General features: G+C 38.2%; 5 protein-coding genes across 6 annotated transcripts; 3 read left to right on the top strand and 2 right to left on the bottom strand.

The window, feature by feature from the left end:
• Nucleotides 1–9192: 9192 nt before the first annotated feature.
• LOC137877871 (calpain-1 catalytic subunit-like) lies at nt 9193–25040 on the bottom strand. Of its 2 annotated transcripts, none has more exons than XM_068718034.1 (22): nt 24953–25040; nt 20184–20438; nt 19738–19807; nt 19412–19530; nt 19172–19305; nt 18893–19067; nt 17866–17940; nt 17579–17664; nt 16418–16492; nt 15770–15930; nt 15463–15629; nt 15175–15186; nt 14873–15081; nt 14449–14494; nt 14231–14299; nt 13829–13886; nt 13650–13711; nt 13348–13416; nt 13064–13142; nt 12176–12292; nt 10643–10695; nt 9193–10360 (listed from the first exon to the last, which is right to left on the bottom strand). In XM_068718034.1, the coding sequence occupies exons 2-22, from the start codon at nt 20418–20420 to the stop codon at nt 10334–10336; spliced, it is 2100 nt and encodes a 699-aa protein (XP_068574135.1). In that variant the 5' UTR covers nt 20421–20438; nt 24953–25040; the 3' UTR covers nt 9193–10333. The 2 variants fall into 2 exon arrangements, with proteins under 2 accessions (XP_068574135.1, XP_068574136.1); XM_068718035.1 differs by lacking the exon at nt 24953–25040 and adding an exon at nt 24460–24514.
• A 1114-nt stretch (nt 25041–26154) lies between these two features.
• Nucleotides 26155–40992, bottom strand: LOC137877872 (calpain-1 catalytic subunit-like). Its single transcript, XM_068718036.1, has 22 exons — nt 40763–40992; nt 39202–39457; nt 37768–37837; nt 37575–37693; nt 37066–37199; nt 36780–36954; nt 36001–36075; nt 35427–35512; nt 34689–34763; nt 33290–33447; nt 32041–32198; nt 30150–30161; nt 29820–30025; nt 29674–29710; nt 29490–29558; nt 28885–28942; nt 28708–28769; nt 28519–28587; nt 28175–28253; nt 27008–27124; nt 26795–26847; nt 26155–26622 (listed from the first exon to the last, which is right to left on the bottom strand). Exons 2-22 carry the CDS (start codon nt 39436–39438, stop codon nt 26596–26598), a joined length of 2076 nt encoding a protein of 691 aa, XP_068574137.1. The 5' UTR covers nt 39439–39457; nt 40763–40992; the 3' UTR covers nt 26155–26595.
• Nucleotides 40993–43734: 2742 nt separating this feature from the next.
• LOC137877876 (complement component C1q receptor) lies at nt 43735–45901 on the top strand. Its single transcript, XM_068718041.1, has one exon. The coding sequence runs from the start codon at nt 43735–43737 to the stop codon at nt 45553–45555; it is 1821 nt and encodes a 606-aa protein (XP_068574142.1). The 3' UTR covers nt 45556–45901.
• Nucleotides 45902–46056: 155 nt separating this feature from the next.
• On the top strand, nt 46057–48053 carry LOC137877877 (endosialin-like). Its single transcript, XM_068718042.1, has one exon. The coding sequence runs from the start codon at nt 46254–46256 to the stop codon at nt 47409–47411; it is 1158 nt and encodes a 385-aa protein (XP_068574143.1). The 5' UTR covers nt 46057–46253; the 3' UTR covers nt 47412–48053.
• Nucleotides 48054–51575: 3522 nt separating this feature from the next.
• gnmt (glycine N-methyltransferase) lies at nt 51576–59915 on the top strand. Its single transcript, XM_068717661.1, has 6 exons — nt 51576–51924; nt 54291–54418; nt 54593–54706; nt 55003–55145; nt 56712–56833; nt 57613–59915. The coding sequence occupies exons 1-6, from the start codon at nt 51716–51718 to the stop codon at nt 57782–57784; spliced, it is 888 nt and encodes a 295-aa protein (XP_068573762.1). The 5' UTR covers nt 51576–51715; the 3' UTR covers nt 57785–59915.
• The last annotated feature ends 12174 nt before the right edge of the window (nt 59916–72089 follow it).

The following is a 72089-nucleotide window of genomic DNA, read 5'->3' as shown; positions in this document are numbered from 1 at the left end:
TAAAGGCTGAAGTTTTCTTGGTGGACCAAGCCAACCTGGAGCTCTTCAACAACACAGAAATCCCACAAAATGTAACAGACTACTACGTCTCACAACTTTTTGAATTCCACCCAACCTTTAGCCCTCTGAAGTGAGTATCCACCAATTTGATAAAATATGTAATTGTGTGACATATGCAGTATATCTTATATATATAATATTTAGTGGGTGAATATATGTATCCATGAATTAAAACGTCTATATTTATTTTTCATCTAGGGTTCCAGGCCTTTTCATATGCTCTTCTGAGGTCCCAAGTGCGACATATTCTTCTTTGAATGAATCTGATACCATACTCATCTTGAAGGAGCTGAGGGAATTCTGTAATGGAACAGAGGATCCTGAGGTACCAGCTCTGATTATTTCTACACAGAAACACAGATTGATTTTTTTTGAGAACTCTTTTTATGGCTAAAACCCCAAAACAACTCTTGGTCTATGTCTTTCTGATAATTGTGCATGATTCTCTTCACATCTTTCTTTGACATATCATTTCAACTAAAGTAAAATGTCTTCAGATGATGTTTCTCGTAACCGGGTGTGTTTTATTCTAAAGGTGTCTGCTGCTCTGGCATCCAACATCCAGACACTCACAGCAGAGACGATTGTGACCCTGGGCAGTGCCTCCGCAGGCCTGACCAGCAGCCAGATCACGTCAGTTCCCCCGTCAGTGCTGATTTCCTCTTTGTCCACCCTGATGTCAGTCAGCACCTGGAACCAGGAGCAGTCCATCACAATCATCCAAGCCATGACTGCCTCAGGCTTCCTGGTAAAGGCCTTACTGTCCGCTTAACATGGCTGATAATCATGAGATGTCTTCAATGCTTTGAAGCATTTTTAACAAGCAATGTTCTGTGTTTGGTTCAGCGTGGTTTCATGAAATGGCCCTGACGTATGCCACTTTGCTGACCATGACTTTGATAAATGCAAATGTGTCCAACAGATCAACAGTGGATCCTCCCTGGAATCCCTCGGCACACTCATTGCTGGAGTTCCTTCAGGCTCAATTAAACAAATCCCAGCGTCTGAGCTATCCACCCTCTCCCAGAGCAGCACCTTTGTTTCCAACATGCTGACAGCCCCCACAGTCGTCCAACAGACCTTTGTCCAAAAGGTACAAGTTAACTTTTGATTCTATCCCAGCATTGCAGCCGTTGCTGATATAAGATTAAGATGAAAACACATATGATAGGATGCCTATTTTACGGTATTTTTATACAGAGCGCATACAAGTAAACCAGAGTGTACATTTTTCTTCCCCCGCCAGCAAGCGCTGCAGATATTGTTCAGTACTCACAGTGCTCTCATTTTTGTGGATTTTATGTGTAATTTTATTATAATGTGTTACACATGCCCGGTTGATATAAATGTGTGTAAATGCAGAAATAGCATTCAAGAACCCCAGAACGTAGTACATGTTTTATATGTATTCACTTTCAGGAGTTTTGACATGATTTCTGATCGGGATTTTAACTCTTAACTATTTAATTCCCTGGTAGATAATTTCTTTGAACTCAAGTGCAGCCAGCGTGGTGCGGAATGTCCCTGATGCTATGGCAACTGAGATTCCACCATCCCTGCTAATACTGTCTGCGGAGACTGTGGACATCAGTGTGATTAACAGAAAGCAGTGGACGGCAGATCAGGTCAGTATGTGGCTATAAACACAGAACAGAGTAAATTGGAGACACGTTTTTGCAGATATATTCAGACTGAAGCTACAGATATTACATTATAGTGAATTTACATTTAGCACGCAGTGTGACTTCTCACTGAAAGTAAAAATCCTTTCGAATTACCCGCAAACTTCAACAACAATATTCTGCCAGTGGGGAAAAAATATGTACGTCGAAGTCTATTCCAGGGTCGCAGCGCCTCAGTAGCCGAAAGGTTACCGTGCATGCAACATATAACTGCAGTGTCCCCGGTCAATTCCAGTTGCAAGACTTTTGTTGCATTTCATACCCCTCTCTCTCTCCCCATTTCCAGTCTACCTCTACACTTTCATCTGTCACTTAAGGGTGAAAAAAAATTATCTTAAAAAAAGTCTAATTGAGGGTCGATTTAAGGTCAGTTTTAAAACACACAGCCCACAGGGACTGTCCTCATGGTCCTATGTTTTTTTCCCCAAAGTCTGTGCTGTTTACAATTATCAGGTTAAAGCTGTAGGTAGACGAAAAACACTTACATTTTCCTCACACAATATATCAACACCAACACTGTCAATCACACCACAATCACTATCACAGTTATAGAGTGTTGCTGTGAAGAGTTAAATAATTAAGTTTTAATCTGTCTGTCTTCTAGGCCGCCATGTTTTTTGGAACACTGGATGGAACAAACCTTGACGTCGAAGAGTAAGTCAATAAGCTCCACAACATTTATTTTCCCCATGGAAGATTTTTCACAATCTATTAACCTGTTTTGTGGATTTTCCATTATCCCCAAAGGTTTAATCCGTCTGTTCTGCAAGGCTTCACGTGCACATCAGTTTCCAGAATGAAAAAAACCAGAATCCAAAAGCTGGTCCGTGCCTGTAGGCCGAGGAGAAGCAGGGCCAAGGTGCAGCTGAAAGAATCACAGGTATATTAAAATTAAATCTATCTGAAACTAAGATTAATTGAATTTTATAATTAAGATGAATTGGATATATAATGCCAGAGTCATACATTTAAAAAAAGTACGTTGTGTTATGGAGTCGTTTAAAAGTATGTGTAATTCCGTGTCTTTGCATCCTTTTTTACAGCTTACATGCATGTACAACCTGGTCCAAGACAACCTCTCCCAGAACTTCACAGATTATCCCTCAGACATGCTTCTCTACTTAAAGTGAGTCTGTCTCCATGCATTTCTTTTGGAATGGTCTCACAATGTGCCTGCGATTTCAAATGGTATACATGTGCTCATTGATGTTCCTTCTATACCTGCTTATTACAGCAGCAAAGATGTCACGAGTGCCAACTGCAGGTCATACTTTTCCGCAGTGGGTGCTGCAGACTTCTCTGTGGCCTCCAGTATTTTGAACAAGCCATCGCTGCTACTCAGTGAAGCCAGGACCTGCTTGGTGAGTGTCATTCAAATTAAGGTTTGCTTTGGTTTAGCTAAGGGTGACAGGGTAGGCTGCAGCTTGTTATAACTGGAAGAATTCATTGCAAACATATAACTTTTATTGGAAAAAAGTCCATTTAATGCAGCTTGAATCACCATTGTATGGCAACAGTAAGCGATTGGGATGTACCAAAAAAATGTATACATGCATCGTTGAAAAAGTTTTAGATAAGTACTGTTAAAATGTATGAGGGAATAAAAAGTATTCTCTGTATGGAAGGAAAAGGAATGTACATTTCCCTTATACTGTAAGTGGTACCATACCAATGTATATCACAAGTTAGACTGTCATGGTATACTTTGGCCCATTTTTAAATAAATAATGTGTTTTTAACCATCTAGGGTATAAGTGGTGTGAATCTGAACAGAGACAATCTGGAGGTCCTAGGGAACATGGCCTGCACTCTGGACGGTTCTTACATTCAGAACGCTGATCCTCTAATTCTGGAAAAACTGAAAGCCTGCACCGACTTCTCTGACAGCCAGGTGGCTGCCATGGAGATGCAGCTGCTGTCTGGGCAAACAAAATACGGGTACAATAATTAGATTAATAAATAGCTATTTAGACTGCAAATTAAAGGATAATGATTGTGATATTCTATATTCTTCTTATTGTTATCAACGTCAGCAAATCCTATTAAAACGACCAACAATATTGATTTGACCAAAAAAGTGTATGTGGCCAAAACCTGATAGCTCTGTGCCATCGAGCTCCATTGTCATCCAGGAAATGCTGAAAATATATTTTGTATACCTTTTGTTAAAAACTACAGTGCCTAGCTGTTGGCAATAAGAAGCCTAACCAGGCTGTTTTTGTCCAAAGTCAATTTTTACTGCACCCAATATTTCTTTTATGAGTAATTGTCAAACAATAATAATAATAATAATAATAATAAGACTAAAGTTAATTGTCATGTTTAATCTTCATATAAGTAAATTGATCTGGAGTGTCTCTTACATCTTCTCACACCACCCAGCTCAACTCTTTTCACCAAGTGGGTATCAAGTTCGAAAGCCAAACTATATGAACGTATCATTTGTTTTTCAGGAATGTCAACACCTGGAACAAGCAAACACTGCTAAACCTTGGTGACCTGCCTCTATATTTAACAGGAAACATTTGGGGCCAGATCAAAACTGTATGTGTTTCACCTTTACCTGTTTCTTGATGCTAATTAAATCAATAATATGTATTTAATTATGTGATTTTAAAAGTACTTTCTAAGAGACACCTTATTAAAAAACACTTTGTTTGTGCAGAGAACAAAGAAAAGGTTCCTTAAGACCTTCATGTTACGACTGAGGCAAAAAAAGACAAAGAAGAGAAAGCTCAAGAGGCTGTTTCGACAGATCAGCGCTCTCAGGATGAAACGAGGAGCAGGTAAAGATGAAAGAGGCAGAAAGCCACAGGTTTCTTTTTTCTTACTTTGCAAATGTTGATACAGTTCAATAGTTTCCAAAATTGGTGAGCATTTGCATGTGTTTGTGTGAATTTTATAAAATGACATAAAGCAAATTGATAGACTCGTGTGTCTAACACCACTTACTTTTTTTCCCCTCACATTGGTCAATTATCCTCAAGGCTGCACTGCAGGCAACATCACCCAGGTGACAGTCAGCGACAATTCCTTCCCCTTTGGTTACGACCAGACGCAGTTTGACCTCTGCCTGGACATCTCCGTTCTGAAGGACAACCTCAACTCTATCTGCGAGAAAGTGGACGACGATGACTTCCAGAAAATAATTCTGAAGAAACTCAACCAGGTCATTTTTGTGTATGAAATGGTTGCTTAGTATGAGGTTTATCAATATAGAGGGTATTATGGTACAGCCGCCGTCATGTCATGTGGCACTGGCAAAAGTTGTTTGGATGCATTTATTGATAGGGAAATACGGTGCAATTTTTATGTACATGATTTAATTTTCAATTCCACTCATCACCATGTGTTATTCCCCATTCTCTATTCTTCCAGGCATTCCCAGCAGGTGTTTCTGATGAGAAAGTTCAGGTGCTCGGTTCAGTGTCTCGTGTGGCGTCACTTGATGACATCTCCAAGTGGAACATCACCAAAGTTGACACCCTGGCAGCACTCATGGAAGCTGATGATGGCTCATGGGAGGCAGCAAAGGTACAATGTAGAGGGAATATCAAGACATCAAAATGTCTGAATTTTGAATTGTAAAACTGTCTTATGTCAAATAGTATTAAATATATTCATACTTGTATACATTTGTTCACTTTCTGTGTTATCTTTAATGTTATTTAGAGCAAAGCAATCATCACCAAGTATCTAAATACTTCTGGGAACTCCCTGGGAAGCACTGAGCTGAACAGTATTGACTCCAACGTGTGCTCGTTGGACACCAGTACACTGCGGACCATCACCCCAGATAGTATCAGGTGGGTTGTAGCATGCAGCTTAAAGATGCCTTAACATGACCCCTGAGATTGATGATGCAGATTAAACACTTTATGTTACTTTCTCCTTGAACCTTGTCAGAAATGCCAAACCCCTCAATGTGGCGTCATGTTCATCGGAGCAGAAGAGAGTCCTGTATGGGATCAGTAACACTTCCTTCAGCTCACAGAATTACAGCTCCACTACCTATTACAATTTGATACGTCCCTATCTAGGTAAGAATTCATGCTACCTGTCTTTCCGTCTCTTTCTCTCTCTCTCTCTCTCTCTCTCTCTCTCTCTCTCTCTCTCTCTCTCTCTCTCTCGTGAAACTGCTCTCTAATCTCCTGTATTCCTCTCTACCATGATAGGTGGGGCACCTCTGTCAGACGTAGTAGCACTATCAACCCTGAACATCAGCATGGACGTAAATACTTTCCAGAGTCTGGATCCTAACGTGATCGCTGTAAGGATACTAGAGTTGACAACAGAACGGGTTTTGGACATGCATCATCTATGTAGTAGTTTTATTGAGAATACACGGCAATTGAGCCAAGACGATGCATTAGCATAACTTAACTCTTAAAACTGTATCGATTTGGGAGGGTCTGAGGCTCAGTAGAACCCATTAAGGGATTGTATGGTTTTGAATCAAAGACTTAAAGGAATAGTTTGACATTTAAAGAAATGTGTATATTTAGTTTTTTGTTGGACATCAGATGAAAATAAAGAGGGTGGTATTGATCTTCTCATCTATCTATTCCAAGAATGGTTGTGAAGAACAAACACCCATCACTGGCAGATGTTCATGAAATGGTCAATAACTCCTAAAATTTAGAACATAAACTATACTGAGACTTTTTCAAGATTAATATACTTTACTTTCAGTTTACAAATCTTAAATCTTGTCTTCTGTAGTTACTGTAGGTCTTCAAAATGAACATAGGCTACTAGGTTATAGGTTAAATAAGTATCCCAAAGTACAGTATGTGATCCTTTGCCATCTGTCATCCTTTCTATTGAACATAACATACTATATGTACTTGCACAGTGCAAAATAATTTGTAAAATTTGTGATTCCTTTTATTGTGAGTACTTTTCCTTTGGGCCAGCTGTGAGGTGCTAGGGTAAAAAGAAACAGTTTCTAAATCCGTACTGGATTTTGAAAATGTTATGAAAATTGTTTATACCAAAAGTGTCTAGGAAAAGAAATGAAGCAACTTTCTCTGAAATCAATATTTTCACGGTTGCTTATATGTTAAAACTTCAGACCAATCTCCACACTGTTTCATTTGTAATGTGCAGGGTTTGACTGTGACCGATGTGAAACGCCTCGTGGCTAACCAAGTACAAGACCTGAAGTTGTTTGAGAACGCTACCCAAGTTGAGATCTGGAGAAACATGCAAACGCAATCAGACCTGGACATACTGGGTGTGGGCCTAACCACCAGCAGAGCCACAGCCACTACACCATCCAGCTCCAACAGCGGCACAAACGCTACCACATCAGTTGGAACCAGCAACGTGACAGCAACACAGGGTAAAAATATCTACCTTTTGTGTGTATTGACACAGAGAAGGTTTTCTGATTTCACTTAAAGCTACTAACAGGAACTTTAATTTTCTGTTGATTTGGCGGTACCTGTGGACTAAAGCGTTAGTGTTTCCGAGCACCATATTCCCTTTAGAAAAAACCCTAACTTTACTGTAGCAGGGTCTGAAAGTCTACATTGAATCTTATTCACAGGAAACCCAAGCAGCTCAAGTGCAAACCTGACCACAGTGATGACAACACAAGGTGAGCGACTATGACCTAATTTCCAGTACCAGTTTATCCACTGTAAATTAAACATGTATATATTGCTTTAAATTCTCAGTATGTTTTGTGATAGTGTAATTGCTTGGTTAGTGTTATGGTTCTCACCCTGAATGGTTTTCAGCTTCAGGAGGACACCAGTCAGCAATCATAACATAGTATTTTTTTGTAAATGGCACTATTTTGATTCACATCCAGTTAATGATATCCAACAAAATGGATTTACAGCAGATGAAGTAACACAGCTGCCATCTGACTGATTTTACAATGCGCCATCTGACTACATTGAATCTTATTCGCAGGAAACCTAAGCAGCTCAAGTGCAAACCTGACCACAGTGATGACAACACAAGGTGAGCGACTACAACCTAATTTCAAGTACCAGTTTATCCACTGTAAATTAAACATGTATGTATTGCTTTAAATTCTCAGTATGTTTTTTGATGGTGTAATTGCTTGGGAAGTGTTATGGTCCTCACCCTGATTGGTTTACAGCCTCAGGAGGACACCAGTATGCAATCATAATATAGTAGTTTATTGTTGATGGCACTATTTTGATTCACATCCGGTTAATGATATGCGACAAAATGGATTTACAGCAGATGAAGTAACACTGCTGCCATCTGACTGATTTTACAATGCGCCAGCTGACAACATTGAATCTTATCCACAGGAAACTCAAGCAGCTCAAGTGCAAACCTGACCACAGTGATGACAACACAAGGTGAGCGACTACGACTTATTTTCCAGTAACAGTTTACCCACTGTAAATTAAACGTGTATATATTGCTTATCTATTTTGCTATTTTAGTTCCATAATCTTTGCTTTATCAGATTTTTTAACCATGTGAAAAATGACAAGAACTGTTGAGAATAGAATTCTGCATCTGTGATAAAAGTACTCACAGTATAAATGTTTGTTTTTGTCTTTTATTTCTAGCTGATGCCACAAGTGAAGGATCTCAGCTTGCAAGACACCCAATGTCCATACTTGTGGCTGCTCTGCTGACAACTGTGCTGCAAATGCTACAACCAGTCTAAATTGACTTACTAATCATATCAATCAATAATCAGTAACTATTAAATACATTTTTCAGTAATGTTAACACCTCGGAAATGTGATTCATTCATATTTTTGTAAGTTATGTAATCATGCTTCAAGAATTGTTTTATTGCAACTGTTTAACTTCTGATTCACTCTACCCCTTCATGTTGTAAAACTATGTCATTGAACAATCACAGCAAATTGTTTTATTTTAAGTGGTGATCTGGATTATACTATGGGATTTTTTTAATTAAGCACTGTCAATAATAACATGTTTGTTAAATTGTTATCAAAATCAAATTTAAAATGAATTGTAATGTCACTGTATTATCTATTATTACAATTTAAACTGCCTTTCTATTCTTCAAATCAATAAACACATACTAGTAAATATCTAATGTTTGTGTTTCTCTCTCTTGGAGCAGATGTAAAGAAATTTAACATATGACATGTCCTGATTGTTATTCATTTTACCTACCACTATCAAATCCAACAGTACTGTTGAATGATCCCCAAAGTGGCAGAGTACATTGAAAAAGAAAAATATTGTTATTCTTGTTACGTTTAGACCTAAGTAACAAATAAAAAGTGTTTAGTACTGACCTTTATGTGAAAAATTAACTATACGTCTCCAAAACCGTGGTTCTGTGTATGACAGATTTATGTAGCTCTAAAGAAAATATGTTTCAAGATATCTGCAAGGCATTTATAAGTTATGAAAGACATTGATATACCACAGTTTGGATAATGTATTTATTTTGTAAAATACAAAGTAATTTGTCTATTCCTACCTAATGTGTCTTACTAAAATGCATAAACCCACTTAATACGTTGTAGTATCCCATCAAAGAAAACTATGTTTTAAACATAACAGTCTGCATCAATGCTAGCAGCTGTGTGAGGCTGTACTTAGACACAGTAGTTCTTTAAGCTAAATGCTAATGTCAGCATGCCAATATACTCACAATGTCCACGGTAACATTTAGCAGGTATATCCTTTACAGGTGACGTAGTACAAATAGCGGTCCAAGTCCATTTTTGGAGGAGGTCGTACTTACGTAAAGTCACTTTGTAGTGATTTTAACCCAAACTTTTCCTAAACCTAACCAAGTAGTTAGGGGCTTGTACAAGGGCACTGATCACTTGCGTTGCAAGACATTCGTAGGACATCCTTCATCCTTCATCTTCAACCGCTTATCTGGGATCGGGTCGCGGGGGCAACAGCTCCAGCAGGGGACCCCAAACTTCCCTTTCCCGGGCCACATCAGCCAGCTCTGATTGGGGGATCCCGAGGCGCTCCCAGGCCAGTTTGGAGATATAGTCCCTCCACCTGGTCCTGGGCCTCCCTCGTAGGACAACGCGTGAAAAACAAAAGAATACCTTTGGCAATTACGTACATTGAATTGCAAATGAAAAAAAAATATGTATTGAATTGTACAACACATTTTACATTATCACGAGGCCAGATGAAAAGTTGTGGAATCAGCAAAGTGACTACAATTCATCCTGAAGGGAACATGCATCCCCATGTGTGAATTTTATGGCAAAATAGTCGTTGGCACAAAACACTCAGAAACACAACATTCAACCTCCTGATAGCCCTCGAGAAAAGCTCAGGGGATCACTGAAGTCAGTATCCTCTGGGCATGATGAATATATGTAACGAATATCACGTGGCAATCGATTCACATGGCAAAAAAAGGAAAAAAAGCCCACTTTACAGTAATACAGAAAATACAGTAACCCACAAAAATAAAACTTGCATGTAGACACAGTTTTTGTTATACCACTAACATTAGCAAACCCTTTTGTTGGCATACCACATAAAAGCTCATTTGCAGAACAACACCTTGTGTATTCATTTTATTTCACATCATCTGCTGCTGTAATTCCAAATGAATCCTGCAGTCCATCTTCTCTGTCAGATTAGGTGTACATCGAAAGGTACAGCCACTGTAAATTAAGGAGGGATAGATTATCAATATGCTTCAGTGTATCTGTAGCAGTGGTTAAACGCATGATCATTTCATCACAGGAAACAAACTATTTAATCCAAGAATGACTTATAGTGCAACACACTAGGGGAATGGTATGAAACACACTTCTTTTCTCCAATAAAACAATTCCCTTTCTTTGTTTCTAATAAACAGCAGTGCACATTTTTAAATGTTAAAAACTTAAATTACCAAAATATTACAAAAATTCACAACACTTCTGTTACTTTTCTTAGCCTACCTCTGATTCGAGAAGAGTCAATTTCATTCCATTGGACAACTGGCTGAAGATTTCTATTGAGAAAGACACAAATATGTATTACTCTAGAAACTGAGGGCAAGAAGTGGGAGTCAGACAACAGAAGGCAATTTATGCCAACATCAACATACTAACAATATGAGACAGACACTATCTCCATGTTTTGTCTACGTTGTCTATGTTCATATTACAAATAAATGTAAATGTAGCCCAAATCCACATTATACTTCACTACTCAGGTGCAGATCACTCACCTTTTAGTGTCAGAGCAAGATGGTTGTCAGACACTGATAATGTTTGTTACCTGACATTTTCTACATTACTTTAGATCGGCTAAATTTGGTGTAAGGTTTCACTCTGTAGAACTATGATTTAATAAATCAGTTATAAAAACTGTGTTGTTACAAGAAGAGCTGCCGAAATCAGTATCAGCCAAAATGAAAATTCTTTCAAGTCATACATCATGATTTAAGTGTGTAAGGGAAAAGGGAATTCAGATCTGTTAAATTTAGCAAGATGTTAACAGTCTGTCAGTCACTGGACTCCAACAACTCCAGTGTGTATTTGCAAAACAGCAGGCTTTAATTTTCAGGATAATGGGCTGTTGGACTAATGGGTCATCGGACCAATGGACAGTCCCCCTTTGTGTGATGTTGCATGTAAGGCGTTTCAGGGCAGAGATCAGTTCACAGGAATGTGAGATATAACGTGAATGTGAACATTCTAGGCTGATAGATCGGATCTGGGGAATCAATCTCAATTGAACATTAAGCCCTCTAATGTGATTATTGCTAAAAAAAAAAAAAAAAGAAGAAGAATGTAATGACTTATTGTCTGGATCCACAAGCATCCATGTATCATGACATATTCACATGACTTTTCTTTTGCAACACTTTTCACTAATCAATGTAGCACAATCATCATGGTGACAGCTGCAGCTAATTTAGCTTCTCCTCACTCCTCTACGTCCAGATCTTCACAGTCTTGCACACATGTCCTGTTCTCCGCTGGTCTTTATACCACTAGCAGCCCCCATTGAGTTTTTTAGCCCCTGACCTGGGCACTGAGGTGATTAGGTCAGGTGCATTTAATCACCTCGCTACCCAGCTGCGCCTCATCACCAATTAGCCTCAGTCTATATAGAGAACAGTTCATGCATAGTTTTGACCAGATCATGTATGTAAGATCACTCGTCAAGTGCATTTTCTGCTTTAGTCCTTTTGCTTTGTGTGCCTGATCTGACTGTTTCAGATAAACCTACCTAAATGCAGAGAATAGACTCTAAACTATCGAATTTGAATTGAAAATTATTTTCTTGTATGTGAGACTTTTGCATTTGCTGTTGGGGGGGGGGGGGACAACTTGATATTCTGCAGCTCTTTCATGGTAAATTTGATTTACACATTTAAAATAAGCAAAAATAGTTTACTGATCACACTGAAAGGATACTTAAAGTCAAGGATAACATTTTGAGAAAAGTTTTTATGTAGATTTACTGTCGTTAAGTATACTTACGGTTCATGCAGTCAAAGCGAAGGAATAGACTGATGAAGCTCTCCAGTGTTATGTGTCCAGAGGAGGCACCGTAGCGCAGAGCCAACAAATTCAGAATGTCATCGTTGATCCTCTTTCCTGAACAACATAAATAGGGCAAAACTTTAGCTATGATTTATATGGGCATGATTAATCTGAAGATTATTGTACATTTCATTAAGCTGTCATGGCCTGCTAGGATACATGAATAGAACAGACCCATAGTTGGTGTGATGAGTAACACCTGTGCTTTTCCTACTACGACAAAGTGAAAATGTGTGCTGTGAAAAAGGGGTTCTGTGCTTGGACTCCCACTTTAAGATTTCCTGCTACATACCTCAGCAAAAGAAAATGTGCATACATCAAATGCATCATTTAATACATTATAGCCCCAAGACTTACACCCTGAACAAAGGCAGTCGTTATACCACCCTTATATAAATGTGGTCATCTCTGTGTGGGTTTTTGTGGCATGATTAGCATTGGTGATATAAATAGATCATTTCTAGATGGGATCAGCACAGACTGCTATTCTGCTTCTGTGGTTGTTAAATGTTTTTGTTTATGCACAGTGAGTGCTAACATGCATGCGTGGATGACCACACATTATCATGATAGAAATCTTCATGAACTCCCATTGGTGGGAAATGTGTGTATTCTTGTCACTTATGTGGAGACATTATACAGCATATCTGACAACTGGTTTCATAGCATTGTTTTCCAGAAGAAGAAGAATAAAAACAGTTTAAGGGTAAGCATTAGAAACAATTTGCGTCGGCGAGATTTCAATCTGTGAGATTTACAGAGGAAAAATCCCTGGATGGTTTAGTTCTGTCTGTAGTAGACAAATGGAAGTGGCTGATCATCTACCTGAAGCCATGAATGCGTTCCTCAGCTCACTCAGTGACAGTGTTCCTGTTTGTGATACATCACAACGGAAGAAAATGTCCTGGGGAAGGAGAAGACGGTTATGTAAAATTCTGAGCTTGACACAGCAAGAAAACAAAAACCCTATGAACTTTAAAATAGGACGCAGCCTAAGCCTGCGTTTGCGGTTGAATGAACTCATACAGTCATGTCCGTAATTACTAGGAAGCCTCCAGTCATCTTTCTTTTGTTATGGAATGTTTAAACCTTCACTGATCCCTTTTTACCTTGTACGTGACGACCTTCTTCCACAGACGAACAAATTCCTCACCATTCAGTTTGCCGCTGATTGATGTCTAGCCCAACATTAAGGTATCAGAGCTGCACGTGTTGTTTCATGTCATAAGATGACCTTTTTCATCTAATTGTGTGTGTGAAAACACCCAAAGGGCAGGCAGGTTTTGGCATGTGCACTACTTATGTGTATTATGCAACTACATTGACTGCGAGAAAGTCTTCTTTAAGCAAACTGACAGCTGACATGGAGAAAAGAACCCCGATTGACAATGAATGCGACCAAAGAGGATACATCCATCAGAGCAACCATGCTGCGACAGGCATCAATGCTGAAGCCTCCAGATTTCAAGTCTCCTAAATGAAGAAAAAAATTATAAATTGCAGGGCACTTAATTTGACATAGCAGTGTTATATAAGATTATTTGAATATTTTGTTGGCTCATATGCTGTTGGAGTTTTTACAGTCCAAACCTTTCAGGATGCGTTCATTTAGAAGCTTCTGGAGCTGCTCAGCCTCCACTTCGTCATACTAGAAATGAAAGGAAAACAAGGAATGACTCATATTCGGCTCACACTTGGTTGTCAGAATGTTGGTAACCTTTATATTAATTAAGGGGAAATAATAGCATGCTACACATCATGAGATTGATATAAATCACATAGGTGCAGATTCCTGATGCAATGGAGCAGTAACCCCAAAGAAGAAAAGAAAACACCAACATGACTTAGCTCAAATATAGAAAACACAGTGCAGACATATATTTCGTGGTTAGGACCAATAACTCTTCAGAGTCTACACCGGCGGATAATGCAACAAAGCAAGATGCATATTTTCCAGAATGTTGAACTATTGCTTTAAGACACACAAATTACCTTGTCAGAGTACTGACGGAACACTGTTCTCTTGTTTTCGTCCCCCTCTCCATTCTCGCTTTGCATGGGCTGCAAAAAAATTGTGAATTGCTTTCAGCTCCACATGAATTAATGCGCTGTTCAATATGTTTCTGTCATATTCTGTCTATGCAATCAATGCAGTAACCAGCATACCAAAATGATATGAACATTGTCAATATATTTCAAATCTTGCTCACCTCTTCTGCATTGTCATGTGGTTGGTCATGGCCACCAGAATTCTCACTAAGAGGAAAGAGGAAGAGACATCAGTAGATGACTTGAGGCAGTGTTGAGCAGTAACTCATTACTTAGTAACACATTACAGTAACAAGTAGTGTAAGGTATTCCTATTTTAAATTCAGTATTGACATTACCGTTGCTAATCCCAGTAACGCTCTGTTAATTCAACGTTTTGGGGATCGGCTCGTTGATCTTTGACACTACTTCTGCTGCTGAGTATTTAGTAAAAATAATGTTGTTGTTTTTTGAATAAGGAATGTGAGTAATTGTAGTAATCTTTGTTTTTTGTTAATAAAAGGTTGGTCATATGCGATGTGTGGCATATAGATTAGCTGCACAAGCTTTTTTTAAAGATTTATTTGTGAGTTGCGAGTGACTCACTGGACGTGGGTCTCTGCCTTGGAGATGATGGTCAGGATGAAGGAGGCCGTCTCATTGGGATTGAAGGTGGAAGGCACAATCAGGTATTCGCCAGGCTTCAGCAGGAGGAACTCCATCACCTCGCGCCCATTCATGTAGGTTTTAGTTTGGGCAACAGGTGAGTTGCTTTGGAAGAAAGAGGCTGGGAACTTCCCCTTCTTTGCCTTGAACTGTGATGAATACATATTTCAGTTCATATCATAGCTGCACAATGTAATCGGTCATGTACTGTGTATGAGGATTAGAATGAAAATGTTACTTACTTCTTCAGTCACCTTAGAAAAAAACAGAAGAAAAGCTTTTAGGAACAAAAAATGTGTGAATACTTGAGACTTTGAATATGCTGCATTCAAAATGTTTCATGGTGTTTTTTCTTTGTGAATCAGCCCAGATATTTGTTTACTATGATGGCACAGAGTGACTGATTCTAAAGAACAGTTTAATTTTTGCTTTCGTTTAATGTGAATACTTTCAACAGCCACCTCCAATGTGAATGATACATCCATAATAGTCGTCGCACTGTGAGAAGAACAATGAAGGGTCATATTTACCTCAAATACAGAGAATCCAATGTGGAGATTTTGGACTAGGCGTCTGTTTCTCTTGTCAGGCTTTTGCATGAGAGACACCAGCATGTTTTTCTCACCCTGTTTCTTAGAACAGTCACTGAGCATTTCATCAATCTTGACACGATACTGTGGATTAGTCCAGAAACTGTCTGGAAAGCAAAGAGGGAAACATTTTAGCATTCTATTCATTTTCTCTCAATGAAAATCTCTATATTCTCAAATTGGCACGCTCCAGTCTCCGTATACTGCTTTTGAAAGGACAGTTTTGCACCACATATTTTGGAAGTACCGAAGTTATTCATGCATCCTCCAGCAGTTGTTCCTGCAACCCATCGGCCATCATAAAAGGCGGTCTTCCAATGGCATGAAGAATTTTCATCAAGGAAGTCAGGACACAGGCAGCAGATGTCAAGATCTGAGTAGAACTTACAGAAGTCCTCCAGGGTCATCCTGTTGACGTAGGGGATTCATTTAGATCACACATTGTTGCTTTAGCCTGAGATTCACTTCAATCTATCTATGATCTATGATCTATGATCTATCTAAAAAATGATCTATCTAAAAAAATCTATTTCAAGTTAAATTAAATTCCAATGTAAATCAGGATTAAATTATGATGCCTCTCTTGGCCACATGTGTCCTTAATGAAAAAAATATGTAGATATAGAGTTACTGAGTATACTGTATGTACCTACTAACATTTTACTTTTTGTATGTAAAGCTGTGGTTTCAAAATACAAACTAGTTTTTAAATCCCTTTTAAGTATACATGTTGTATCAGTTTTAATTAAAGAATATTTTTACACAAAATTTGTTGAGAAAACAAATGAAAAAAAATGTGGCAGTTGCTGCTTTATATTTGCATAAGTATGTCACAATTTTTTTTGCATTTGGAATTTTTAGAAATATCACCAAATTTAGATTTTAGCATACTTACCAAAACTCCCCTTCATCACGCACTGAAAGGCACATCTCACGATCTTGAGGACTCACAGTTTGCCAACAAGGTGACCTTTCAGATGCAATTTGTCAGGGAAGAAAGAGGAGAAGCAACATTGTTATAAAGAGATGCAAGTAACTTTTCTACAAGGGGCGCACAATCTCATTTTGTAGCTTGAAACATACTAAGCACTAATCGCCAGGGTATCTCAGCCTATTCTATGTTGATTTTATTTATTTTTTCCATTTGTCTTTTAGGAAACCCCTAACTATGTAAGTGCAGTACTAAATCACTGGACTAAGACACTTAACTCCCAACTCCTCCAGTAGAGCTGCTGAGTGACCCATGGATCACACTGTGGTTGAACTGGGCAGATGAATTTGTGTGACTACTAACAATAGTGCCCATGGCATCATGACATTAAATTGAAAAAGCTAACAAATATTCTGCTGGCAAAATGTCATCAAGCTGCATTTGCAGTCCAACAAAACGTGGCTTACAGAGACCTAAAACTTGCAAAACCAGTTGTGTGCAAACTGCAAAGGCCAAAGAGTTCTCATGGCTCTGTTCCAAACATCAACAGTATGCTTGGCCCTGTCACGCAAGCATGAAACCACACATAACTGAGGGGATTATACTTCAAAATGCGCACCAATCATCTAGTATAACTTTATAACTTTATGAGACTCCAGAAACCCTTTTGGCTCGGGTTTGGACTAACAATAATTTGGTGAGGAAAATAGGAAACTTTTGATTGATTTAGGTTATGTGAAAAGAAATGCCATTGTACTGTGTGCATGTAGAAGACCTGTCAAAACTTGACTTCCCTGTTCATGCTTCGCACAATCGGTTTATGACAATGAGAAGGTTATTATAAGACAACTACAGAAAGGCTTCTCATGGCTCTGTGCAGAACGTCCTCAACCCCTTTACACATGAATCACACAAAAATAATTTACAACTATAGAGGTTATAATCAAGAAGCAGACATAAATTGCATTTGCATTCCCACAAAAATGTGCCATTGTGGGACAATAAATACATTTGGCATGTACAATTTTGTCATTGGAAAATAATCTCAGTGTTTATTTTCCTGAGGTAGCATATCCGAGCCCTTGCTCTGTGTAAAACAGTCACTGTACTCGGGGTCATTCTTACCCATCACTCCAGTCTCCTTTCCACTCTCCTGTGCCCCAGGGGTTCAACAAACGTATCAGTCTCATCAGTTGCCCTTGGCTCATCATCTTACCAGAAAAAACACAATTGTTATTTTCCAATAAACAATAGAGGCCAACTTAAGGCCTTTATAACTCTAAATCTCTATAAATGAACCAAATCACTAAGAGACGTAAGCTTCAAACTTAAAATCCTGACTGTTTTTATATATATATATATATATATATATATATATATATATATAAAATGCCTTTTTAAAAGTAATTCACCTGCTTCACACCGGTGACAGTGTAGGCATGGCCTTGGACCAATCCATTTGGTAACACAGTGTTGGCAGATGTCTCCTACAAGATATAGATACTGTATATGTTATCATTGCAGGTAGTCTTGTCCAACATAGTTTTCTACAACCATGAAACGCTTTCATTCATCATTAGAGTGCAACCATTCAAAACCTTGATTTCACCCTATCTTCTATCACATATTTTCAATGTCTAACATGTCACTAGCCTCAAGCACTTTTCATTTAGGGACAAGCTGTTTCTCTCACCATTCATGAAAGGAGCATGAACTATTACACAATCATGATGGTGCTTAATTCACAAAGTTTACCAGACCAGACTTAGAGTAGTGAGATTCTACGGAGCCATTTAGGGATCAGTTTGGAAGATTGAAATGAACAATGTTCACAGGGACAAATAACCAGTACAAACAAACTACTAATGAATTGAATTACAACAAGACTGATGGTTTTAATCATAGCATGTATTTATATTTAGTTTTCTCATCGTAGTTTTACTTTAATCTTCCAGCACATACTGAAATATCAGGTATTTGACATAATACTTTCAGCAAAGCACTTTGGACCATTTGTTTTCCTTTTCTCATTGTACCACTAATACATGTAGGCTTAGTCATAGTGCTATATGATATTGTGAATCTTTGTTTTTTTAGACTTGTGACCTGCAGCAGCATTCATCTTTGAATGCAGCTTTGATGGAATTTCCCTGAATTTTCCCTTGTCATACTTGCCTTACAATTAATAATGCTAATATTTAAAGCGGCAGGATGTCTCCCTCCCTATTGTGAGTCTGTAACTTTAAGGCATGCTCAGCACTGAGTATGTAAAGTACATGACAAGTTGAAGCTGCTATACTGGAATGCAAAACATTTAAAGACATTTTTTTATTTGGATAAGATCATCTAAGCCTTAGGGTACTTTTATGAAACGTTTCAGCACATAAAATCAAGAAGAACCAGCTTATGCGAGGTTCTGTGTGGAACATTCGTGCTTACCCCCTGCGGCGTACCACAGCCCATCAGTGACTTGGATTGGCCAGCTCTACACATCAGTTCCCAAAGGTCTTTGGGAGGATCTTTCAGTTCAATACAAATATGAACACCACCGGTGAAGTCCACCAAAGCCTCGGCAGGGGTTCCAGCATTCATGTCCGAGTAGGAACCACACACCCTGACACAATTGGGTGTAAAAATACTTTCACAAATATTCCAAAAAAAGGCAAATATCACTATGTGAAAATGCATTTTATGACACAATACATTGTTTTTTCATACTTGGCATAGGCTTTCTCCAGCAAAGCAGGCCAGAACTCATTTGGATCTTTGGAATGAACGAAGATTAGCTTGCCGTTAAGTGTTGGTAGCTTGTCATCGATGACAACATCCACCCATCTTCCAAATCTCCAGAACTGAGTGGTTGAGAAAGGAGAGAATATAAAGAGATTCATAGCAAAATGCAATATTTACTATTTAGCAGAACCTACTTCTTGACCAACACTTCTAGCAATGATTTACCCTGAAGTGGAACACCCCGCAGTAGTTGTCATCAAATTTTTGCTCAAGAGGAACAACTTGCTGAAGGATGAAATTCTGGAACGTCAGAGCTCCGATAGACGCGAGAAACCAGCAGTTTCCTGTGTGGAAAATGGTCATTGAGTCGGCAGGAAGGTAAGAGGGGTTTCCAGATTACAAACCATTAATAATACTAACACAATGGAGAAGGAAGAAAATGCATTGCTACAATATCTTCTCTGCCCTACTTTCTGTTTTCTGCCCAATGTCTGCCCTTTCTTCTAAAAATTAAGTTTTACGCATAATTATGAATGAAGCAATTTTCTTACCAACCATGCCTTGTCCAAAGTCAAACCTGGAGATCCCGGCAAGTTCAAAAGATGGATTTTGAACCATTTTCTTAAACAGAGCAATTGTTGACATCACTTGTTAAAGGTTTAATATGTTCCTAAATGTCAGATAGCAATACAACAATGCACTACATCAGTGGCTTAGCTTTGTGAGGTTCGTCTTTGACCTCTGCTGTTTATCCTTAACCATGCATGAAGCAATATTTCTTATATCAATACTGAACCAAATGATCGACTGATGGTTATGTGAAAAGTTTTTTTAGTACTGCAGATATAACTGAGAATCAACAACAAATATTTTTACTCTAAGCAGCTTTCAACAATCTCACTTTGAATGAAATAATAAGAAGCAGCTGCTAGCACATGACACAAGCTAAGTGTACTGACCTGCCAAACATTGACAAAGATTCAAATTAAACACTCACTGATGGTCTCAGCCACACCACTCGCTGCAGGTCAGAAGGACTCAGTATCCCTTCGCCGATGGACCTTCTGTCAGGGGGGAACATGTCGTCGATGTACCTCACCCGTTTGATGAGACAGTACTGTTTCAGCTGCTCAAAGTCTTGGTTGAGATACGGCTCGGGGTTGGTGAAGGTGCCACGGCCATCTTTTAAGTTACGGGCATTAACAATGTTCATACACACACCCGGTGGAGCCATTGCTACTGTCTTTGAACTCTGTTCAGAAAGGAGATCAAAAACAATTTCGGCATTAAAAGGTTTGTTTTTTAAGAAGTTAGCTTTTAAGATTCTATGAATACTATAGACTGAGTTAACACATCAATCTTCATCAATACCTGTTTGATTTCCTTAAATAACTGGACTTTTGGGTGACACAAACAGCAGATTCAACCACATAATTACAAACAAGGGACAGTACGAAAAAATATGCGTGGACACTATAATAATAATAATTATATATAATAATTTGCATGCAAAGAAGCTTCAGTTTAAGGATTCATTAACTTGTCAAAGCTGACACGTATCGTTTGGACTACACAGTTGAAAGAGAAATTCAATTAAGTTTTATATATAAAACTTAAAATTCGTAATTAGTAATAAAAATGAATACAGTAAAAAATGCATTCATAGAGTGCGGCTGCTTTAAGCTTTTGTGGTCAAGGTACTATTTTCCTCAACATAGCTGCATTTTATTGTCTGCACATTTCAGTTCCTCCTTTTTTAGAAAGGAGAATTAAGTCAGTGTTTATGTTTAGTTACAATATTTTTTTGACATACCTGTTTGCTTTTATTCTCACAGTTACACAGTTATACTACTAGTGTTGGTAGTCATAGAAGTATGCTTCACAAATATAATTTAAAAAAGGAAATCAATTTAGCGATTTAAGTTTTAGGTCTATACCACTTATTCATCCGTGTGCTGAAAGAAATCACATTTATTTGGATTCAAACACAACATGATTCAAAACAAATGGACTTTTAATTTCCTGACCCTCTGCCAGCAGCAGAAGCAATAGTATTAAAAGTGTTAATCAGCTTAGGAACAGAAAAAACGTTTTACTCTGTTACCTATCTCTGTGGATGGAGACTGTGATTGCTCAACATCTAAAGAAGGAACCACAGTATAATTGTTGGAATGCTGATTCAGCATTCCAAGTATTGTTCTTCGAATCTTTATTCAACTATTTCTTCCGTACGTATTTTGGCACTTAATAACTTCCACATTTCTTAAGCTACAGAAACCATTCAACTATATAAATGTTCAGCTTTTTCAGGAGAGGGGTGCTATTTCTCATAATTTTTCTAATCTTTCAACTTTTTGAATTATTAAGCTTTTTGCAACTTATTTTTTGAATGGGATGTCTATGGAGAATATTTTTAAATCCTCTTAAACTTGTTCAACTTTCAGATCCTTCTACTTCCTCATACTTTCAGCTACAGACACCATTTAAACTTTCAAATGTTGAGAAAACCCTGACCAATGATTGTATGTTATAATCATTTTGATATCTTTTACACTTTTTGAATAGTAGCATTTTTGCTTTCATGTGTTTTTCAGTCCTTTTCTGCTTTTATAATGGGTGTGTATTGCGCAGCTTAGAGTGCGTGATGTCATCGCTAGAGTGAAGAGAAGCCTGAGATTCCTGTGAAAAAAATATTTGTCTTTTGCGACTGACTCCTCAATTTTCACTCTACATGCATAATTTTTGGATGGAAACGTAGCTAATCTTGTCCTTGTCGTAGACATATGACTTTGGAATCCCACAGGTTTACACATTTGGCTCAAGAGCCTTTACTTGAGAGGAAAACCAACTTTCTCCTCCATAGACCCCAATGTTAAAACGTACTTCAAAAAAGTCTTGCACAGACAAACGTACCCCATTTCTAAATCGCCATTGAAGCCACTTTTTTTTACACTACAGATCCAATATTCGCATGATCTGTTCTTCAAGTCATATCGGAGCAATAGGGGCTATGGTTATGGGAGTTTTGTGGTTTTGTTTGACAGGTGTTTTCCAGTTTTTTTCTCATGAAAAGGCGGCAGGCTCACAGGTGTTCGTGCTTGAGCTAATTACTAATGTTTTAAACTCACAGACTCTCCAACTGCTGCGTCGTCACCATGGGAACCAATGACACACACACACACACACACACACACACACACACACACACACACACACACACACACACACACACACACACACACACACACACACACACACACACACACACTCTCTCTCTCTTTCTCTGTCTGTCTGTCTCTCTCTACACACTCAGTACATATAACTGTCTGTCTGCCTCACTCACTCACTCAGTACATATAACTGTCTGTCTGCCTCACTCACTCACTCCATATAACTGTCTGTCTGCCTGTCTCTCTCTCCCACACAGTCAGTCCATCTGACTGTCTGCCTGTCTCTCTCTCCCACTCACTCAGTGTCTGTCTGCTCTTCTCACTCAATCCAGATGACTGTCTGTCCACCTGTCTCACTCACTCACTCAGTACATATAACTGTCTGTTTCCCTGTCTCACTCACTCACTCACTCAGTTCATATAACTGTCTGTCTGCCTGTCTCTTTCTCCCAAACACTCAGTCCATCTGACTGTCTCTCTGCCTGTCTCTCTCTCCAAATCACTCAGTCAATGTAACTGTCTGTCTCCCTGTCTCTCTCTCCAAATCACTCAGTCAATGTAACTGTCTGTCTGCCTGTCTCTCTCTCCCTCTCACTCAGTACATATAACTGTCTGTCTGCTCTTCTCACTCAATCCAGATGACTGTCTGTCCACCTGTCTCACTCACTCACTCACTCACTCAGTACATATAACTGTCTGTCTGCCTGTCTCACTCACTCACTCAGTACATATAACTGTCTGTCTGCCTGTCTCTCTCTCCCACACACTCAGTCCATCTGACTGTCTGTCTGCTCTTCTCACTCAATCCAGATGACTGTCTGTCCACCTGTCTCACTCACTCACTCACTCAGTACATATAACTGTCTGTCTGCCTGTCTCACTCACTCACTCACTCAGTACAAATAACTGTCTGTCTGCCTTTCTCACTCTCTCACTCATTCATTCAGTCTCTCTATCTCTGTCTTCCTGTCATTCTGTGTTTCTCTCTCTGTCTTTCTTTCTGTCTCTCCCTCTCTCCCTCTGGCTCTCTCTCTGCTACCACTACTGCTGCTATTCATGCTACTACCAGTACCAATACTACTACAGCTATTAGTACGATTGCTACTAGTACTAATACTACTGCTATCACTTCAAATACTGCCATTACTATTACTACTTCTTCTACTACTACTACTGTTATATTAAATACTACGACCACTACTACAGCTATTACTACGACTACTGATACTACTACTTATACTGCTTCTTCTAATTACTAATACTTCTACTACTAATAATACTACTACAAATACAACTTCTACTACTACAAATATCACTACTGCTGACATTTTTTAAGCCACAGAAGCTGTTCAAATATCAAAATATTCAGCTTTTTCAGGAGAGGGGTGATATTTTTCATATTTGTAATCTTTAAACTTTTTGAATTATTAAGCTTTTTGCAATTTGTTTTGAATGGGATATCTATGGAGAAAATCTTCAAATCCTGTTAAACTTCTTCAACTTTCAAAGCCTTCTTTCTCATACGTTCAGCTACAGACACCATAGTTAGACATTTCAACTAGAAGGGTTTTCAGCACTGCAGTTTAAATGCTTTCGGGTTTCAACATTTTTCAGACAGGTAGTCTCTCATTTCTGTATTTTCAACAATGTTTTTGCAATTCATTTCAGCTTTCAGCTTTCAGCATTCCAACGCATTTTCAGCAGAAAATGCATTTTCTAGTTTGTTGTTGTTTCCCAGTTTAACCTTGCCGATAATGGAAATGCATAAGTTGCATGTGAAAGAATGCATGTTGCAGCCATAACATGCAGTCAAGAGGTGAAATTCATCCACTGACTGTGCAGGTATAGTAAAAAAAATATTACACTGAGGCTTTTTTTGTGAAATTCGACTTCATCCTGGACCACAAGTATCAAAATAACCCATTAGAAGTAAAAGAGTGCAAGCCCCCTATACCGTTTTCAGTGTCTCAAAAGAAACAACATCAATTACACAATAGGAACTTGGCCTTCGACTCGGACAATACCACAAGAAGCAGAAGTGTACGCAAAAGTGTAAATTAGCCTGATTGAAGTGTTACTCGCATATGAAGATCTCTATCTTACCTCTCCAGCCGGAAAGAGAACGATTTGAGTGTCAGTGGAAGAGCAAAATGCTCCAGTTCTTATAAATACCTACAAATGCCTGAGGCTACTGCTGTCAGCGTGAGATGTTCTTTCATGAAACCTTACCTGCCACACCTTATGTACTTTATATTATACAAGAGCTGTCTGTCTACATAAATACATTTCGATTAGCTTTCTTTTTTTTCATTAGTTCATGCTGCCCCGCTTTGTTCAAACGTTCAGGATCTGTATCTTTAACAGCAGTTAGTTAAGACATAATACTGTCAGATGAACAATGCTGGCTGTGTGCAGTATAGGCCTACAAATCTGACAGCATTGTCTATGCATGCAAAAGACAGCGACCTCATCTCTCAGGGCTGTTGGTTACCTCGCAGTGGCGAAATTGCTATTTCATGAGGCCAACAATGTCTTTTACTCAAGAAAGTTACAAAATGTCACACTTTTGTAATGAAGATCTATCAGTTTTGTTTACCTTATCCTTTTGGTGATGATGGATGGAAGGAGTGTATCCAGCCGTGCATCGGGTGAGAGGTGGGGTACACTGTTACAGACGTGCACATGCAAAACAACTTTTTTTGTTAATGTACAAGTTCCAACTCGCCTAACCTTTATGTCTTTAGAGGAGGAAACCTTTGCAAGCACAGGAAGAACACGCAAGCTCTCTCACAGATATACAAATATGTCATAGAGGTTACTGAAAAAGACAGTGTTTTGTTCATTTTCTTTCCCAAAGTCTGCGTTGACGCAGCCTAAACAAGATATTGGGGCACTATTTTTGTGAATTAAGATGCCGACAGCAAAACAATGTTGTTTGTAGCAGGCCAAATGTATTTTCATGTCTTGTGATACTTGCCAGAGCTTAGTGCAAAAGGTTTAGACAAGGTGGAATCTATTATCAGACAGAAAAAGAGAACACAAACACTCATGATATAATATCACAAGGATCTATACTGGCTTAAATGACAGTAGAACAAGAATAATATGTGCAATGCAACATCTGTAAAATTATTGAATGTATTAATAATACAACAACAAAACACAGTACGGCAAAACAGCTGGACACAAAAGCAAGCATCTACTGGACCTGTAAATAATATATGTTATAGTTGTATTACACACTGTGTTTTAACATGTAAATATCATCACTACCAATATAATTCCAAGCATGCCATATATACTATATATACTGTGTATGCTGTCATATCAATCTACCTCATTTATACAAAGCAACCTGTTACATTATTCATTTATTCTAGTACTCTTTGCGCTCTGCACCAAAGTTACTATACTTGGCCAATAAAGCTGTGATTCTGTAAATCCTCAGATTGCACCTTGTACTGTTTTCAGCCACAAGGGGGCAGTAGTGCAACATAAATCTGTGAACATTTGTCATTCTTCCTGAAAGCTTTAATAATGCACATTGTTTATCCTAACAAAGCTGGCTTCCCTTTTTAAAATGGTGCATCATTAATGGTACATTTGAGTATACACTAATTTTGTAGTAATAATTGAAACGGGATTGAAATTTGCAATTAACAAGCGGTTCATATACGAAAAAGTTGCCCAACCCGAATCACCAGGTTACAATCACATTCTTACAGAGTTTTTAATTTAATTTTTTTAAGAAAATGGTGGTCAAGAAAATTTGCCCATGTCATGTGCTGAAATCTGAAATGTGTTTGTATAATGTCTTTATTTTGTAAAGCAGAGTGAAAACATAAGCATACATTGTAATTCTACTAATAATACAAAAAAGAAAAGTTCAGTAGTCTGTCATTGACACGTAATAATATTCCATCTCCAGTCTTACACAAAGTCTACGAAGGTGTTTCGGCCTTATGTCAGAGGATTGGTTGTGTTATTTCTTCACATTATTGTGTAATTCTCTTTAGTTAAAGTATATACTGTGTAATGGCTCATTCGCAGAGGAATACATCTTTTATCAAGTAGCGTTAAAACGCTTTGAATGTTCAGAAGACTAGAAAGGGGCTATGTGAGAACAAGTACTTTTACCATTTGCCCTTCACCCTTCCCATCATGCAATTTTGTAAATGAAAGAAAACACTCTACTCCTGTATTTCCGAGTGAATTGTGCCGTTCATCTTCCTTGTTGAGTTAAGTGTACATTGAAATGTACATCCACTGAAAGTGATGGAGAGACAAGCAATTAATTAAATGAAACGTGAGCAAGAATGCACCTTTTGTCACAGAATGCATACCTATTATTAAGTTACATAATGTAATTTTATCTGAGATGAGTATTTCTTGTAATAAAAGTTCTAGCATGAACTTCTGACAAGAAGAGTATGTTTACCTCTGACTCTTTAAGATTCATGTCTTTTCCATCAGACAATTGTTTGAAGATTTCTGTTGAGAAACATTGTATCAGCTTAAGCATTACCAATCGTATTTCAAAAGACGAACTTTCAATATCTCCAATATGTATTTTAGCATATATACCAGGCAAGAGTGGTAGACAGTTACTTTGTATGTTGCGTTATCATTTGTCCCACTTGACTTCACTTACTGTGCATGCAGTCCAATCGAAGGATGAGACTGATGAAACTCTCCAGGGTCATGTGTCCAGCGGAAGCACCGTAGCGCAGCGCCATCAAGCTGAGCATGTCATCCTTGATCCTCATTCCTGTTCAACATACACAGAGCAGGAGCTTAGGAGGAGTTTGGGGAATTTAGGTTATTCTCCTAACATCTTGGTGTGATATCGCTCGTCTTGCAAAATCCAAATTCCCACTTAAACAATTAGCCATCGGCTACACGTTTGACCTTATTTGAACGAGCATCATACTTATTCTGTCTGTCTGTTCAAATTATTGGATTGATTGGAACTAAATGCTTGCCGATTTCCCAAACAACTGCAGTTTTTCCGCATACAAATTATCAGCTTGAACACGTTTACAAGCCGAAGTCAAATACAAATCAGGTTTTAATCTTCATTGTAAAACGCGGGAAAGGACTTTGTTTCCTTACAGTAGCCCTAGTGTCATGCATGTCATTGACTATCGACTATGATCAGTTCCTTTTGAGTATTGGCAACCAGGGGGCAGCTTATATATGGCAAACTTGTATAGCAAACAGTGCCTCCACATCAAGCGGATACGAAGCAACTTTAGCGGCTATTTGGGGTCTAGTTTCTGGCCACCTAGCACATGCAAATCCGTTATTCAACCTGATCTCTGTTTTTGGACCCCACCAACTTCTGGTGGCAAAATCTGTCTCTTAATGTTTCTAACTTTGTACGTCTGCTATTTGGTGCTGTGCTTGTGTTGTTCAGTGGGTTCGTTAGAGATTTTGTTCTGCTGAAAACAGCTGGCTACTGTGATGATGTTCCTATGGTGGTGAGACTGAGCCAAAACGTTTACGCTGCATGCCATAAAACTTTTCTTAGCTGATGTCATGCTTCCAATCAGACTCAGCTGATCTGCCTCAGTCTATGTGAGCATTTAGTAAAAGAGGTAGAGTTAGAAGTATCACAACACTTCTTCTTTGTAATTAATTTATTATCAGTTTTATTTATTGAATATGTACTTTTTTTCGCGTGTGCACACACACTTCCCCTTTTTAATATGTTTCCCTGTGTAGTTTGGTAATGACTTTTAAATGGCACAATGATATTTTTCTGTTGTTGAGCACCATTCAATACATTTATAATCAAGGGAATGAATGTATGGTCTACCTGAAGCTTCGAAAGCATTCCTTAGCTCGCTCAGTGACAGTGTTCCAGTTCGTGAAACATCAGTGAGGAAGAAAATGTCCTGTTGAAATGAAGAAAACACCAACAATGATCAGGTTAATCCTCCATATATATATATATATATATATATATATATATATATATATATATATATATATATATATATATATATATATATATATATATATATATATATATATATATATATATATATATATATATATATATATATATTTTTAGATGCACATGTATGAATGGTAGAACGAAAGAGGCAATATTGTCAATATAAAAAAGAATTCATGTTCAGTTTAACCTGTAATTTTTACCTTGTACGTGACGACCTTCTTCCACAGACGAACAAATTCCTCACCATTCAGTTTGCCGCTGATTGATGTCTAACCCAGCATTAAGGTATCAGAGCTGTTCATGTGTGTTAAACAAACGAAAGAGCGAGCACATTTTTGTACTCTTTTTAATTATGTGCATTACTTTTTTATGTAACTGCAAGAGGATACATCCATCAGAGCAACCAGGCTGCGGCAGGCATCAATGCTGAAGCCTCCAGATTTGAAGTCTCCTAATAACAATAAAAAAAAGACGAAAAATCAGCTTGAGACATACTTTAGATATATCATTCACAATTATAACACAATGTCATTTTTACACTTTTAATATTATTTTACAGTCCAAACCTTTCAGGATTTTTTCATTTAGAAGCATCTGGAGCTGCTCAGCATCTACTTCTTCATACTGGAAATGAAATGAAAGCAAGATGTAAAATACTTTGGTAAACTTTCTCTCAACCTTAAAAGGGGAGTGGCTTTGGAGGGCGGCCTGAAGGGGCTGTGTTTTTCGATTGGATGATTTTTAAAATCTACTGGACTCTTCTGAGGTAAATAAGTGCTCCACATTATGTTCACCAGCTATCCGCTAACCTTGTTTGTCTGCTTTATTTTTGTCTGCTTTTGGAAATGATGTTGATGAGGGTGGCAAGACCCAAAAGTTGTGGTCCGTTTAACTAAAATAAGCTGAAATAAAAATTTAAAAAAAACTTAAAATGCTCCATAAAGCTGAGGGGAACTGTGCAGTCAGGTGATAATTATCTGTTATGTTGCTACAAATGACCCCTCTCACTCTATAGTCTACATAGTTATTTGACCCATTGTTCATATTAAAAGAATGTTGATTGCTACATCTTTTAAGTATTGAAAATTGTGGATGTTTTATTTCATTTTAATAAGAGGTAAGTAGTATAAAACTCAATACAATGATGAAGGTTTGCGACTATAAATATTACCCTGTCGGAGTTCTGGCGGAAAAGGGTTTTCCTCTTCTTGTCGTCTTCCACATTTGCAGTCTTTTTGAGCTGGGAATTAAAAGAAGAGAGAATCATTTAATCCCAAATGAAATTCGTCAAAACATATCTCACATTAAGTACAGTTAAGAACACCAATAACGTGATATTAATAAAGCTTGCACACCATTACTGGCTCATCTTTTTGGTCACCAGAATTCTCACTGTCGGGGAAAGGTCAAAGACATTCGACATGAGATTAGTGTGTTTTAAATACCAGTAATGTTGGACATATGCCATGCAGAATACTTTGGGATGATTGAGTGAGCATACTAGCTATGAGTCTCTGCCTTGGTGATGATGGTCAGCATGAAGGAGGCTGTGTCATTGGTTTTGAAGGTGGACGGCACAATCAGGTATTCAGCAGGCTTCAGCATAAGGTACTCCACAACCTCACGAGCATTCATGTAGGTTTTAGTTTGGGCAACAGGTACCTGGTTGAAGAAAGATGGCGGGAACTTCCCCTTCTGCGCCTTGTGCTGTAGTGATAAATATATATACTTCAGTTCCTTTGCAGTTCATGTCTTTTACCTGAGCTGCAGAATGTGAATGGAAAAGATTTATTGAGTATTGATGTGAAATTGCTATAAAGTTGTTTCTTACTTGTTCCTTCACCTTGAGGGAAATCAGTGGAAGATGAGTTCATGTTGGGGACACAAAACCAATTCAATAAATGAGTGTTCACTTTTCAGTTCAAATAATGCATTATTGCAATCATACATTGAAATTAATTAAAAGGCGACTCTGACCAAGACTTAAACCTGCCTTAATATCATGTTGTCTAACCTGGAAACAGGTTGCATGGACTTTGACTGTGGTCGTCCATTTATCGTGTTTACATTTGATTTACTGCAACCTTCCTTTGACTCCTCGCACTAGGATTCCTTGGAAAACCTGAGATGTTCTGTCAATGATTAAGTCACTTGTTCATCCTCTTTATTGTTTACATTCTTCTTAAATTCTCACAACCCACAATTATTCTTAGCGCACTGACTCACACGTACAGAATCGTACAAGCTGACGTTTTGTGCCAGGCAAATATTGTGGTCCTTCCCTCATTGGACCTAGCTTTGTGTCCTCATTGCGTTACTTTTGAATGGGCAACGTCAGCTTCACCAATGGGGATATAACAAAGAAGGAGAAGGGGCATACCAAACAGGCTATGGTGAAAATATACATGTTTAGGGCAATCAGAGAGAATAGATTGCTGAGATACTATATTGGTGTCGTTTAAGTAAAGGATAATGCCCGACGCTCTGCATTGGCCGGTTCTGGCCAACGTCGCCATGTCGTCCATTAAGTCATGGTTATGGTCACCTTGACAACAATAGTTGTACCGCATACAACTATACTTGTCAAAGAAAAATAATTCATATTTGTATGCGTTTTGCAACCAAAATCTGCTTCCGTGGTAACACCTGAAGGTTTGCTTCATACATCAAACAATCATTACCATCACATAATATGCTTAGGCAATGGAAATGTTGTTCACTACTCCAACACATACCACACTCTTTAGATATGACTTGGCAACAGGAGCTATTTCTAATCCGTTCAGCTCATAGAACTCTTTGGCTCAGCTGTGAGCCAGAAAGCTAACGTTATGCTAGCAAGATCTAAAGTCAATAACTTTGCTACAGTTGGCAAACAGAAGATATAATTTGAGAGCACATGTAACAGCGAGACTAGCGAGCAACCAAGTCATGTTATTTTCCCCCAGATCATTATCAAAATGTTCACAAAGGAATGTGTACTGTCTGCAGCAGCCTGACGTAGAGATTTGAAAAGCGATGTGAGACAACCGCTTACATGTGTCAGTAAGTTCACAGGGGCAGTGCTACTTCGTGCACAAGCTGCAAGCATGTGTGTTAAAGTCATCACCCTTTGGTGTTCAGAGAACGATGCATTGAAGGACTAACGTCACATTCAGTTACACAATTATTTGTATTTTTTTCATTTAATTTAGCAAGCACCTTAATTTAATTTAATTAATTAACAGTGAACAGACCGTTACACTGGATCATTTACTGTAATCATTTAGATTTTCACAAAATAAAACCTTATTTGTACACTATTTATGGTCAGAGTTTTTATCAGTAACATCCATTCATTATATTTAGATTCCTAAAATTCCTCTACATGTAGGTTTTTCATATATTTTCTACATTTGAATAGTCAGTAGTCAACTAGCCATCTAACCGATAGGCAATATAGACAAAGGGAAAGTTGACAATTAAACTTGTTTGCCCAGTATTCCATGTTACAGGGGATATAATTAAAATACTTTAGATTTTTATTTGTAGACATTTTGTGTTGCTGTAGCAGTGTTATTCCAGTATATTCAGAGACATGGCACTAAATGCCTCGTGGTCAACAGCAATATTCTATTGTAATTTGCTCTTAGTCTGACAACTAACTCCCACATCTACTGCTTGCATGACATATCCATAATAGTCGTCATAGTGTGACAGAAACAACAAAGAGGGATATTTACCTCAAATACAGAGATTCCAATGTGGAGATTTTCAACCAGGTGTCTGTTCCTCTTGTCAGGCTTTTGCATGAGAGATAACAGCACATTTTTCTCGCCATCTCTCCCCGAATATTCACCGCCAATCTTGAACCGATACTGTGGATTAGTCCAGTAACTGTCTGGAAGATAGAGAGAGGACACAATTTATTTGCATTGTATCATTTTGCAAAGAGTAGGGTGAGTGATTTGATTATCAACATTAAAATCAAATGCTATTGGGTATTACTAAAGTAAAAAAAATTAAGGCCAGTTCAACAGTCAGCAATCTCATTAAGTTGGAATCTACAGCTTGTAAAAATAAAGCATTTGTGTGTCAAGTAGTTGCATTAGTGTAATATAGTTATAGAAGCATGACACAATTCTTTTTATTGCAGATTTTAACTGTCCTGCTTTTACTGCGGGATGTTTATTGGTGTGAACAAGATAAGGGACTGTGTGTAAAATAATGTTGCAGACAAGACTTCTCGTAATCACACTTTGTGGGGCTCTAGTGGCTATGTGCCTTATGTTTCCCAGTAAGAGCTTTGCCCTCGCTGGAAGTGGTAATGTGACGCACTAGTTTGCTTGACTTTTGTTGCTTGTTACCTTGTGCTTGAATTTTAGCAAATGTATTTCCAAAAGACGTTCTTCCGCAGCGGTCTTACAAACATCGACAGCAGATGATGGCGTTTTAGCTTAACACTTTAAAACACGTTTAAAAGTCAATTGTGATACACACCCTCAGTACAGCGGTTATCTCTATAAACAGTCACATCAACCTCACCATTCATGCAGAACACATTCACAAAAGATCCTTTTGGGTTTATTTCAATTCATTGAGATTTAAACACAGATTTAATGTTCATCATTTATTATTAAAGGCGTTCAATACGAGATTCAGAGCACTTCTATTGCCTCCATTCAGCTCTCAGCATGGCGACATTGTTTAAATAGGACCATATCACTCCACTATGTCTTTAGATTAGATAGAACATAGTTGTTTGCTTCTAATGCTGTGAGGATTTTATAGAGGACCTTCAACAAACCAAATTATGTAAATAATCATTATTTTTATTAACAACAATTCTTTCAACTAATTTAAACTATGGTTTATTCCAGTGTATAGTTATTTATTTGTTTGATGGTTTGCAAGGACCGATTCTTATATATGACGTGGTGAAAAATAATATCGTGGTTTTATTAGATTCAAGTTCAGATATCCTAGAAGTACCTCTATTATTCATGCATCCCCCGGCAGTTGTTCCTGCAACCCATCTGCCTTCGTACAAGGTGGTCTTCCAGTGACAAGAGTTTCCATCAAGGAAGTCGGGATTTAGGGAGCAGATGTCCAGATCTGTGTAGAACTTGCAGAAGTCCTCCATACTCATCCTGATGACATTAGTGATACATTTTGATACAGTAGTATGAATGTTTCCTTTGGATGTGATGCTGAAACTATGAAACCCTAACCTTGAGAAATACAGTGGATTCTCATCAAGAAAATGATATTCCTTCTTTATCAGGTTGGATAGGAAGTATTTATTAATCCCTCTTGAGAGGTGCAGATGAAATCTTGTATATTCACAAACACAGCAAACGTACACGTACCTGTCTACTACGCAACGACTTAACAGCTCCCTCTGTGTATTTGGGAATTAGCAAGTTTGCGAAGTGAAGACAAACAGACGAGTTTCACAGGAAGCTTTGTGTCTGAAAATATGTTTACAGTCCTGTAACGGACATTCTTTTCAACATAATGGCCCAAACCCAATGTCCCCCCTAAGGCCTTAAACCCTGAACCCTCAGGGACTTTGCAGCACTTTGTTGCAACATATCACGTTACCGTGACGTCAAAAACATTATGTACAATAATATTAATTTCATTCTTTTTACTCCCTGATTGATCGTCTTTCAGGCTCTTTCCTTACGAGACGAGAGGTAATTTCAAATAATCTATTTACTTGTTTTTGGCGAAACAGCGTCAATGACAAAATTCAATGTTTGAATGTTTCCATTCCTCTGATTTCATGTGTTTTTATGTTCCATGTTCAACCCTTAATGTATCTGAGCAAATGTAATTGGCCTAGCTGAACAGCCATATGCCGTCCTCTTTGTTTACCTTTTTTGAGTCTTCATGCTTCCGCTGCTAACCCCGTGTTTAACTTCACATTGCTATGAATTGTGGGTAATTCCCTTGGGAAAACTCTGCAGAAACGCGAAACTTCCGGGAAGGGTTCATAAAGGGCTCAAAATGTCTGTGATAGAGCCCTCAAACACCCAATCTGTGAGTGTGTGAGTGTGGAGATCGTGTTTCACCTTGCATCCCACTAAAATCACAAGTACTGTATGTCCTAACCACCACAGTGTAATGTATTTAAAATATAATATGCATCTCAATTTCTTTCATTTTCAAATATGTAATACGTTACATTTTATAATGCTGCACATGGTAGTTTTTTATTGGTTGCCATTATTCAGCATAGTTGTGAATATCTTCTGTTTGAACTATATTCTACTTAAAGTATATGCACTGTTTTGTAGTTGTTACTGGAGCTGCTGCTGTGTAAGCATGAGTGGGACAGAAAAACGCTAAATGCTTAGAAAAGTTAGAAAAGATTGAATTTGCTTACCAAAACTCTCCATCATCAGCAACTGAAAGGCACATGTCACGATCTTTCCCACTCAGGGTTTGCCACAGAGATGACCTTGAAGACAGTTTGTTAAGTTGGAGTGGGTATCAGTCAGTTTCAGGGCTTTCAGAGACGAGTTGTAATACATGTCCTCGGGCTCAGAAAGGGGGCCTCTCAATGTTCTATTCAACTCATATGCAAATACAGAGCAGGTGGTGATATAACTTGCCTTTTTAAGACCGGAAAGTACAGAGGCTTACTTCACAGTAACTGGCAAAACCAGTATAGGATAAACTGGGGATCTTTTTACATGTTTTCACAGGCTTCTCACGCATCTTTTCCAAATGACCTTTTAAAGCCTTTTATGTGTTACCTACAGGAACATACCACAAAGACCACCGAAGTGATTATATTTTATAAAAGCAAAAGGCCCCTGGCTCTCATGCTCCTTTTCCAGATGCCCTTTTAAAGTATTTCAGTATTACCTACAGGAGGTAGTCTAGGTGGTCTATCCGCACTGAAGTGGTTATATTTTGAAAAAACACAAGACCAACCTGTTGGCTTTCAGCAAAAAAGTAGATGTGAAAAGTGGTGAAATGCATCCTTTAAAAATGTGTGTTTGTGCGTCTGACAATAATTAAGTCTTTACTTATCTTGTCATTGGACAATGATCTCAATATTACTGCAAATCAGAGCTGGGTCTCTGTGAAATAGTCACTTATAGGAAGTCCTTCTCACCCATCACTCCAGTCTCCAGTCCACTCTCCTTTGCCCCAGGGGTTCCACAAACGCACCAGGTTTACTTGCTTCCCTCGGCTCATCGTCTGACCAGCAATCATCATGGGAGACAGCACCATAGTTAGGTTCCATAAATTAAGAAAATGCAATAAATCATTCCATAAATCATTTGCTCAAGTGCTTAAACACCTAATTTCTAGCCATTAGTAATATAATCTTTATGATCACGAATAGACAAGTGTTTGTTGTGTTATTACTTCCAATTCCAAGTGCAATGTCTTATATGAGCAGTGTGTAGGACTGAGGGGGAGTTACTGGCTGACATAGAATATAATATTCATAACTCTGTTATTATTAAGTCGTTTATACCTAGCGTGTGGGTCCTTTTCACGGTGTATGACATGTTGCATAGTTGACAAAACAAACACTGGCACTAGAGAAGGCCTTTCATGTTTTTACATTACCTAAAGGTCACCGTAGTTCTTCAAAATGCTTGGAAAAGGAGGGGTGAGCAGAGGGGTTTCATAAATACCAATAAATCCTACACACTGCTCCTTTAAGTGCAATTCTTCACCTGTTTCACACCTGTGACCGTGTAGGCATGGCCTTCCACCAATCCATTTGACAATAAGTTGTTGGCAGGTGTCTCCTGCAATCAAAACAAAACATTGGTACAAAAGCATTTATCAATGATAAACGCTGACTGACCTATAAAAACAAAGTTTGTGAAGACTTGTCCTAGAGGAACTGGATTATCAGTCATGTGTCCGTAACAATGAATGAGGATGAAAGTTAGTTAAAGGCTAAAATACAAACAACTTTGGGTTGGTTTAAACAAAATTTCTCCATTTTGGGAAATTGAATAATTTAATTGTCCTGTAAACAGTTTTAGAGACACTGAAGGACAACGGTAGCCGACTGGCTGTTGCTTTGACACTTGCGGCAGTCCGTTTACAGTTAGCTTTCATGCCAAAGACAGAGTTAGTCTATTCTAAAGAGCACCAGGAGGCTTTCTTACAGTCGAATCTGACTGTTTCATTACTCATATTAATGTAATAAATATTACAATATGCATAAAAAAAGTGATAATAATCATTCGCTTATAGAGATAATTTGACCTGGATAGGCGTCCTCACTATAGAGGTTTCCACTGTAAAACATTTCTCCATATTTCAAGATATCAGGCTTGCTCTGTTTATGTGGATGCACTGAATCTTTTTTTTTTGCCTCTTCCTTTTTGCTCAAATGTAGTTTATTGTTCAGCATCTCTCTAAACAGCATGTGTGCAGTCTACAACATAGATGGAAAGGAACCAGCCAGAGTTGGTTTTGTGTGGTATATTTGTATACTTACCCCTTGAGGCGTGCCACAGCCCATCAGTGACGAGGATTGGCCAGCTCTGCACATCAGCTCCCACAGGTTGGCAGGGGGATCTGACAGCTGGATGCACATGTGAACACCACCTGTGAAGTCCATCATGGCCTCTGAGGGAGTCCCAGCGATCATGTCGGTATAGGAGCCACACACTCTGGCACAAGAATGTAATAATATTGTTACAGATTCTCCAGACACAAGAGAAAACACATGCGAACAAAACACATTTATGCCTGAGAAACGATGTACTTTTTTTTTTTCATACTTGGCATATGCTTTCTCCATCAAAGCGGGCCAGAACTCATTTTGGTCTTTGGAGTGAACGAAGATTAGTCTCCCATCGATTGTTGGTAGCTTATCATCAATGACGACATCCACCCATTTTCCAAATCTCCAGAACTGAATAGTTAACAAAATAAGAGAAGGGAATTAAAAATAATAATTATATAATGAGATCCATTTACTACCAAGAAAAAATAAATAAATAAATAAATAAAATTTTTTTTATATATATATAGATATATATATATATCTATATATATATATATATATATCTATATATAGATATATATAGATATATATATATATAGATAAATAAGTAAGTATTCCTTTTTTTCATTGTTATTCACAGGAAAAGATAAAATTTCAGGAAATTATATTGCCAAAAACAGAAAGTGCAGTCTACAACAATTGGCATCATGCACTCAGCACATTAACTTTTCAATAATAATATAGCAATAACAAACAATAACCAGTTGTGCTGTCAGTATTTACCCTGAAGTGGAACAGCCCGCAGTATTTTGCATCAAATGTTTGGTCAATAGGGACAACCATTTCAAGGATGTGTTGCTGGAACGTCAGAGCTCCGATAGACGCAAGAAACCAGCAGTTTCCTGGTTAAAAAAATGGTCATTGAGTTGATACAGGCCCAACAACAAAAGAATTATGAATGATGAAATGTTCCTACCAAGTACTCCTTGACCAAAGTCAAACCTTGAGATGCCGTCAAGTATGAAGTCTGGATGAGGAGCAATTTTCTGAAATGGGAGAGTAAACAAGTCAAAAACAAAGACTAAAATGTTTTTAATAACCTTTAATTGCACCTTCCTGCACGCCGGTGGTACTGGTGCATTGTGTTGCATTGTATATGAAGTGTAAACCACACACACAACATAAATTTCAACTTCTGTTGCCGGTAGGTGTTGCTGTTACTATAACTCAATATGAACATAGATGTCCTCAGGCCATGCCTCTTATCAAGCATTTCAAATTTGGGCCAGATTTGACAATTTACAGTAGTGTTACAACAGTTTCCTGTTTAATGGCATAACACGTAAATGTTCCGCCTCCCCACCACAACTCCATTCCATGAAAGCTCAAAAGCTTCGCAATTTAGCATCTTGAACGTCTTTAGACCAAGGATTCAATAAAATACACATAAAATTCCAAATGGCGACTTCCCGTTGGCTTTAGAGCATGGTCCGTGGTTCTTAAGTATGTAATACATGTGCCCACCAAATGTCGTACATCAAGGTGAAACATACTTCGTGGGCTGCTACATTGAAATTGAATAGCAAATACGTTCATAAATTACACGTGAATATTGAATTTAGATTAAATAAAATCTGAACCTGTCATCTAATATTGAAAATGTTACATATCATTACAGTAACGGATTGTACAAAACGTATTACGATGGGATGTTTGGGTTCCTTGTGAGGTTGTTTTTTTTGCGAAGCTAATAGAGCTGAATGTGAAGTTATGATATATGCATAAAGTAATCAAACATGATTGCACATTACTGTATTTGTACAGTATTTTTAGTTATTAATTAATCGATTTTAATATTGTTATACTGTAGTTGTTTTTGGCTACTTAAATGGAAGGTTGTTTCTGTTTTTTCTAAGCCAGAGGAGGGTCCAAAGAAAATGTAATAATCCAAGGGACGGCCAGGACTTTTAAAAAATGTAAATATAAGGTTTAGTTCCCCTAACAACCATAAACATACACCATCAAAATGGTGTGTTAAGAATTGTCAGGTTTTTGTTACATCTGTTTGTGAATTACAAAAGAATTCAAGTAACTGTACGTATAGCCTCAACCAGCAGCCAAGTATGGCGGACTTTCAAAAATGTAAAAAATAAACTTGCACATGTGCTGTTGCACACATAACCAGACACTTAACATACCATTTGAACTGTAACCTGTCAGTCAGGTTGAGTTTGGTCACAAAACAGCATTGAGAGTTGAAAGTGAATGCAGTGAATCACTGCAAGACGATGAATCGGTTTAGCTGTCTGCTGCTAACAGACCACTATAAATTACATGCTTGATCAAACATTATCATTTTCTGTCATACAGGTTCTCTTCTGCTTCTGACTAACCCTTCCAAAACACCCACCATTGGTCTCAGCCACTCCACGCGGGCCAGGTCAGAGGGGCTCAGTATCCCTTCGCCGATGGAGATGCTGTCAGGGGGGAACATGTCATCGATGTACCTTACTCCTCGGATGACGCAGTATTGTTTCAGCTGCTGGTAGTCTTGGTTGAAGAACTTGTCAGGGTTGGCGAAGCTCCCGTAACCTTTTTGCTTTTGACGAGCCTCCATAATGTTCAGACACACACCGGGAGGAGGCATTGCTGCAGTGTTTAGTGCTCTGTTAACAAAAGTGAGATCCAGAACCATTTTTGCAATAATTTTTGCACACACATTTGAGAGATTTAGATGAGTGAGAAATTTAAGGCAATCAAACAGTAAAAGTTTTGGTCCTCCACATGAGGCCAGAACAGCTTCAATGGTTGTTGTGGCATAGCATCGGCTATACAAGTCTCTGGATCTTTGCTTTGAAGGGTGAACGAAAGATACTCCCTCATTTGCGGTCTAACACGTTGGCCCAAAATCTCCCATGGGTGCTCAGTTAGGTTGAGATCAATGCAATTAGAATGCAACTTCTAAGAATTACACTTTAGAATGCTCAAAACATTCTTATTTTTTTTCACTTGTACAAAATCCCTAATGTCTCTAGCAGCAGTTCATGTGAAATAAACAATATATAAATAGGGATCAAATAAAGGTGTATTGGCTGAAATTGAATCAAAAAGAAAAGTAAACTGTTGCAGGAAATTAAATTCTGCTGTTGGAAGATCAAGTACCCCAAAGTTTGCAAATTAGGTCAATGCTTTCCTATATAAAAATAATAATGATAAAGACAAGAGAAATGGTGCAACATCATCTACAAATCATAGACAAATGATAGGCTAATTGCCGAATTTGGAACTTTCAAACCAGTATTTATATTATGATCAATATAATGTAAAATATATTATGAACAATAATAATATTGTATATATGTTATTATGATGGCATGGTATGGGCTCACCTCCTTTTTTTGTACAGCAGCTTTTTTAAACAACTCCAGTCAAGTCATAAGATATTTGATCCATTTTAAGGTTATACCTTTCTTTTTTATCTTTCACTTTTGTTAAAGATTTCACTCTTAACAGTTAGATGAATATATGTCCTGGCAATTGTAAACCCCATAGCACATGAGTCATATTATTTTAATACCCAAACCATTCAGTGACCCTTTGTGCCCTACATGGAAGCATCTGCTTTCAATGTCTTTCTCCACTCATTCATTCAGGTTTATCTTTCAGATACATCAGACTATGAGCTATACAAGTAGTAATAGTGTATCTAGGAGGTCCAAAAATATCTTCATAGCATATCACCATACAGTATAAAGCACTATGCTCTGCATTTATTCTTTAGACAACTCTCACTAGAGACCATGAGTACACTTCAGTCTCTTAAAATGTGAAATAGAACGTGTTAAAATGGGCTTGCTGGTTTCCTGCAGTAAAAGTCATTGCACTAGGCTATGTGTCAATATGCAGCAATATGCTACAAGGGAAATCTGAATAAACCTGTTTAAAATACAATCGGAATATGAAGATCTTACCTCAACAGTTCGAGTGAGGAAACAGGTGAGTGGATCTGCAGGTGAGAGCCAGAGAGGTCTCGTTACTTTTAAAGCGCCTGTAAAAGCCTGAGGCTACCAGGGACAGGCAACGTGTACTTTTCTTAACAAGGTATGTCATTCATTTGGTTGACATTTGTGATCACATGCAGCGTAATCCTGTGCCGCTGGAAGCTGCAGTATGAGAGAGAGAGAGAGAGAGAGAGATGGTTTCATATTTCATATTCCGTGGACATGTCCTGAAGATCAAATTTATGGCACTTGAACTGGGTTGTCAATGATTAGTCAAGACAAGAAGCTGTCACATGAACAGTGCTGGCTGCTTGAACCTTGGTTACCCTGTGTTGAGTGTCTTTGTTGCCATTGATAAACTCAAATTAACAACAATGTGTTAAGATGCAGCCGGCAGCTGTCCTCTTTGACTTATAGCAATTATTGATTTCATGGAAAGAACTGATTGTTTCAATATATCCAAAATCCTGTTTTTGTGTCAACCATCATAAACCGAAACTGATAGCAGTAAGAGCTTAATCATTATTAGTTATACTAGTTAATCATTATAAGTATGAACTTAATATTAGTCTGCTTACTGTCAGACATTATTTTATATCAAGTTTGAACAGCCTCAGCTTCATGAGCTGAAAATAAGGGGCTATATTTTGAAGATAAGATGAAGTGTGTAGGTCACTGTAGTTGCATTGTGTAAACAAAGACACACTATCTTATTGTACTCTCCCCTTTTGACTTTATTTTGTCTAGCTGCTGTACAGATTGATGTTCGTCTTCATTGTTGTGCTTTGCAAATGAACTTCACAGTCTTTCCTCAACTCTTCATGCTTCTCATATGCATTTTTACTCCTTTGTTGTTGGTTTTTTTACCTCTTTTTTTCTTTAACTCTTTCAATAGTTAAAGCAACTGATCCTGTTTATTTTCCAATGTCATCTCATTGAAGATTAGAGTACTTCTCAAAAAGTAGAGCTGCAGTGCTAAACACCATTTCTCCTAAAAGATGAACTCCATTGGATTGATTTGAGTTTTAGTGGGATTTTAGAAAGATGCTACTCCATTGCAAACTCCATTTCTCCAGAAGGATGAGCTTGGATGTCAATATAATATCAATACACATGTTCACATATACCGCTTGCCTCCAGCTCTTGAGTATTGCAGAAACTGTTATTCCACTAGTCTTGTCCATTGACCGAGGATCTTCACTACTTTTCTTGGGAGCCATGCTGGCATGCAAGCAAGGTGTTCTTTGATAACATGTTCACTCATGTTGGCAAAGAATGGAGGGATGGGATGCAGACTGCAGATAAGCCTGACAGCCAACCCAGGAAGTCGTAGTTCAATGAAAGCATAATACATACTATTTATTTTATTATCCCACATGAATCATTTTATACAAACAATTTATTTAGCTATCCAACAGGACTTTGGCCACTGTGGTGCTCCACATGGCTGCAACTGGAAAGAACTAACTGACTGTAAGTTTAAGTGGGTCTGAGCAGGTTTTGCAGTCCCATGTTTGTAGCCCATAATGCCATCTTGTGGACGTTCTGTAGAAGTTAAGAAAACAACCTCTCACAAACTTTCTGAAAATAACTTTAAAAAAAAATAAATGTTGGGGTCCTTCATAAAAAAAATACTTAAAAATTCATACAAAAAGAAAATTCCGTTATGTGAGTCTCGCCTGGTGTCTCGTGCTGTACGGAATTATTTGAAGTACTTGCCTGTGTGAGCTCAGTGGGTGGAGGAGCGTTTTTCCTGTGATTGTAGTTGGGGCATTTCCTGTGTTTAAACAAACACAGGAAATGTTGTCTGGATTCACATGAATATCCTTGGCACTTGCCATCCAAATCAGTATAATCGGGCTACTTTAACACTCACAGGTGATACACAAGTGTACCCAACTTCACAATATTGTTTGACTTTTTTCACTTTGCATGGCTGTCCATTCACCTGAAGAGCAAACCTCACATGGAACAAAAGAACACAAATACAAAGCAATAGGTTTAGTAGAGCATGGGAAAACTGCATTATTTATTGTTAAATTTATCCAAAGTAAATATCATGAGCTTTTTTTATTACAAAAAGGACCTTGATTTGTTGACTAAATTGTAATTTAGGTGGCCGATAATACATTTTATCTCACTTAATTCCCACAAAGCAGGCTCTGTACCACTCTTTATCAAATTAATTCATACCTTATACCAGTGTAATAGAGTGTGAATTTGGGCAGTACTACAGAAATAAATCATAAAAGGTGTCATCCCTACCAATGATAACACAGTAAGACTCACAATACAGTCAATAACTAAACCATTACATACCTGTATGCACACTGGCAAATAAGGTTATAAACAATTTGTGACACAAGGGATAGTAATATTATTAATATTATTAATAAAGTGTAGGCGTACTGTAATCCCTGTGGCAGCAGGGTGGCAAAGTTTAAGGCAAGGCAAGTTTATTTGTATAGCACATTTCAACAACAAGGCAATTCAAAGTGCTTCACATAAAACCATTAAAAGCATCAAAACATAATGCAAAAGAAAAGGAGATTTAAAAACAATTAAGAACATTCATTGAAACATTAAAAACAGTCATTAAAACACTAAAAAAGCTAAAAATAGAATAAGGGTTCATTACATCCAGCAGCTATTGTGCTTCCATCCAGAGCATTGATTTATAATGTGAAAGTGTATCTGAGACTCTGACCCCTGCATGTTCATGCATTGTGAGACGGCACAATCAAGGGAGTCAGCCTAAAACGCCTAAAGTCTACTGGGGCCGGAGACATCTGGAGAAGCAGTCAAAACACTGGGGAGCCTGCCATTGTTTTTTTTATTTTAAAACGGAACTGGTCAGCGGGGGTAAGAAAGAGAACCCATAACTGCTGCTAAACATGGTTTCCGTCTTTAGTTTTTGTCCCAAACAGGATGCATGAGCACGAATGTTAGTCTCAGACCCGCACCACTTGTTTTTAGCTACGAATGGACAACCACATATTGGTCACATTTCAGCCCAAAAACTCCCAGGGACCTTCTGGATATCAGCTTATTTATTGATCTCTTTGGCAATAATGTTGTGGATTTTTCTGCTGCTGCTCATTAACAGCTTTGAGGGTTTATCTGGAGGTGAACATGAGACGCTGTGCAACTCCAACGCCTGCTTCACCCTGCATATGGACAGGGTGAGCTTTGAGAAGGCCGGTGAGAATTGTGTCCACAATGGAGGTAATCTGATGACAGTCAGAAACCAAGAAGAAGAGGATGTGCTGCGCTCGCTTCTCTCACAGATCCAAAGACAACCTCGGGACAGGGGGCTTGAATTTTGGATTGGATTAAAACTGCACAAAGGGAACTGTGTGTCGGCTGACAACAGTCTCAGGGGGTTTAAGTGGGTATCTGGAAAGGAAAATTCCAACTACTCCAACTGGGAAAAAGAACCTGTCACCACATGCACAAAGGAGAGATGTGTAAAGGTTCATTACACTGTATCGGGTCAGAACCAACTGAAATGGACTGCTGGACCTTGCAAAAGCCCTGCTTTTTATGCATGTACGTTTAATTTTCGGGGAATGTGTAGACCTTTGGCTCTATTGGGGCCTGGACAAATCACCTACAAAGTGCCCTTCTCAGAAGAAAGAAGAAGTGAAATGCAATTATTTCCGATCGGAACATATGCTGAAATTTCCTGTAGTGAACAGCAGTCTGATTACTCTCTGTGCATGGGGATGGACAGCGGCTTTGGTTGGACTGTCCCTGGTCCATTTTGCAAAACAGCAAAGCGTTATTGCACGGTAAACAACGGCGGATGTGAACATTTGTGCCACCAGGACGCAGATGAAGTTCGGTGCTTTTGCAAAGAAGGTTACGACCTGGATGAGGATGGACTCACTTGCAGGATAAAAGCTATGTGCGGCGCTGAAACCTGTGAGCATCAGTGCGTAATGGGGGAATCTGAGTATTCCTGCAAATGTCCGGACGGGTTCGAACTAGAGGCGAACCAGCGTAACTGCTCTGACATTGATGAGTGCCAGTCACAAGCCTGTAAGCATCACCTGTGCCTTAACACGCACGGCAGTTACACTTGTGCGTGTCAAGGCGGCTACGAAAGGGTTGGTGATAAATGCATTGATATTGATGAGTGCACGCAAGCGAGATGCGAGCACAGCTGCTCGAACAGTATCGGATCCTTCTCTTGTCACTGCAATGAAGGCTTCACTTTGTCCGAGGACGGCCGCTCGTGTGCGGACATTAATGAATGCGTCAGTAATCTCTGTCAGTTCAAATGCGTCAATACGGTCGGCAGCTTCTTGTGCACCTGCCCGCAAGGCTTCCACATGGAGGCCGATGGATCGACCTGCGCTCCGGATATGACAGAAACATCGGGTGCTTCATCTGATGAGGAAACGCAAGAGAACTTCACGGAGTCCTTAACCAGAACCACGGTCGAGCTCCAACACCAGTCCCCTCACACTGACGCGACGATTCTGGACCTGGTGAACGATACGCGCGGGGATCAGCAAAGCAACACATCCTTGGTGACCAAGACAGTTATTAACTCCAGGGTGATCGTCTGCGTCCTCGGTTCGGTCATCCCTCTGCTGCTTTTGGTGGCAGTGACTCTGACGATTGCAATTGTTCGATGCAGTCGCTCCAAAAAAGCAGCTAAGAAAAGTACCACCACAGATGGTTACTGTTGGGTGCCCTCTGGTTTGGACCCGCGTTTAGAGAAACTATATGAGTCCATCTTGACTGATGACCTATGACCTGATAGTGATGAAGAAGACTGTCTACGTGGATTATCATGTTTATTTATGTAATTTATGTTCTTGTAACCTACCTAGGTTAGGCTATGTGTTGATGAGAAATCTTCAAATCACTAATGCCATAACCAGCCACATTTTACCAATATACATGTTTGAGTAATGTATGCACCAATATCTGTTCGCTTAACCTGCGTTCAGCTCCAGGCCCAAGAACATTGTTGTCTTTACCGCATGATTCAGGTGACATAAAAAGATTTGTTCACCTTTCAATACCACGCGTCACTGATTGAAGGAGTATTCAGATTGTTTAATCTAACCTGCAATAACCAATTTTTCATGTGTAGTTTCTGAATGGAGTTTGCACATCTGATGCTGGTGTAAATATAAAGTAACTGTAAACACACATCATATCAATACTGTATGTATTGTGATGATGAAGTAACGCTATGAGACAAAAACAAAATAAACAGTTTGCTTTGATATATGAATAGGTTTTTGTTTGTGTATTTGCATTATGATGATCCTTGCCTTCACCAACCGTGGAAAAACCCAGCAGTCCAACTTTATCTCATTTCCTTCCTGTCTTTAACTTTGTCATTGTCCTGATGGGTGTTGCTTCCTGAGTTGGTAGCCCCCGACTCTAAGTTCTCCATAACTCTAGTCAGCCAACATTATGAGATAATCTACGGCACGGCATCATGGCCTGCTTGCATTTTACTACATTTGTCCCAGTGAAGGTAATGGCAATGACTATTTTGATGTCAGTGTTTTTGTCCCCATCTATTAAGACAGGATTTTGCATGAAGCAGACTGTGGCCTGTAGGCCTTTTTGTACTGGGAGTGACTGCATAACTGTAAACCGGGACAGAGTGGATTTTCAAACAGCTGAGGAAGCATGCCGTGACAGGAACGGAGAACTAATGACATGTCAGTCCGAGACGGACGAGAGCACACTCGGCATTTTGAGTCAAGAATTGTATGGAAACTTCTGGATTGGATTGCATTTACCAGCTGCCTCCTGCAGCAACCTTTCAGCTCCACTGAGAGGCTATGAGTGGACATCTGATAGTGTGCACAGAAGCTTTAGTCCACACTCCAACCCCTGGAAAGATAGTGTTAAAGTCTGCTCTCCCCGCTGTGTGTCACTTTCCAATGATCAAAAGTGGACAGAGAGGCTGTGCTCGTACAAAACTGACGGCTTTCTGTGCAAAACGAAGCACAAAGATGCATGCCGGGCACGGGAATTAGCAGATCCAAATGTGATCCAAAGCTCTAAAGGCTGCTCAGATGCTCCTTGTCAGCATACATGCACCGATGTAAAAGGAGGTTATATATGCTCTTGTTTCAGAGGACATATTCTAGACAGCAAGGACCCCGGACGGTGCAAAAGGCACTGTGCTCAACAGAAATGTCCTGCGATATGTGAGGGAAACACAGATCAGTGCCACTGTGCTGACGGCTTTATACGCAGTGAAATGTTTTGTGAGGACATTGATGAATGTCTGAACGATGGATGCGATCAGGAGTGTAAAAACACTTTTGGAAGTTTTGCGTGCTCCTGCCGGGAAGGATTTGTACTGAAAGATCAAGTCAGATGCGCCAAAGCAGGAGGCAGTGAACGTTTTGTTGTCACAACTCCTATCGCCTTAGGCTTTGTTAAACCAGTCACTAATAATCACACGCTGAAGGGTTCTTCAGCGCCTGCTGGCGGTTTTCTCTGGATGTGGATTTTCGGTGTGGTGGCTGTGGCGGTGTTTGTATTTGTGATAAGGTTTTATGTTGTGAAACGTCAGAAGCGCAGAGAACAAAACTCCAATCAGCAGCCTACTGTTCCTGTGGACAATAATGAGTGTTAAATCCAGTCCAAACAGTGATGAGCACCAACCCCACTCCTGAATCTAGGTAATGCATATTAATAATACTAATAAATATGAATACATGAAATGAAGGGGAGCTTTTTATTGTAAAGAATTGGATGGACTAGGCCACTCAGTTATTTATCTGCATAATTAAAAGCAGAAGTAAAGAGAAAACAACTTTTATATGTAAAAATATAGGTCATTTCAAATTTGATTTTGGATAAAGAACGTACTTATCTATAAATCAAAGTTGTGTTTGGCAATTGCAGCATTAACATAGGATTATCATTTTGTTGTTGTCCCATGTGGAGCTGAGAGGTCGTTTTGATATACTGCTTGGCAGTTGTAAACTGTTAACTGTTCTCATTTTATGAGTTCAGTATAATATGTTTCAAAAGAAAGGTCTCGCAAAATGAAAATCCTTAGGGTGCTTTTAAAATGTTATACTAAATGTGCCGCGTTCTCCTCAACCCTGACTCTTTCTTCACAGAGTAAACATTAATATGTGTGCATATGCATTTAACTGTTTGTAAAATATGAGTTTTGAAGTACCTATTATGTATAATATGGGACACTAGATTTTGTGTTCCTTTATTGTTCATGACAAGGAAATAAAATCTGAATTCATTCATAACAAGTCATCGCGCTCACCATTCTTGTTCCTAGAGGGCCACCTGCTGTTCTTTTGTAGAAATTGCAACAAAAAAAAAAAAGGCACGCCTCTGTCAAGTGAATCCTTGTGTTGTTTGATTGAGAAAAAGAATCACTCATTTAAATACTGGAAGACCTTTAGTAAGACAACCGACATTTTTCCAGACAATACATTTGTTGTTTTCTTGGAGGACTGTCAGAAATGTCACAGGATATGCACAGGAAAAAAAAATTTATAAAATGATTTATACCTGTGATCATTTATTCAACTATAAATTCAATTAAATACATTTTAAAAATGGTTTCTCACCATTGACTCACTTACTGGCATGACTTACTGGGACAGTTGAATAGAACCAAGCCATATTTAATGTCATAAGTGACACCCATGTTTTTGTCACATTGTCACATTGTCTTCTGTAAGAACAAATAGCCTATTGCATCATGTCTGTATTGTTGAATGTTGTCACCTGTTTCCTTTTAATCCGCCTTATTTCCCAAATTGTAATTGAAAGTCAGTCAGTCAGTGGTTTTCTGAACAAATTTCACAAAGTATAAAGTCCAATTCCTATTATAACTTAAAATGTAAAATACTTTTAAATGTATGTTCTCCATAGTCTTCTGTTGGAGTCTCAAAAAATGCAATCAGTTTGCATTGTTATTGCTATTGATATGCCTATGCTATTTTCACTGGGGATTCAAATCCTTTGTGCTTTTTCATGCTGCGATATAACAACGTGTTATGCAGATTACAACAGTTTAGCATCTTATTTCCATTAAAGCAAGAGTCTCTGCTAAACAGATGGTACCAGTTCAGTTTAGTTTTACTGAAAATAGCATGTCGAAAGTGAAAGATTGTCGGGTCTTTTGCTTGTTGCATTATCTTCATAGACCCTAGAAATATTTTACTACCTGCTGCGTAAAACTTCCTGTTTTGTACCGTACAATATTCCACCAGTTTTATGCAAATAGCGTATTGATGTCTACTGACAGTCTTGCAGCAATTGTCAGTGCTACTAGATTAATATTAGATGGCACAACTGATTGCCAGGTGGACTATGACTTTCTTTTGCAGCTTCAACTCCCTGTTCTCAGATATTCCAGTTTTACAGAGTTGTGCAAATGAAGTATTTATTTTGTAGTTTAAATTTTTTACTGGGCTTTTTCTCTGCATGGAAAAAAAGTAGTAGAACCCTCTTTATCTGATGCTCCTCAAGGTTCCTCTTCTCCTCACAGGTTGTAAGGAAACATCAGAACACAGACATCATCACCCACTCTGGGTAGTCTGACACCCTGAACCAATCCTCCCTTTTGCGTTGGTGAATTTAGTCACAAGTGTGCCAGCTGAAGGCTATTGGCAAAGTCACCGGGTACACTATATCACAGGGTTAACTTCAGTTCTTTAAGTTTTAGTTCAATCTTGTGGCAGTTTTCTACAGCTGCCACTAGATTATACTATTGACACATATTTTACTGATTGCACTTTACTGATATTAAAATGACACCGTATGACTACTGGGACCTAACAGAGGTTAACTTTAAGTTAAATAACCAACCACATCAACTCTGAGATAGAAAATCCCATCAGTAAACTCCCAGTGATGTACCCAAGCAGCAGAGGAAACTCTGACCATCATTAAACGCTGCCTTTATGTCACTGCGTCTACAGTGGTTTTTCTTCTTCTCGCAAAGAAGCAAAGCAGATAAGACTGCTATTAAAAAGGAATTCCAGCATGTAATCTGTGAGACAACACCAAGGCTGTAAATGAAAAAAAAACACCATAATAAACATGTGGACAAAGATAAGTGGTGATAGGTATCTCGTAATGTGCTTGAGAATTGGGAACAGAAGAACAGCATGCTAATGAAAACAGGCATGGTCCAAATAATTCGGAATAAGGTCCCTTCGCAGTTACAAATTATTAGGAGAGTGACACAGTGACTCCAGCATGTTGACTTTAAATTGAAGCAGTGACTATGAGGTTAAAGTGCTGACTGAGTTTAAATTCAAGGACTTGTTAAGGCTTAGGGTTAGGGTCAGAAGGTCAATAATGGGTCAATGTAGAACGGGTCAGATGAATAGTGAAGGAAGAAGCCTTTTCAAAGACCAAAATATACTGAACATATTTAATAAATTAATCACATCAAGATGTCTCCCTTAATAATGATGTATCAGGCTTGCACTGCTGGCATCTTTACTGTCTACCTGTCTACCTCTTTCCTCCAGTGCAGTCTTCAGCGATTAAAATGCACCCTCGGTGATTAAATTGGCCATGATTAATACAACAACCAAGTACCAAAATAGCAATGTGACCCGCCCTGCAATATAATTTTGTATATGCATTAGTCATTCAGGATTTAAAAAATTATGGCATGCTAGAACATTCTGTTTATTTGCCAAGCCCATAAAACATACAACGCTCAATTTGCATAACTATATCTAATATTAGTCACGCAGACATTAACAGAATAGGTTCCCACTAAAACCAGATAGACGAGCGTCGGCCCTGTCGGGAGATCGTTGTCTCCCCGACTGTTATTGGTGGAGCTGCAGTTGTAGGTGACTGTGTGACCTCATTCTGCGGTGCACGGCTGGAGCGTTGTGTGGACTGGGTGGTACTAACCTAACCTGGATGGCACCGGTTGTGGCTGACACAACCTCACCTCTCCCAGTCAGTACATGTTTTTGTATGAGCTTAGTCAGCCAATCATAACAGGAGGAGTAGCCTTTTTGAGAGGGTTCAAAAAAACTAAGAGAAGGATTGGGTTGTCTTATGTAAGGCAGACACCCTCTGAGAGAACTTAAGTTCGGCAAAATTCATGTTAATTTTATCTTAATTTGGTTTTATAATTTTTTTTTTGTCACCCGTTTTGTTTCAGATATGCTATTTGTATGAGTTTTTCATGCACTTGCTCCAATATTGCACTCTGCATTTGGATAAGTGCTAACCAAAACAAGTTAAATACAATTAATATTGTGGTGGAAAATTGTAATAAGCCATACATTTCTGCTAACTCCATTATCATAAGTTTGTAAAACTTTTACATAACCGTAATCCTGTGTTTCATAAGCAATGTGTCCAAGAAGTCTGATGAAATGTTGAATGATGCAATTTGAGTGGGAGGAGTGTTGGAATCTTTTTGTGCCCCGAGTTCAACCTCACAGGCCGATCCTTCTCCTCTGTTAGCTCGCCACAAATTCTGTCTTATTCAGCAGTCTTGCTTACCTCAAACATGTCCCTAACCTAAACATCTATTACCTAAAGTATCTGATGTACCTGGCTGTACGTTACTTTATAATGCACCTTAGTGTACTGTAAATGATCCTGGGAGGCTTTTTAGGGTAATAAATTAATTATCTTACGTCGGGGACGCCTTAAGTAAACACGGAAGTGGAGGCCGTCTCCCCTTACGTCATCCAATCAGAAAGAAGGCGTCAGTTCATAGCGTAGTGTCATTGGGTTAAAGTTTGTCCACCCCCTTTTGTCGCTCATATACATAACAACCGGAATCTTGGCTAGCATGTGGAGAGAGCGCTGTTAGACTATAAGTAGCCCGTTCTCGTACACACACGTAAAGCAGTCAGGTTGCTGAACACCTCATTCGATCGCCGAGTACGTTAAGAGAAAACACGCAACAAGGCAAGCAGCATGTCGGCCGACGGCGTGTTTAGGACCCGCTCTCTCGGTGTTGGCGCCGAGGGTCTTCCGGACCAGTACGCCGACGGCAAGGCAGCGAAAGTCTGGGAGCTGTACATCGGAGACACGCAGAGTAGGACGCAGGAATACAAAAGCTGGGTGGTGTCTCTGCTGAAAGAGCAAGGGGTGAAGAGAGTGCTGGATGTAGCCTGCGGAACAGGGTAATGTCAGGCTGAGTCAGCAGTTTTGCACTGGCACGTTGGAGAGGGGGTTTCAATTTGAACGTTTCGCCAAACTACATCACACATTTGTTCAATTAAATTAAAACCCTTGTATATCAGCAAAATATAACGCCTTCAGGCAGCACCTGTATACATTTTCTACACTTGCACAACCCTGTCTTTAATTCGGCATTAGTTATATACACCAAGTCTCCGTTATTTCAATATCGTATTGTGATGTGTAGTAACTGTGTTAAAATAAGTGATGCATTGAACAGTTTACATTTCAAAAGATGTGTCGGTTTTCATTTAAGTTCATGCCGAATTGAAGACCGCACCCAATGGTGGAGTTTTGTAACGTGCTAATCAAAATTGGGCTTTCATAATTACCCTGCAGGTTGCTGAATGGGTGTGACCACTCTGAATGTACAGACTGATCACGCAGCTCCACAGCACATTCAAATCAGGTCACGTTGACACTAAACCATATATATTTATTTTACTATCTTGTACTCGATAGAGCAAAATATAAGAATATTTAGACCTGCATTAATTAGGTCAGATAATTCATCATGTAAAAGTACTAAACATAATCAAGTTCGTTTTACATTCCTGGATTTTCAACCTGCAGACCCCCCTTTTTTGGGGACACAATCCGGATTAGGCCAGAGAGCAATGAATGAAAGTGCAGAGTTGCATCAGCCACTGTGACAGTTCCTGCATCTGGCAGCAGTCTGGAACTGGGAGGCTGTTGTTTAAAAAAAGTGCCTTTATGGTTCAACTAAAAAGTTTAATTGGCCTCGAGAAATATGCATCGTTGTGCAAATCTGTATACATTTTCTGCCTTTTTTTAAAATGTACACTCGTTACCCACATTTGAAGCACATTCTAATCCACTTAAGGCCACTGGATGGGAGATGTACTGTTTGCTTTGGTGTGTGTGTGTGTGTGTGTGTGTGTGTGTGTGTGTGTGTGTGTGTGTGTGTGTGTGTGTGTGTGTGTGTGTGTGTGTGAGAGAGAGAGTGTGAGTGAGAGAGGTTCCAGTGGTTGATAAACTGGTCCTGGGTTGCTGAAATGGAGTTTTGACTGGTTCCATGCAATCTGTTTACCTGTGCTGATAATGTATCTGTGCCCTGGAACAACAGCAAGGCCATTGGCTGAACTCAGACAAGAGGACAATATACTTGAACCCGTCCATGCAGCCCTCCAATTCACCTAAATTGGCGTTTCTGTAGTAGATGCAATATTATTATTTTTTCATTTAATGGCATGTACAACAGTATTTTACATTAAGCAAGCATCCATGCAGCGATGTATCCGTTAAGTTAAACTTCATAGCTCGCATATGGCTGCTGGGATCCGATGTGGAGGAAATCAACACACACACTTTGTCCGCGTTCTGTAGTAAAAGTGTGTCTCTTTCAGCAGCGCTGCCATCTGGGGCGACGTAAACACGTTCCCAGTGGAATGAGGCTACAAATGGCCCCACTATTTTTGGCTGTCTAAATGCGCCTGTGATGCAAGGCTCTCCAGTTCTTCTGCCATCACATTTAGTGGCGATTTTATTGCGCAAGAGCAAAAGAAGCTGCACATCATGCTTTCTGTTCAGGATACAATCATCCTCACTTGCAGATTTAATTTCCTTGATCTGAACCATGGAGCAGTTTTTGTGCTTTTGCTTTGCTTGAAAAATTTTTTTTAACCAAGCTTGTAAAAAAATGTTTCCTTTTAAACTAAAGAACGTGATTTAACTCAAGCTACAATTATATAGTTACATTCTTACTGTTGGTTTGCTTGGTCACACTGCATACGGCGTTATTAAAATGTAAAAAAAGTATTTCTATGCTGTTGTATAATATCCTGCAGTTGCTCGGTCGCTGTTAATCATTGCAGGTATTGTGCAATGATTCTTGCTCCTGAGTTGCTCTCTCCGACGTTTCAATTATTCCGTAGTTTTTGCTTTGGTTCATGTTGGTCTGTCAGGCTTTTTAAAGCATGAGGAGCAACTGACTATCGAATATCAACCGTCTCTTTACTTATGTAAAACATTAAGATGTTGATGACATTCCTAACGAACTGCTTTGCTTTTTGAAGGTGAGGAAATGTTAGTTCTGTTGTCACAAATCAACATTAGTGTTTGAGCACATATTCTAGTTTCACCACTGTGTGTTAATATACATTTACATATGCGTTGTTGACATAGGAGGAGGGGTCTGAGTCGAAGGTGACAATTTCACATTTTCCCCCATATTCCTTCAGGAACTTGACAAAGCGTTTCAGAAATGCGTCTCTCGGGTGTGTTTTTATTACGCTGGTATTCTACACAGAACTTGTGTTTTAAAGAATATGTGTGTTTCACTTTGTAGAGTTGACTCCATCATGTTGGTGGAGGAGGGCTTTAACATGGTGAGCGTGGACGCCAGCGACAAAATGCTCAAGTACGCACTGAAGTCCAGATGGGAGAGAAGAAAAGAAGCAGCGTTTGACCAGTGGGGTACGCCGCCATTTTTCCTTTTGTTGAGATCGAATTGTCATGTTTGAATTTTCAAAACACTTGAAAGCAACTTAAACCAGTGTCTTTGTGGGATGAACTGAGTGTGGTATTTTAGATTGTGTCAAATCCAATCACTACAGTGTTCATTAGGTGACATCCTTGTGTTTTCCTCAGTGATTGAAGAGGCCAACTGGTTGACGTTATCGGAGGATATTCAGAAACCAGGGCCTGGCTTCGACGCCGTTATCTGCCTCGGTAACTCCTTTGCCCACTTACCAGACTTTAAAGGTACGTGAGAGGTCAAGGGACAGAACCATTACTTGATGAGCAATACATTTTTTCAATTACCTTTTTTCACATTGTTCTTGAATTTGCTGGCTAACGCTGAAAAAACACTGGATTTTTGATCCCAGTAAGAACCAAAGATATATATGGGATTCATTGCAGACTATCTCCAACCAAACTAAATCCGTCCTTCAAGTGATGCTGATGATTAACCAGTGGCTAGACACCAATGTAATCTCTTATTCTAACAATGTGATTTAATCGTTGATGGTGCATGTTCATGTTTTTTTTGCTCTCAGGGGACCAGAGTGACCAAAAGTTGGCCCTTCAGAATATTGCCAGTATGGTCAGACCAGGTGGGATCCTCATCATCGACCACCGTAACTACGACTTCATCCTAGAGACCGGCCAGGCGCCGCAAGGCAAAAATATCTACTATAAGGTACGAAACTTAATGCTTTCTTCACAGAGGTGTAAAATTACATTTAGAGCCATCCAACCTTGTTCCCCCGTACCCACATTTAACCAGCAGCTGAAGATCACAGCTGTCAGAACTCTCATCTACCCGCTTAGCATTAAATATCTTTGATGATTCTGATAACTTGTATAAAAGTGCAGTGGCCCATGGCTTAGTACCTGGTAGCTTTGTCAAATTCTCCAACAAACAGGCTGCATGCGTTGGTGGGATCAGAGTGGGATCAGTTCTTTGTGTTTCAAAGAAATCATGTGTCCGTCCCAAGCGGCAACCTCCGGTGTTAAACAGTGACGTGCCAAAAGCTGTTTGGCTCCAAAAGCAAGAATCTCCATAGAGCCCCATTATGTAGCTCATCGCTATAGTTCATGACAACTGTATGGGGCTCCATTTTTCTATAACTCGCCTGTTTAAATTATATTTAGAGTTAAAGTTCAATATAATTAAGGGCGTGGGCGCTCTTAGTGACAGGTGGTTGCCGTCTCACGTTTCTGGCCACTGGCTGTCTCCTTTGCTGCATCACCCGGGTTGCCTCAGCTGTGGTTAGTGTGATCCCATCACAAGATGGCCACTAGTTTAAGTGTTTTTTTAACAATGTAGATCTTTTTTTTCTTCTTTCGGATATATATATTTATACGAAACCAGTATGTCGAATGAACGGGGTAGTTTTTGAAATGATTCCCGTAGAAAAGTGAAAATGCATCACAAGCTTGAAAGAGACTACTTAAAGATGTCAAAGGAAAAACAAGGCCACCCGCAGAAAAAAAAAGGCTGTTTTTAATTTAAAAGTCTGCTGTATCCGAATTTCCGTTGCTTTGCAAAGAGGAGTTGGACAGACAGAATTGCTTATGAATGGTTTATTTACACCATCCCTAGCAGCAGCTTAGTTTAAGACCTAAATCTCTATCTAGAGCCTGCCGGAGATTGTGAGGTTTTCAATGAAAGTGGCGCTATGAAAAACAGAAGGAAATGTGGATGAATTTGCCGTGTTTTCAGACTATTTTGGTGAAAAGGAGATAATGTCAATGTGTTCATATGTGGCTTCAAATTGTGTGTAGCATCTACTTTGTAGCTAAAATGCACATTTATTCCCACGGAGTATTGTACCATGACAGCATATGTCTGGGTTCAAACAAACAACCAGTCCTGCAATCTATTATCTTATCGGCAAGAGCGGAAAGATTTAATATGGAAATGTGAAGATATAACAGCAGGTGCCAACAGCAATGAGGCATATTTGTTTTATTTTCCACAAAACAAGCTCCATATTCTTTAATCCAGCCAAAGTAAGAGCTAACCAGCTGGGAGGCCTAAACAGAAATACTGAGTCAACAGTCGTGTGCTTGAGCAAAATCCACTTCTGATACCTCCTGTTATCCCAGAGTCTGCTCTCATGGTCCAACAGTAAGAGCTACCTCCTGGTTTTGTTTGTCGCTACTCACTCTCGGTCACTACTTAGGAAAGAGGAAAGGTTGTCATTTTTGGTGCCTAATACTCCCCACCATGTTTCCTAAAGGTTTGTGTTTTGTGTTGCAGAGTGATCTAACTCAGGACATCTCCACTTCGGTGCTGTGGGTCAACAATAAGCCCCATATGATCACTTTGGACTACACCATCCAGGTGCCAAAGGCCACCATCCAAAATCTTCCTGAAGTCAGGTAGATCAACACTCTGCTCACTATCATGCTCACAAAACCTCGAAACCCTCTCTAGCTAGAAGCAGGGAAATTTCGGTTAATCGGGAACAGCAGCCATTTTAAAAGGAAAAAATATATTATCCTGAAGGCTATATAACTTCCCCGTCTTATACGTCTTTATTGTAAGTTTACTCATAATGCAAATCCTGAGGAAATACTAAACTGTATTCATATCCTCTCTGTTTACTGTGAGTGATTACGCTCTCTCACCTCATAGTTTCCCAGCGCGCATTATGTTTCCATCATGTTATATAGCCTCCAGAATAATATCATTTTTAAATGGACAATGTAACCCTTTTAATATGGTATGCGTGTGTCGGCTAACCCCCTCGTTTTTTGGATAGCTTCTTATGCAATATGTATAGCAGTATGCCCTGCAACTGTATATGAAATGTTCCATATAAACAAATTACCTTGTTTATATGGAAGCTAAGTGCTTCAAGCTTCCTGATACTTGTCCTTTTAGTGCATATTCAGAGCAGTGTCTTCTTTTACTTTCAATTCATCAAATGAAATGTTTTATCAACATGCATTTGTTAGGATATAGTCATGACGATGAAGTGTTTTGTGAACATTTTTGAATTCTTGTGATGTTTTGTTTTTAGTTTTTTAAATCCCTTACAGTTGAGGTCAATGGACCTTCTCACCAGACATGTTAGACACAATAGAAACCTTTTTTTTTTTTTTTTTTAAGGAGTGGTTGGAGAAATTCTAATGTGTGCGTGCTTTGTCCTCCCCAGTAAATTCCGTTTGTCCTACTACCCTCACTGTCTGGAGAGCTTTAAAGGTTTACTGAAGGAGGCCTTCAACGGCAAAATGGAGCACAGTGTCTACGGAGACTTCAAGACGTACGTCCCCGACCAGTCCAAGGCCCCGTGCTACTTCATCCATGTCTGTAAGAAAACAGCCTAAGAGCCCTACCAAGCAACCTGCAACACACAAACACACTGCTTAGACAATAATAGCCCTTAATATGCTCCTACTGTCATCCAGATTTGGGCAAAAATATATTTGAATATCTTTTTAAAAAAATATTTTATCTTAGATCTTTGTAAAACAAAAAGATACTATATATCATTATATAAGAACATGTATTAACAGGGATTTTTTTTTTTTTTTCTATGGTCAGGAAAGGTGTAATTTATACCTGTGTGCTAAAATGTTTGGCTTTACGGGAAACAATTGGTTGATTCTGATCTCTTTTGACTTAAAACCCAGTGAGTTCCTCAAACGCTCAAATAGTAACAGTCTAATGCCAAAAACACACCAGGCAGCTGTGAAGTGCGGCTCGCCGCAATAATTCATGTTACCTGTGGCCCGGAGGCGTGTTCATGTGTTTGTAACACAGGTCACCATGTCACAGGACTGTTCAGTGATTGGCTGCAGGTAATCTCCGGCTGCTAAAAGTTAAACTATCCTCAACTTTTGAGTTTGGCCGCACTTCGCCACAGATTCAAAATGCCCGCAGCTTTCCATAGACACTGCATGGCATCTCGCCGCCACTGTTTTGGTATGTTTTTGGCACAAAAAAAGGTCAAAGCAAGTTAGAAAAATATATTCAAAATGTATTGGACCACTGTTTTGCCCATATCTGGTATTTTTCCCAAAGTGCTGCTTTTGTGTTTTCCCTTATTTCTACCCGGCTTCCCGCCTTTCTGAACTGTGAAACCCACAATGAACATTGAAAATGGTGCCGTTCATTTGTGATATTCCTCATGATGGAACACTTGATATTAATCGCCACTTATGTTCAAAGTGCTGAGATATATTCTTACACAATTGTATTTTTTAAGTTTATCACAAGGGTCTTAAAAACAAAGCAGCTGTGTCTTGTGAATGCGGTAGTCGTTCTTTTGCTTGTATTTTTGAGCTGGAAAAGGGGAAAAAACTCATTCTCATTCTGGCCTTACTGCCTTCCTTTAAGTTCAGGTAAATCAGGCAGAGCATGATTCATTACTTTACTTTTATGGGAATATCCCGATGTCTAATAGTAATCTGACACACCTTTTGTGGACGTCACTTAAAAAAAAGAGAACAGCTAGTAAAGATTGTGAATCACCCTGACACCTTAAAAAGGCAATGTTATGCTGTTTGGAGTGTCTCACAAGCACTGTTAGTCCAATCAACAATCCTCCACTCTGAAGTGCTCTTGGCTACCTCACCAAATCCCCTTCAGCTGCAGAGCTAAATGACCTCTGACCTCCTCTGAAGCTAAAAAATTAAAGGATTTCTGCTGAGGCTCATGAGAGAACAATGGAGGTTTTGTTTAACGGTTCTCTAGTTTCCCTAATTTTATGGTATGATTTAAGTGTGTTTTATTCAAGCCAAAAAGAGCCTTGAGATTTTCTGGTCAGTAATGAGCGTACAGGTGAGGAGGAGTGAGAGTCGGCCATTATTAGTCTTATTGAGGATTCATCCCAAACCAGAGAGCAGAATCATTGTAGGCATACTCATGAAGTCAGTGACTTTAAGGTGAGTGTACTAAGCTGGTAAAATAAATGCAAACGGTTGCATTACAGTAATAACATGGAAAACCCAAACTGTCTTTACAATTGTTATCAACCAAAGATATTTGAAACGTGTTATTTTTCTGCTCGATCTTGGAATGTTTGAAACTTCAATGTTATACAATTGTGCTGCACAGCACTTGTCTCAAATAATTGAATTTATCCAAATGATAAGGGAGACGTGATGAAAGAATAATTTATTTTCTGCATTATCCAGGGTCAAATACATTTGTTTTGACGCCAAATTTAAAAATGTGTTTTTCGCTGGAATGAGGAAGGAGCTCTATCGGAGAGAATCACTGCTGTTTGGCTAAACTAGAGCGCACGGTGCGTTCAAATGTTGTAGAACCAAATGTACGGTGCGCAGTAGTTTGTGGTTGAGATCAACAGCAGGTTCAGAAAGTGGTGAGACTGGTGAGATGTTTGAAAAGTATTTCACAACAGTCTTATGTTGTCAAAAAAATTGCAAACATTTTGTAATGAACAATGATTATTGGAATTCTTTTGCATGAAATAAAAAAAATATTTTGAAATAAGTAACCTGGTTATGAAATTTTTTTTATTTTCAATGTTTCTGTGACAGGATTTGATACCATTAGAATAAGCTCTATTAAAGATACTATTACTGAAACCAAGAAAACCTTTATCTCTGAAAGGTTATGGCAGCTGGCTCATGTATTTTGCATTTGAGGTTTATTAAAAAAATCATGTTCATCGCAGAAGCTGACTTTTTTTTTTTTTTTTTTTTTTACTGGATCAAATAAAGTATGTACTTGTATATTTTAATTCTGCAAGCATTTCACTGTTTTCAATCGTGATTATTGGGTGTCAAACTGTAAATTGTAGTCAAGATCATTTCTAGATATTATATTGCCATGTTATTCCATCAAAATGAGATCATAATACCGACATAGCAAGGCATCAGCCATTGTCCTCTAAGTGCAGAATACAGGTTGGACACAAGAGGGCGGTGTTACATTACATGTATTGAAAAGCAGTCGAAATCCCACAGATGAGGACCAAAGTCCATTAGTGAACTTCTGCTTTTTGTCTTTCTGCAAGATTAAGTGTATTGTTATACCTATATAGACATATACGATTCTTTAACTTTAACTACTCTAAGCAAGTTATTAATGTCTCATTTAATTTGAATGCCACTGGTTTGGTCTCAATGATGTTTATTGTGATTGCTAAACTCTTTGATTACCTGCTTTAAAGACCCAAGGCCTTCACATTTAGTTGACTTTGTCTAACCTTATATAGGTTTTTACCTTCTAAATAGAAAGTGTTTACCTTCTAGCTCTCTTTCTAGACACTGCTGCAACAAATTGAAATTCAAAGAACAGTAGAAAGTCCTTAGCCCCAATAAAACAAACCGCTTCTTCACATTTTGTCCGTGAGTGACATTTCCTGCCTTGTCTGTCTGACCTCCGAACACGAACTTGCTCACCATCCTCCAGCTTGTCTTCCCCGGAGTGGATTGTCTGTAGCTCATCTCATCTCATGTCTCCGAGGTATGCGATCAGACTCTGTGGTAGATGGCCGTGCAAAGGAGCCGATACACAAACCAGATGTGAGAACCGTTTGCCAGATGTGGCTGCTCTGCTTTGCTTTGCTCCAGTTAGGGGAGTCACAATGGTCAACCGTGGCTGACTTTACTGGGGAGGATCGCTTTCACAGCACGCCATTGGCCAAATCAAACAAAAACAGAGAGAGAGCTGAGAGAGACAGATTGGCTGGAAAGAAGGAGATGAGTAATTATGATTAATAATGGTTATACTGAAGAGCCTTTAAAGGAGAGAAGAAAAGATGTTACATGAAGTATTTATGCCATACAGTGAGTTCTTGTCACAAAAGATCCATTCCTCAATTCAATAACCTACAGTGTTAGTGACATCACCGACTGTTTCAATAATGCATCTCTACACTCTGTTGTCCAGCTATATTTTGTGTATCAAAACTCTCCGTGTATGTTCAGTTGTTCCTGGGGAAAAAGAGAGAAACGCAACAGCTGTTCGCTTTGAGGTAATCTTCTGTAACCAGAACAGAGGTCTGGAAAAATCCAAGGTTGTTGGCAAAAAGTACACAATGGTCTGTTGTAATACTTCAGATCCTTGAAATTAGACTATGGGAGGACTTGTTTGTATCTAACAAGACATAAAGAGCAGTTTCTTGTAGGAAACTTGCAGCCAATCAAATATCGGCTTCAGGATTTTCTACATCATCCAGATTTCTTTCTTTCAAGCTCTTTTCTATCAATTACAGTAACGCAGCGTATACAGTATACTATTATTAGTTGGTGCTTGTCTGGTTTGTGTGGAGAGTGAGTTGTTAGCAGACACAGTAGCAGAGTTGTGTTTAAACTGACCTGGAACATAGCCTCTCAAAAGTCCTTAAAATGTTGTTATTTATGCATTTCTTGGATTCTCTTTCTTCGTTCAATGACAAATACTGCCGCGAAGCTGATCCATATTTGTATTTCAACGGTGGACAAATGACTTTGGGTAATGTGAAAGTGGTTATACAAAGTGACAAACACACCCAACTGCAGTTCCCTTCAGCTCTACAGGTGGATTTAGCCTCTTTCAGCTAGTTGTTTTGGTTTTACAGTCCTCAACTTCACTGTGTTGGTTAGCTCTCTCACTCCAAGGTTAAACTATTCCCATCAATCTTACTTCAGACGTAGCAGGCACATGTTTTTTTTTAGCAAACAAAGCTCTTACATTATAGGAAATACACTAATTTGTTTTCTTGATGAAAATTGAGATGAGTAGATCAATACTTCTCGTAAACCACAACGCGTAGTTACTATACATTAGATTTTGTAAGGATTAAAATTATTATAGTATTAAGCATTAATTCATGAGGTGGTAGGCGGATTTCAGGCCAGCTGTCTGCAGCAATACAGTCCAACTATTCGTTTAAGTATATTACTATTATTTTCCAGTAAAATTCACCAGCCTAGCTTGAGCAGGAGTTGATGGAGAAGAGAGAGAAAATTAGAAGGACGTCTTTGATGACTTCCTTAAAAGAAGAAAAGGACATTGGAGGTTAAAAATAGAAGGTGAGAAACAAGAAGTAAAAAAACTTCTACATCTTTGCCAACAAAACCACTTAACAGAGAAGCGAGAAGGCCTCAGAAGACACGTAAAATAGGTGAAACCGTTGAAGTGGGAGTGGAAAAAGATGCAGCAGGAATCCAGAGGTGCTGAAAAAGAGAACGCTGAGAAGGAGCGGGGGGGCTCAGAGAGTATCTTACTGGCTTCAGTTGCTTCCACTGCTGCCAGATGAGGGTTTTCCAGATGTTAACGGTAGGGGAAGAATAGGGAGGGGGTGTCGAGGAGAAAAAAATAAAAAATAAATCAAATCCTGATTTTTATTTGTCTTCCTGAGTTTCCAAGGCTGCTCAGAGCATGTGGTAAGTGGCTGCAAACCCTTAAAGGTGAAGGCCTCCGAGTGCTTTGATAGCCTCTATTATCCTCACAGCGCTTGCAGAAACAATAGATGTGAAAAAAAAAGAACTTGCTATAAACTCCCTGAACTGCTTTCTGTCCCCCTCCACCTCTCCCATCTTCTTCCACCCACATCACTGATCGTTTTCTTTCCAGGGCGCATGAGAGATTATGTTTTTATGTGTTTGTCATGTGAATCTATGGCACTAAAAGCCTGGCTCTCATTTTTCAATCCCCTGTGTTTGGTGTGTGTGTGTGTGTGTGTGTGTGTTTGTGTGTGCGTGTGCGTGTGCGTGTGTGCGTGTGTGTTGAGGCAGAGGATCAAGACTAAGGAGTCCCAGTTGTCTCTTTCCGAGTTGCCACTTCTTGACTCATGATGAGAAAAAGTGGACAAAGTGAAAGAAGAGATAGCTTGCGTGTTTTGTCGTATCTTCGCCTCTGTTGAGTCCTGCTTGTATGCATGTGCGCTTATGTGTACATAATGTGTTTGTGTAACGGGACTTTCTTGAATCCTCTCCTCGGCACGGGGCCAAGTTGAAGGTCTGTAAGCATTTATAGAGTCGTTATAATAAAAGAGTGGGTCACAGCAAAAACTTAACAGCAGCTCTGGGGTTTTCCAGCGCTCCAATCAGCCTGTGCCAAGACACTGTTTAGTCAGAGAGGGCAGGAGATATTGAATATCTTGTCTAGTGTTACGCGGAGGAATAGCCTCATCCAGACTGGGCCCATTCTTTCCCACGTTAATGGTGTGCGTTTCTCTGTACTCGGTGTGTGTTTGTGTGCCCGTATGTGTCTAGAGGGACGGGTATGAGAATCCAGAAACAGCCAACATCCTCCCGCTGCGCAGAGAAAGCCTGAAGAACAACAAAGCCTGAAGAGTGAAGGAAGCCTTCTGGCTGGAGGCCCGCGACTGGACAACGCTTAGCCTGTTGTGGGTCCTGAAACAAATAAATGAAAGAGTTCCTCTCAGTTGCACAGCTTACGCACACACACATACACACACACACACACACACACACACACACACACACACACACACACACACACACACTCACTGAATGTAATGGTTAGGGAAATAGCATGATGTTCAGGCGGGCACTTAAAGGATGATTCTTCACTTCAAGGTGAATATTTTTCAGCAAAAAGTGGTGACAGTAGAAGATGATGGGCCTTCGAGCACCTTCTAAACTTACACAGGTTCACGCTTCACGGATCATGTGTAGACTGTAGGAAAACGAAAATGGAATAGAATAATTTGACCTTTTCATGACTTTTTTATGACATACTTTGCTATTGTAGATATTTTAAGACATCGGCATACTATACTATCGACCTTAATTAATATTTTCACATACTATATAATGGGGTTTTTTGGCCTCTGTCAGCATACTATGAAATGTTTGTGACTTTTTTTGAAAACTATGACTTCTTTGACATACTGTACTATGACTTTTTACGATTCCTTGGACATACTTTAATATGACTTAATTAACATGGCTAGTTTGACATTTTATACTATGGCTTTTAATTATTTTTTTTAAAAACAATACTATAACTTTTTTGAAGTACTATATAGTAGGTTTTTTGTACAACCGTTTTGACAAACTATACTGTGGCTTTTTCATTAACTTTTTTACATAGTAAACAATAGTATATTATCACTTTTTTTACATATACTGTATACTATGACTGTTTTATTATATTTTGACATAAAATATTCTGACCTTTTTGGAACTTTTTTGACATACTATACTAGGTTTTTTGACATCCTATACTATAATTTTTTAATCACTTTCTTCAACATGCTATACTATGACTTTTTTCGACATACTATACGATGACTTTTTTCGACATGCTATACTATGACCTTTTATGATGTTTTTGAAATACTATACTCTGAATTATGTCATGAATTTTTTGAAATACTATAGTATGACTTTTTTAAGACTTTTTTCAACATACTACACTGAATTTCTTTGACATACTATACTATGACTTTTTTGACATGCTATACTATGACTGTTTTTCACTTTTTTCAACATGTTATACTATGACTGTTTTTTACTGTTTTCGACATGCTATACTATGACTGTTTTCGACATGCTATACTATGACTGTTTTTCACTGTTTTCGACATGCTATACTATGACTGTTTTTCACTGTTTTCGACATGCTATACTATGACTGTTTTTCACTTTTTTCGACATGCTATACTATGACTGTTTTCAACATGCTATACTATGACTGTTTTTCACTTTTTTCAACATGTTCTAATATGACTGTTTTTCACTTTTTTCGACATGCTATACTGTGACTGTTTTCGACATGCTATACCATGACTGCATTTCACTTTTTTCGCCATTCTATACCATGAATGTTTTTCACTTTTTTTGACATGCTATACTATGACTGTTTTTCACTTTTTTCAACATGTTCTAATATGACTGTTTTTCACTTTTTTCGACATGCTATACTATGACTGTTTTCGACATGCTATACTATGACTGTTTTTCACTTTTTTTGACATGCTATACTATGACTGTTTTTCACTATTTCAGAAAGAAATGGGGATACCGTGGCTAAGTGGCGAACAGGGCTGCCTTTCAATCAAAGGGTTGGTGGTTCAATTCCTGCTTTGACAGTCTTATGTTTTCGACATGCAAAACCATGACTGTTTTTCACTTTTTTCGACATGCTATAATATAACTGTTTTTGACATGCTATACTATGACTGTTTTTCACTTGTTTCGACATGCTATACTATGACTGTTTTTCACTTTTTTCGACATGCTATACTATGACTGTTTTTCACTTTTTTCGACATGCTATACTATGACTGTTTTTCACTTTTTTCGACATGCTATACTATGACTGTTTTCGACATGCTATACTATGACTGTTTTTCACTGTTTTCGACATGCTATACTATGACTGTTTTTCACTGTTTTCGACATGCTATACTATGACTGTTTTTCACTTTTTTCGACATGCTATACTATGACTGTTTTCAACATGCTATACTATGACTGTTTTTCACTTTTTTCAACATGTTCTAATATGACTGTTTTTCACTTTTTTCGACATGCTATACTGTGACTGTTTTCGACATGCTATACCATGACTGCATTTCACTTTTTTCGCCATTCTATACCATGAATGTTTTTCACTTTTTTTGACATGCTATACTATGACTGTTTTTCACTTTTTTCAACATGTTCTAATATGACTGTTTTTCACTTTTTTCGACATGCTATACTATGACTGTTTTCGACATGCTATACTATGACTGTTTTTCACTTTTTTTGACATGCTATACTATGACTGTTTTTCACTATTTCAGAAAGAAATGGGGATACCGTGGCTAAGTGGCGAACAGGGCTGCCTTTCAATCAAAGGGTTGGTGGTTCAGTTCCTGCTTTGACAGTCTTATGTTTTCGACATGCAAAACCATGACTGTTTTTCACTTTTTTCGACATGCTATAATATAACTGTTTTTGACATGCTATACTATGACTGTTTTTCACTTGTTTCGACATGCTATACTATGACTGTTTTTCACTTTTTTCGACATGCTATACTATGACTGTTTTCGACATGCTATACTATGACTATTTTTCACTTTTTTTGACATGCTATACTATGACTGTTTTTCACTTTTTTCGACATGCTATACTATGACTGTTTTTCACTTTTTTCGACATGCTATACTATGACTGTTTTTGACATGCTATACTATGACTGTTTTTTACGTTTTTCGATATGCTATACTATGACTATTTTTCACGTTTTTTGACATGTTATACTATGACTGTTTTTTAATATTTCAGAAAGAAATGAGGTTACCGTGGCTAAGTGGAGAACAGGGCTGCCTTTCAATCAGAGAGTTGGTGGTTCAATTCCTGCTCTGCAAGTCTTATGTTTTCAACATGCTATACCATGACTGTTTTTAACTTTTTTCAACATGTTATACTATGACTGTTTTTCACTTTTTTCGACATGCTATACTATGACTGTTTTCACTTTTTTCAACATGCTATACTATGACTGTTTTCGACATGCTATATTATGACTGTTTTTCACTTTTTTCGACATGCTATACAATGACTGTTTTTCACTTTTTTCGACATGCTATACTATGACTGTTTTCGACATGCTATACTATGACTGTTTTTCACTTTTTTCGACATGCTATACTATGACTGTTTTCAACATGCTATACTATGACTGTTTTCCACTTTTTTCGACATGCTATACTATGACTGTTTTCAACATGCTATACTATGACTGTTTTCCACTTTTTTCGACATGCTATACTATGACTGTTTTCGACATGCTATACTATGACTGTTATTCACTTTTATCGACATGCTATACTATGACTATTTTTCACTTTTTTCGACATGCTATACTATCACTGTTTTCGACATGCTATACTATGACTGTTTTTCACGTTTTTTGACCTGTTATACTATGACTGTTTTTCACTTTTTTCCGACATACTATAGTATGACTGTTTTCGACATGCTATACTATGACTGTTTTTCACTATTTCAGAAAGAAATGAGGGTACCGTGGCTAAGTGGAGAACAGGGCTACCTTTCAATCAGAGAGTTGGTGGTCCAATTACTGCTCTGCCAGTCTTATGTTTTCGACATGCTATACCATGACTGTTTTTCACTTTTTTAGACATGCTATACTATGACTGTTTTTAACTTTTTTCAACATGTTATACTTTGACTGTTTTTCACTGTTTTCGACATGCTATACTATGACTGTTTTTAACTATTTTCGACATGCTATACTATGACTATTTTTTCACTTTTTTCGACATGCTATATCATGACTGTTTTTCTTTTTTATCGACATACTATACTATGACTGTTTTTCACTTTTTTCAACATGCTATACTATGACTGTTTTTCACTTTTTTCGACATGCTGTACTATGACTGTTTTTCACTTTTTTCGACTTGCTATACTATGACTGTTCACTTTTTTCAACATGCTATACTATGACTGTTTTTCACTTTTTTCGACATGCTATACTATGACTGTTTTTCACTTTTTTCGACATGCTATACTATGACTGTTTTTCACTTTTTTCGACATGCTATGCTATGACTGTTTTCGACATGCTATACTATGACTCTTTTTCACTTTTTTCGACATGCTATACTATGACTGTTTTCGACATGCAAAACTATGACTGTTTTTCACTTCTTTCAACATGCTATACTATGACTGTTTTCGACATACTATACTATGACTGTTTTTCACTTTTTTCGACATGCTATACTATGACTGCTTTTCACTTTTTTCGACATGCTATACGATGACTGTTTTTAACTTTTATCGACATGCTAAACTATGACTGTTTTTAACTTTTTTCGACATGCTGTACTATGACTGTTTTTCACGTTTTTTGACATGTTATACTATGACTGTTTTTCACTATTTCAGAGAGAAATGAGGTTACTGTGGCTAAGTGGAGAACAGGGCTGCCTTTCAATCAAAGGGTTGGTGGTTCAATTCCTGCTTTGACAGTCTTATGTTTTCGACATGCAAAACCATGACTGTTTTTCACTTTTTTCGACATGCTATACTATGACTGTTTTTGACATGCTATACTATGACTATTTTTCACTTTTTTTGACATGCTATACTATGACTGTTTTTCACTTTTTCGACATGCTATACTATGACTGTTTTCACTTTTTTCGACATGCTATACTATGACTGTTTTCGACATGCTATATTATGACTGTTTTTCACTTTTTTCGACATGCTATACAATGACTGTTTTTCACTTTTTTCGACATGCTATACTATGACTGTTTTCGACATGCTATACTATGACTGTTTTTCACTTTTTTCGACATGCTATACTATGACTGTTTTCAACATGCTATACTATGACTGTTTTCCACTTTTTTCGACATGCTATACTATGACTGTTTTCAACATGCTATACTATGACTGTTTTCCACTTTTTTCGACATGCTATACTATGACTGTTTTCGACATGCTATACTATGACTGTTATTCACTTTTTTCGACATGCTATACTATGACTATTTTTCACTTTTTTCGACATGCTATACTATCACTGTTTTCGACATGCTATACTATGACTGTTTTTCACGTTTTTTGACCTGTTATACTATGACTGTTTTTCACTTTTTTCCGACATACTATAGTATGACTGTTTTCGACATGCTATACTATGACTGTTTTTCACTATTTCAGAAAGAAATGAGGGTACCGTGGCTAAGTGGAGAACAGGGCTACCTTTCAATCAGAGAGTTGGTGGTCCAATTACTGCTCTGCCAGTCTTATGTTTTCGACATGCTATACCATGACTGTTTTTCACTTTTTTAGACATGCTATACTATGACTGTTTTTAACTTTTTTCAACATGTTATACTTTGACTGTTTTTCACTGTTTTCGACATGCTATACTATGACTGTTTTTAACTATTTTCGACATGCTATACTATGACTATTTTTTCACTTTTTTCGACATGCTATATCATGACTGTTTTTCTTTTTTATCGACATACTATACTATGACTGTTTTTCACTTTTTTCAACATGCTATACTATGACTGTTTTTCACTTTTTTCGACATGCTGTACTATGACTGTTTTTCACTTTTTTCGACTTGCTATACTATGACTGTTCACTTTTTTCAACATGCTATACTATGACTGTTTTTCACTTTTTTCGACATGCTATACTATGACTGTTTTTCACTTTTTTCGACATGCTATACTATGACTGTTTTTCACTTTTTTCGACATGCTATGCTATGACTGTTTTCGACATGCTATACTATGACTCTTTTTCACTTTTTTCGACATGCTATACTATGACTGTTTTCGACATGCAAAACTATGACTGTTTTTCACTTCTTTCAACATGCTATACTATGACTGTTTTCGACATACTATACTATGACTGTTTTTCACTTTTTTCGACATGCTATACTATGACTGCTTTTCACTTTTTTCGACATGCTATACGATGACTGTTTTTAACTTTTATCGACATGCTAAACTATGACTGTTTTTAACTTTTTTCGACATGCTGTACTATGACTGTTTTTCACGTTTTTTGACATGTTATACTATGACTGTTTTTCACTATTTCAGAGAGAAATGAGGTTACTGTGGCTAAGTGGAGAACAGGGCTGCCTTTCAATCAAAGGGTTGGTGGTTCAATTCCTGCTTTGACAGTCTTATGTTTTCGACATGCAAAACCATGACTGTTTTTCACTTTTTTCGACATGCTATACTATGACTGTTTTTGACATGCTATACTATGACTATTTTTCACTTTTTTTGACATGCTATACTATGACTGTTTTTCACTTTTTCGACATGCTATACTATGACTGTTTTTCACTTTTTTCGACATGCTATACTATGACTGTTTTCAACATGCTATACTATGACTGTTTTCCACTTTTTTCGACATGCTATACTATGACTGTTTTCAACATGCTATACTATGACTGTTTTCCACTTTTTTCGACATGCTATACTATGACTGTTTTCAACATGCTGTACTATGACTGTTTTTCACTTTTTTTGACATGCTATACTATGACTGTTTTTCACTTTTTTCGACATGCTGTACTATGGCTGTTTTTCACTTTTTTCGACTTGCTATACTATGACTGTTCACTTTTTTCAACATGCTATACTATGACTGTTTTTCACTTTTTTCGACATGCTATACTATGACTGTTTTTCACTTTTTTCGACATGCTATACGATGACTGTTTTTAACTTTTATCGACATGCTAAACTATGACTGTTTTTAACTTTTTTCGACATGCTATACTATGACTGTTTTTCACGTTTTTTGACATGTTATACTATGACTGTTTTTCACTATTTCAGAGAGAAATGAGGTTACTGTGGCTAAGTGGAGAACAGGGCAGCCTTTCAATCAGAGAGTTAGTGGTTCAGTTCCTGCTCTGCCAGTCTTATGTTTTCGATATGCTATACCATGACTGTTTTTTACTTTTTTCGACATGCTATACTATGACTGTTTTTCACTTTGTTCGACATGCTATACTATGACTGTTTTCGACATGCTATACTATGACTGTTTTTCACATTTTTTGACATGCTATACTATGACTGTTTTTCACTTTTTTCGACATGCTATACTATGACTATTTTCGACATGCTATACTATGACTGTTTTTCACTTTTTTTGACATGCTATACTATGACTGTTTTTCACTTTTTTCCAACATGCTATACTATGACTGTTTTCGACATGCTATACTATGACTGTTTTTCACTTTTTTCGACATGCAATACTATGACTGTTTTTCACTTTTTTCGACATGCTATACTATGACTGTTTTCGACATGCTATACTATGACTGTTTTCCACTTTTTTCGACATGCTATACTATGACTGTTTTTCACTTTTTTCCGACATGCTATGCTATGACTGTTTTCGACATGCTATACTTTGACTGTTTTTCACTTTTTTCGACATGCTATACTATGACTGTTTTTAACTATTTTCGACATGCTATACTATGACTATTTTTTCACTTTTTTCGACATGCTATATCATGACTGTTTTTCTTTTTTATCGACATACTATACTATGACTGTTTTTCACTTTTTTCAACATGCTATACTATGACTGTTTTTCACTTTTTTCGACACGCTATACTATGACTGTTTTTCACTTTTTTCGACATGCTGTACTATGGCTGTTTTTCACTTTTTCGACTTGCTATACTATGACTGTTCACTTTTTTCGACATGCTATACTATGACTGTTTTTCACTTTTTTCGACATGCTATACTATGACTGTTTTTCACTTTTTTCGACATGCTATGCTATGACTGTTTTCGACATGCTATACTATGACTCTTTTTCACTTTTTTCGACATGCTATACTGTGACTGTTTTTCACTTTTTTCGACATGCTATACTGTGACTGTTTTTCACTTTTTTCGACATGCTATACTGTGACTGTTTTTCACTTTTTTCGACATGCTATACTATGACTGTTTTCGACATGCAAAACTATGACTGTTTTTCACTTCTTTCAACATGCTATACTATGACTGTTTTCGACATGCTATACTATGACTGTTTTTCACTTTTTTCGACATGCTATACTATGACTGTTTTTCACTTTTTTCGACATGCTATACGATGACTGTTTTTAACTTTTATCGACATGCTAAACTATGACTGTTTTTAACTTTTTTCGACATGCTAT

The sequence above is a fragment of the Cebidichthys violaceus genome, unplaced genomic scaffold (genome assembly GCF_023349555.1).
Source record: "Cebidichthys violaceus isolate CVI_PGR_0920_01 unplaced genomic scaffold, fCebVio1.0.p SCAF_22, whole genome shotgun sequence".
Classification (NCBI taxonomy): domain Eukaryota; kingdom Metazoa; phylum Chordata; class Actinopteri; order Perciformes; family Stichaeidae; genus Cebidichthys; species Cebidichthys violaceus.
Note: the sequence above shows the minus strand (reverse complement) of the source record. Positions and strands in the feature narration are given on the sequence as shown.

Coding starts and splice junctions, on each gene's coding strand:
- gnmt (XM_068717661.1), top strand. CDS start 51,716: ATGTCGGCCGACGGCGTGTTTAGGACCCGCTCTCTCGGTGTTGGCGCC. Junction 55,146..56,711: donor GCAAAAATATCTACTATAAG/GTACGAAACTTA, acceptor TTTGTGTTGCAG/AGTGATCTAACTCAGGACAT. Junction 56,834..57,612: donor CAAAATCTTCCTGAAGTCAG/GTAGATCAACAC, acceptor TGTCCTCCCCAG/TAAATTCCGTTTGTCCTACT.
- LOC137877876 (XM_068718041.1), top strand. CDS start 43,735: ATGTTAGTCTCAGACCCGCACCACTTGTTTTTAGCTACGAATGGACAA.
- LOC137877871 (XM_068718034.1), bottom strand. CDS start 20,420: ATGGCTCCACCGGGTGTGTGTATGAACATTGTTAATGCCCGTAACTTA. Junction 15,630..15,769: donor AGGATGCATGAATAACTTCG/GTACTTCCAAAA, acceptor TTTGCTTTCCAG/ACAGTTTCTGGACTAATCCA. Junction 13,887..14,230: donor TCCGTCAGTACTCTGACAAG/GTAATTTGTGTG, acceptor TTTCATTTCTAG/TATGACGAAGTGGAGGCTGA.
- LOC137877872 (XM_068718036.1), bottom strand. CDS start 39,438: ATGCCTCCTCCCGGTGTGTGTCTGAACATTATGGAGGCTCGTCAAAAG. Junction 28,254..28,518: donor AGAAGGTCGTCACGTACAAG/GTAAAAATTACA, acceptor TCATTTCAACAG/GACATTTTCTTCCTCACTGA. Junction 27,125..28,174: donor GAATGCTTTCGAAGCTTCAG/GTAGACCATACA, acceptor TATGTTGAACAG/GAATGAGGATCAAGGATGAC.
- LOC137877877 (XM_068718042.1), top strand. CDS start 46,254: ATGGCCTGCTTGCATTTTACTACATTTGTCCCAGTGAAGGTAATGGCA.